We start from the raw sequence: 72,089 nt of genomic DNA on the forward strand, positions 1-72,089 counted from the left end.
GTGTATGAGGTTGTTCACAGTTAGGTGAGCATGTGCTCATTCAGCCTATACTCTGGCTCCATCCATCCATCCATTTAAAAATCAGAGATGACCACACCATCCCCTAAGGCCATCTTTCCTTTCATATCCAAAATTTCATGCTACACAATGGTGTAGCTATGCATAATGTTTGTAATATAATGAGTACTATTTTCTATGCATTATGTAAAGGAAACTTTGCCTATTTAAGCAATACTATGTCCACAAATTTGACCATCAATCCTTACAATAACAGTGTCATGGGTTGTAAAAAAGACCATTTAATGCTTTTAGAGCAGACATGATATGAACATTTGTTAAGTGGGGACGGGAAGGAACATTTTCATTCTTCAAATGTCAACTTTTTGTGTGTATGGCATTAGTAAGAGCACACGAGTAAAACATTATTTTATCCTGCCTACACCTCTGATTCAACATATTAATGAGGTCATTGTTTTGAAAGTGAAATGAAACTATTTGAATGTCATACATCTGTTGTGCCTGCATGTCTGACAGTATGCTTAATAACATATAAATAGCAAGGTAGGATGTTTCACTACAGCAGTGCTCAACTTCTATAAGGGTAGTTGTCAAGGGAGTCATGACTGTTTTATACATATATGTAGTGGCAACTTTTAGAAACCCTGATTGGCTGTAAACCTAATTTTAACAGATGAATCTCCTTGGTACACTGCTGATGTCATCCCTTCAATGATGCTATATATCACAGTTGAATTCAATATTCTCCTGTGGTGCTGGCTTATAATGTGCTGTATAGATGCTGGATAGCTAGGTGGTTCGATTGCATCACTGCTTTGCCAGTGTGACAGTTATTACTGTTATATCCCATTGGCCACCTCACACCCACATTTATGTATACTTATGGGATTTAATTACAGTGGCACTCTGTAACACTATCAAATCCTAGTATCACCAGGGCAAATAACATTTTGTCCACACAATGGTTACATACTGCTAGCATACCTGCAGTACGTCACATTTGGAGTGCAGATTCTTCTGTGTTGCATGACTTTATTAGTTTGTTTTGTACATTGTGTAACTACATATGTAGGATGTTGGAGTCCGGCTGTGGGTGTGTCCTTCATCCTTATACTTAGTATACTTTCCTGTAAAGACATATATGATGTGTACAATGTTATTATGCACTTTGGACACTTTTTATCATAAACATCCAGCTTAAAAACAGTGGTGATGTCATCCTTTTAACTGTGCACTGTCTCAGTTGTACCTCAATATGGTCATGGGGTGCTTGCAATTCAGGAAACCATGTTTAGTTAGTGATCTTGGGTAGTTATCTGAAATCCATCCAATACTACTCAGAGTATGTTCTGTCACTGTTATTGTGACTGCACATGTCACTAACACTGTTGTCATGCACATTGGATTTGTACACACATAGATGTTGATCCCAACCCCTCTTACTAAAAGCAATGACAATTTGTCACATAACAATGTTTTTATTCAGAGAAATGATGACATGATACTTGCTTCCATGTTCCTAACATAACATATGTAGGAAATGTTATCCTCTGGCATTTGGGAATGAGACTGCATGCTGTCTGCTGTTGATGTACTGCAGCAGTCACAAGCAGATATATCCTTACCACAAAAGAACATGATTTAATGCCTTCACATAACCATGCATGTCACACTTGTAGTGACATTTCTACTGTGGTGCATTAATTCTGGGAAATATCCATGTATTGTCTGTTGTCAGATGCTTATTTGTTCAACATCCAATATCATTGCCTGTTAGCATTGTTGGGCCTTATAATGTACTGTATGACTAACACATACCACAGTGATAATGTGTCCATTGACATTGTGACAGACCTCCACAATCCCTTTCATCTCAGAGATTGTTTTTCCACATATACATACGATGTCATAATTTAGCATAGGTAGATTGTCATTGTAGTTGAACGACTTCCACTGTGGTGACTGTGCTTCATCTGTTTGTCTTTAGTCAGTAGAGTCACATGGCTTGCTGATCAACCCCTGACAAGGGTAGCATTATATGAATGTATTGTCATTGCATAAACACCATTGCATCAAGCTATTGCTGTCCATTTTTATGTTGGACGATGATATATCATCACAGGTTGTGACTACATGGCATTGAAAGGTTTATTCAGGGCATGTTGTGCTGTGAGTGCTCCTGTGGCATGTGCATTGAGTATTAGCATTTATAGCATACCTACACAGATATACTGATGTTCACTTCTGGGAAAGTGTGTGACCTACATGACAGAAAAAGTTTCCTTGTCAAAGAAAATCAGTCATATGCAATGTTCAGTGTTGAGTGGACAGTAACATGTATAGCTAGTTTCTGGAATTCTGATTAAATCTGATTGTTCATATAATATTCATACCTCCTGTGTTGACACACACATTTAATTCAGTTATTTATGACAGCCTCAATTGCTGTTCAATGTGGCACATGGAGTCAATACAGGGGTCTGGAGAGCACCTTGTATAATAGCCAGGGGTTTGAATCTGGTAAAATCTGTCTCTCAAACTACAGTGGCTTACATAGAGGTCAGCTTTTTCATGCATTTTCATACCAGGTGGGCTGTCAGTACACCTTATATGGTATGACAGCGCTGTATGCCCTTCAGGGGTGTTCTTCCTTATGTGACCAATGTGCATATTGTCTGTGATGCCCATGACTGATATGCATCACACAGATATCTGTTTGGACATGTGTACTGAAATTCAAAGTCAAAGTAAACTTTATTGTCATTTAGAACTACACACGTGTAGCCTAAATGAAATTTTGTGCATCAGCTCAATTCTTGAAATTACAAAGGAAAGTGAAACAATACATACAACTAGAGGAATAAACATAACTAACAAATACAATACTACTCCCAATACATGCAAGAAAGAGAAGAGACATTCACCAACACTCATATACGAAAAGAATACCCTCTCCTGAGTTAAATTAACTACCCTATTTAAAGTAATACAAAACACACAACAGATTGAACTGCTTGGGTTATTTGTCTAATATTGCACTTGAGTGAGTTAAATAATATTATGGATATACTAAATAAATATTGCACTTACTTGGAATATATGTAAGTATATAATACACAAATATAGAATACAAAATTACAGTCACGACCCAAAGTTCTTGCAGCTTGAAAACGATATCAGTGAACATAAAAAGCTGAATGAACACCACGGCTATAAAACCAAGACAATTTATTCGTGCAATATGGACAAGCGCTTTCACGTAACTAAAGTACACTTCATCAGATCCTTATCTAAAACAAAATAAAACCATAATTTTATATACATTCACATGACCAAAAACAATCAATCAATTAATTAAAATTAACATTTAAAAGGGAAATCCCTAACCTAACTATTTCAAAGAACGTGCATCCAAAACAGGCTTAATGTTAATATTATTATTCAGCCCTGGTGTTAGGTGTGCCCTTAGCCTAAAAATCCATTTTAATTCTATTCTCAATAAATAATTGTTATTATCCCCCTCCCTCAAATTTATTTCAACCTGCTGTAAAACTCTAAAAATAAAACTGTGTCCTTCCTGCTCTATAATATGTTTTGCTAAGGCATTTTGTCTATTTCTATTTCTAATGTCATAACTATCTTGATAAATCCTATCTCTTAAACGTTTTATAGTTTTACCTACATAAAAACCATGACAATCATTACAGCAAGCAAGGTACACAATATTTGTACTATCACACGTAGCAAAAAATCTTGGTTCAAAAACATAATTGATGCAAGGATGTCGAAAAACCTGTTCTTCACTTATTACCTGGCACATCTTGCATCTTCCACATGGATAAGTCCCATACTGCTTACTTTGTATTCCTATCTCTTCTTTCCTATCCTTTGTTCCACACAATAATCATTTTAAATTTTTGCTATTTCTGTAAGAAAAACTTGTTTTTTCACCTATAAGGTTATTAATTTCATCATCTATTGTTAAAATTTGCCAATTTCTCCTTATAATATCTGTTATTATTCCATTATCTACAGTATAATTCATATTAAACCTCAACATACATTTCTTACTTTCTATGTTACCCTTACTATTATTATAAGTTATATTCTTATCTTCACATTCTAGATTATCTCTCACTTTCTTTATATCTTTCTCCTTATAACCCCTTTCTAACAACAACATTTCCAATTTTGTCATTTCCATTTGTTCATCATGAGGGGTACTACAAATTCTTTTTACTCTCTTCATCTGTCCTTTTGTTATATTTTTAAACACATGACTTGGATGCATACTGTGGCATTCCAATATGCTATTTCTCCAACTATCTTTGCGATATAAGGTGGTATTAATTTTTCCATATACATCCCTATATATTGTTATAGCCAGAAAATCAATTTTATTAAAGGACCAATTCATTGTGAACCTCAAGAAGGATGTTGTTGATTCTAAAAACATGACAAAATCCTTTAATGAATTTACATCCCCTTCCCAAAAAAGAAGAATGTCATCTAGAAAGCATTTAAAAAGTATAACATTCTTACTAAGGTTATGTTGTTTCAAATGCTGCTTTTCCCAATAATGTACAACTAGGTTTGCATAGGCGTTTGCACATGATGTCCCCATTGCCACTCCCCATTGTTGTAAAAATAGTTGTTTTTCAAATATAAACACATTGTTAGAGAGCACTATGTCTAGTAGGGAACAGATTAGTATAATCTCATCATTCTTAACTCCTCTCATCCTAAGTATGTTCCTTATCGCTTCTATCCCATAGTCATTAGGGATCACAGTAAATAAGCTTTGTACATCTAGTGTAACCATTAAATAATTCCTCCTTCTTAACATCATATTTTCATTTAAAAATTGCAATAAAGCTGTTGTATCTTTAAGTATATTTGAAACATCCCTCACTATAGGTCCTAATTTACTTTCTATGTATAAGGATATTGGCTCTGTTAACCACCCTCCTCCATCTACTATTGGTCTCAGACGTGGTTTTTGCAAAGATTTATGTATTTTTGGCAAGCCCTTTATGCAAGGTATTACAGGTTTTTCAACTAGCAAAAAATCATACAACTGCTCATCAATTTGTCTGGTCATGAGTAGGTCATACAAATTATCCTTCACATTCCTTATAACAATATCATAATCATACTTCTGTAATGGTTTATAAACATTATCATCACTTAACATGCAGAACATGGAATCAACGTAATCATCTGTATTCATCACAACTATTGCTCCACCCTTATCGGCGGGTCTAATATTTATTGCAGCATTGTTCTGTAATGACATTAACGCCATTCTCTCTTCTTTAGTTATATTGTTATAGCCATATCCCTTTGTGTGGGAAAAACTATCATATATGTCCTTCTCACATATTTTAATAAATAATTCAACATGTGTGGGTAACTTCGGAGTAAAATTACTTCTCCTCTTAAACACATTAGCATCCAGTCTTTTGTCACCAGAATCTTTAAATAACAATTTCAAAGATAAATTATGACCAAATAATCTTAAATCTGTTAATAAGTCACTTACATTCGCTCTTGTAGTGGGAATGAATGTCAGCCCTTTGTTCAGGACATGTATCTCATTCTCAGTCAACACATGGTCGGATAAATTAACCACTAAGCCCATCAGCGTCTCACCTTTCGGCTCACATTCTCCATCTCCATGGAATTCTTTCTCTTCCTTCTTCCTCTGCTCACCGACTGTTGTTGGTGCATCCTCTGTCTGACCGGTAATGGTAAAAAACGTTCAATCGTGTAAGGTGCAATTTGCTTAGGTCTGGCCCCCGTATCCGTTTGGTGTCTTGCTTCTTGATTGAGTGGAGGGGTGGAGCTAGCCTGAGAGTCTGTTTTCTGATTGGACAGTGGGGTAGAACTGACTCCTACAGCCGCTGAGATTCCTGATGAGTTGTGTTTAGCATTTTTAGACTGATTATCAATATTTTGTGATGAATTAATGGTCGCATTCAAAAACAAATCATTTTGCATACGATTCTCATTTGTATTGGTAATAAACTTTTCTTGTGATGTTAAAATACATACATCAGTAGAGGCTTCTGTATTTGTATTCGACTGCCTCCCAGAGCCTCTCGACCAAGAGAAGACATCACCAGCAGTAAAGTCCTGGTAGTCACGCTGAATTTTACGTTCTTTAGTTTGTTTTAACTTATTCTCATAACATGTAACATTGATGTACATGTTATTTAAGATATTATCATATATTCCACCTTGATACTGTGTCAAGAGATCTCTATGTTTGGTGGAAATATGTTGTTTTAACTCATTTTCTATTGGCGAGAAATAGTCTATCAAAAATTGAATATAGCGATAACTTAAATCTAAGTTCAAGCTTTGCCATCTACTTAGCATCTCAGGATGTACATCATCATAGGAGGACATGCACAACACTCTCATGCCTCTAGGGACAACACGAAAGTGTAAGCAAGCCTCCATATGCATTCTCTGCCACACAAGTCTCTTATATTTATATAAGTCATTCTCAATGTCTCTCACCGCTAATAAAAACTCTTGAAAGTTAACGCCATCATTCAGTGACGAAGCTGGTTCTGCATTCTCGACTCTCAGCGCCAAAAGTGGATTTTCAGTATTGGGTGATAGAACATTATCCCATCCTACTATCACCTTCTTTATAGATGTTTTAGATCCAGGCACATATTCCAATTCTATATCTCTTTCTTCTGCCATGTGGAAGTGACTATATACCAAAGCCAAAAATATAGAATACAAAATTACAGTCACGACCCAAAGTTCTTGCAGCTTGAAAATGATATCAGTGAACATAAAAAGCTGAATGAACACCACGGCTATAAAACCAAAACAATTTATTCGTACAATATGGACAAGCGCTTTCACATAACTAAAGTACGCTTCTTCAGATCCTTATCTAAAACAAAATAAAACCATCATTTTATATACATTCACATGACCAAAAACAATCAATCATTTAATTAAAATTAACAATTAAAAGGGAAATCCCTAACCTAACTATTTCAAAGAACGTGCATCCAAAACAGGCTTAATTATTTAATGGTTACACTAGATGTACAAAGCTTATTTACTGTGATCCCTAATGACTATGGGATAGAAGCGATAAGGAACATACTTAGGATGAGAGGAGTTAAGAATGATGAGATTATAAATCCCTACTAGACATAGTGCTCTCTAACAATGTGTTTATATTTGAAAAACAACTATTTTTACAACAATGGGGAGTGGCAATGGGGACATCATGTGCAAACTCCTATGCGAACCTAGTTGTACATTATTGGGAAAAGCAGCATTTGAAACAACATAACCTTAGTAAGAATGTTATAGTTTTTAAATGCTTTGTAGATGACATTCTTCTTTTTTGGGAAGGGGATGTAGATTCATTAAAGGATTTTGTCATGTTTTTAGAATCAACAACATCCTCCTTGAGGTTCACAATGAATTGGTCCTTTAATAAAATTGATTTTCTGGATATAACAATATATAGAGATGTATATGGAAAAATTAATACCACCTTATATCGCAAAGATAGTTGGAGAAATAGCATATTGGAACGCCACAGTATGCATCCAGGTCATGTGTTTAAAAATATAACAAAAGGACAGATGAAGAGAGTAAAAAGAATTTGTAGTACCCCTCATGATGAACAAATGGAAATGACAAAATTGGAAACGTTGTTGTTAGAAAGGGGTTATAAGGAGAAAGATATAAAGAAAGTGAGAGATAATCTAGAATGTGAAGATAAGAATATAACTTATAACAATAGTAAGGGTAACATAGAAAGTAAGAAATGTATGTTGAGGTTTAATATGAATTATACTGTAGATAATGGAATAATAACAGATATTGTAAGGAGAAATTGGCAAAATGTTAACACTAGATGATGAAATTAGGAACCTTATAGGTGAAAAACCAAGTTTTTCTTACAGAAATAGCAAAAATTTAAAACGATTATTGTGTGGAACAAAGGATAGGAAAGAAGAGATAGGAATACAAAGTAAGCAGTATGGGACTTATCCATGTGGAAGATGCAAGATGTGCCAGGTAATAAGTGAAGAACAGGTTTTTCGACATCCTTGCATCAATTATGTTTTTGAACCAAACTTTTTTGCTATGTGTGATAGTACAAATATTGTGTACCTTGCTTGCTGTAATGATTGTCATGGTTTTTATGTAGGTACAACTATAAAACGTTTAAGAGATAGGATTTATCAACATAGTTATGACATTAGAAATAGGAATATACAAAATGCCTTAGCAAAACATATTATAGAGCAGGAAGGACACAGTTTTAGTTTTAGAGTTTTACAGCAGGTTGAAATAAATTTGAGGGAGGGGGTTAATAACAATTATTTATTGAGAATAGAATTAAAATGGATTTTTAGGCTAAGGGCACACCTAACACCAGGGCTGAATAATAATATTAACATTAAGCCTGTTTTGGATGCACGTTCTTTGAAATAGTTAGGTTAGGGATTTCTCTTTTAAGTGTTAATTTTAATTAATTGATTGATTGTTTTTGGTCATGTGAATGTATATAAAATTATGGTTTTATTTTGTTTTAGATAAGGATCTGAAGAAGCATACTTTAGTTACGTGAAAGCGCTTGTCCATATTGTACGAATAAATTGTCTTGGTTTTATAGCCGTGGTGTTCATTCAGCTTTTTATGTTCACTGATATATTACACAAATAAATAAAAATCGACTTATTATGTACATAGTCCTGACCCCTGCGACTAGTGCCCAAGTTCAGAGGTGTAATCACTGTAGGGTAGAAACTGTTACTGAAATTTGTAGCCCTGCAGCGGATGTTGCAATATCTCCTGCCCAATGCCAGATGCTTAAACAGTCCATGCACAGGATGCATGTTGTCCTGTATTATTTTGGTGGCCTTTTGAATGCTTCTTACAGAATAAAGATGTTGCATTGATGGAAGACTGGAACCTGTTACCTTCTCTGCAACCCTCATCGTTCTTTGTAGTGCCTTCCTTTCTGAAACTGTGCAGCTTCCAAACCACACTGTGAAGTTGCAGGTGAGACTGCTCTCTATTGCACCTCTATAGAAGGTGGACAGAATATGAGGAGAAAGCTTAGTTTTTTTCGGCCTTCTTAAAAAGTGGAGGCATTGGTGTGCTTTCTTGACCAGTTGGCTGGTGTCTCACGACCACAACAGATCCTCTGATATGTGTACACCCAGGAATTTCATACTCTTAACCCTCGTCACACTTTCATCATTAATCCTGAGCACTGGGGACATAATGATGTGTCCTGACATGTCATGTGTTTAATACTGCCATTGTTTCTGTCACAATAAAAGGTTTAATGGCAGATTTGTTATTCCATAAATATGTCTAACTGTATGGAATGCAGGGTGACCATCACTAGATGTGACTGGTCTTCTATTACAACACTTTCTATTGTTTTGCCACTGTTGAATTCTGTTACTGTCCCCTGTGACTGTATGTGAGCATAACTAGTATTAGTATGTCAGACAAGTTTGTAAATTGGAAATGGCATAACTGGACTGCTGACATGTCATTCTCCCAGTCCTGACTTTGGTCACTTATGTATGTTGTTTGTTAGTACATTACCATGTATCATTTACATAAACATACAGCACTTGCCTATATATTACATGCTCGTAGGTGATGAAAACCTTTCCTATTGGTGAATACAGTAAAAAAATAAACAGACAAACCAATGTGTTTTTGCACAAGAAGCGATCACTTTAATAAGATAAAATCACCAGAGACTTAAGCGCTTTCACCTTTTACAATCCAGGCATCATCAGAGTCCTTTCCTATTAGTGTCACTGTCATTTCTTTGCATAAACATGTCCATTTTTGAGTTAACTGACATACAGCTGTAAGGTCCCTTTGATCTTCTGTATACATGGTGAGATGGATAATACATCGGTGCTATCAGCTTTCATACATCAGTTCCATGTATGTATGCATGCATGTGTGTATAGATCTACTTTGGAAGCTCGAACTTTCAAAACTTCGAACTTCATATGGTCAAAACAAACCATTTGAAACTGCAATAAAAAAAAAGTAAAAAAAAAAATTTTTTTTTACATTTATGCAGGGGGACAAGCCCCCTTGCACTCCCTACACCCCCTGCTAATTAAATATACCAACTCTGAGATCACACTACAGTGAAGAGAATGGTAAATTTCTCATTGTGCGCTGCACTGTGATCTCCATTTAAGCCGTTTGAAGTTTCAAAATTTCGATCTTATGGTCGAGACCATATGAAGTTGGAAGTTTTGAAACTTCAAGCTTCCAAAGTAGACTGGTGTGTGTTTGTGTGTGTGTGTGTGTGTGTGTGTGTGTGTGTGTGTGTGTGTGTGTGTGTGTGTGTGTGTGTGTGTGTGTGTGTGTGTGCGTGTGTGTGTGTTTATATATATATATATATATATATATATATATATATATATATATATATGTGTGTGTGTGTGTGTGTGTGTGTGTGTGTGTGTGTGTGTGTGCATCCTTATACACTATTACTGCATTCTGTGCATTCATCCCATAATGTACCTTCTGTCCTTACAAACAGTTATCTCAAGTCAACCATTTAATTAACATGTATATCACATCTTCACTCCATTTTTTGCAATACAGCCTTGTGTAGCTATCCACAGCTTTATTAACATGCCCAATATTATTTATGTGCATACCTGTGGGAGTGACATTCACAGTAATAAGCACTGAAACAGTCTTGCTGACTTTATGTCTGAAATGCTTCTTATACACTTTCTTCACATTTGCCTGTGGAATATAAGCATACTTTAAGAATGTCCCCTCTCCAACAGTCACATATCATTATAATATGTTATTGTGTATCAGTTCCCCCATTTCACTTCCCTTCATTCTGTACTGTGTCCCTGTACTTGCCCATAATTATGTCTGGGCTACATTACAAGTTTCCATGGTTGGGAGGGTGGCCTAATGGTTAAGGTGGTTGCCTTGCAAACACAAGGTGCAGGGTTTGAGTCTCACAAGGGATAATTGGCTAGGCTTAAAATGGCTCGCAAGGGCAGTTAGCTTAGTACTAATCTATGAACCTATGATCATATCTGAGCATTGCCTATGTGTGATCTGTTATGTTTACTCTGCGTGCTGCTGCTTACAAGTACCTCTCCATGGCCACAAACACTATTGCTGGCCATAGAAAGATGCTTGCACCTGTGTAGGCTCGATGAGCAGCATGCATACTCGATTAGTGCTGCTCACCATTGCACTAACAGGCTCACCTATATGCTTGTTAATGAATCCCAGGGAAGTGTACTTGCATACTTAATAATATAAATGACTCATTATCTCTCAAGTGGTACAGTTTACCATGAAAGTTTCCATGAGAATTTGCATCATTTAAGGATTGCTTTCAATACTCTATAACCACTCTATTTGAACTAAATGTCTACCTAACACACTAAAGACTATTAAAAAATGTGTGTGTGTGTGTGTGTTTCCCCAAAGTAATTTGCAGTTCTGACATTATTAATGTAAATGTTGGACTTCAGCATTTTTCCAAAATTCATAATGTTTAATAAGCAACTTGTAATATCTCCAGAGGAGTACATTCTGCATGGATAATAACAGTATATATTTTTTTTCTTTTTTGGTCTTCCACCATAACTTTCATATTCTGCCCCCAGAACATGTAACTCAGTTATGAAAATAAGCATAGCAAGAACCGAATGGTGCTTAGTACCTTCACTGCAGTTTCATCCTAGACAGAGTCTTAGTATAATTTTATTTTGTTTCCCACACCATGGTATTTCAAATTTCAACTATCACTAACTAGTAAGCCAGTCATTTAAGAAAACAAGCACCAAACAAAATCAAGTTGTCATAAGAAACTATGGGTGTCAAAATGAAATATTCTAAAAAGGCACTATAGATGTGAAAAATTCCTGGAAGCCAAATAACAGAATGCATAGATCTTACCATATATGTCTAACAACCTACTTCCCTGTTCAAATGAAGTGTTACTAAGGGTATAGTCTTCCCAGACTGAAATGATATGAAGACACAGAGAGAGAGAGAGAGAGAGAGAGAGAGAGAGGGATATGTTTGATTTTCTGACTGCTACATAAAGCCTGTCTGTCTAGTTTAAGGTCGGGGGTTGATTACCAACATGCTGCTAGTAAACATTCATAACATCTTGGATGGTCTGAAATAAAGTATGGCAGTCTAGTTCAGTACTGACAATCACAAACCCTGAATATATCTCTTTTTAGTGAATGAGGGGTCTTCTTTTGGCAGTCTGAATAATTCACCCATGCAGCTGACAAAAAAAATGAAAAGTACACTAAATCCCACAAATTTTGCACTATAAGATTTACAAAAATAGTAATGATTAGCCAATCAGTAGTTAAAACAATAGCATAAATATGTTTATGTAAACCGCAATGATTCTATATAGAAATCAGTAAGTTTTTGTTTTTTATAAATATGGGACAAATATTAAAACTGGTTCCAATGAATCTAGTGATACTACTAACTGCGTGATGCACTGAAGTAGTTTCATAGGATTAATCTATCCTAGGGGGATCCATGGTCATTGCTAAAGTTCAACTTCAAAGTATATAATAATGTTTACATAAAGTTAGAGTGACTATCCTGTGTCCCTCAAGCAATCACATTTGTATTCTTGGCATAGGTGAAATTTCAATTGTTTATTCATTGATTGTAATGTCAAAAGAAAAACAAAACAGAGAAATACACATAATTGGAAGCAATTTCATGGCACAATTTATGGTACTATTAGCAGTCCTGTATAAGGTTATAATACAACCATTTTACATAAAATCATTTTTTTAACTATTGAACTACTGAACAACTTGTGACACCCCTGCACTGGCCCAGTAACCAAGGAACATCGATCTTCACTACTAGCATCAGTGAGGGATGGGAACATTGGGGGAATAACAAGTGCACCCACAGTAAAGTACAATTTCCCTTAAGAGCACACAGAGATCACAGTCAGTCTGGGGCTGGTTTCTCCCTCACTTTCCAGATCCCCAGTACGAATCCCCACTGGCACAGCTATAGAATTAAGATCTCAGCTGAATGGTCAAGCCAAAACCTCGAGCACCCTCTCTGTCCAGCCAGTGCTTCATGTCCCTGCCCAAGTAGTTACACACACACACACACACACACACACACACACACACACACACACACACACACACACACTTTGAGATTTGATTTATATACAAACACACAGACACTCCTGGAGAAGGCTGGCACAGATTCACTAGCTATTCCCCCTTCTGCCCAGACCATAAGGTAGTACCATCTACCACCAACCACTCTTAACAACTGCTATAAGGCCCTTCCCAAAGGGTGACCAATTCTACTATGTAATGTTACAAGTATCCAAATGGTAAGTGTGACCAAGACTTTAAGACTATTGGAGTGGCCTATACCTATACAGTATCACCAAATACATATGCAAGTACGCTAAGAGCTTAAATATCTCTAAACAAACCAGCCACAATTAAAAGGTTTAAATATGTTTAATAATAAATAATAAAACAACAAGACAATACTAAATAACTCAATACAGTGACAACAGAGTGCAGAATCACAGGAAATATTTTAAAACAACAGTGCAGGACAGTCTCACATAAATACAGAAAACATCTAAACTAATCTTACTAAATTCCTATCTAGCTCAAAGAGAGAAATACTATGATCCAAGTCTTACTTCAGAGCAACACACAGACAGAAGTGCAGGGTGAATGTTACTAGGTCCAAAGACAAACATAAAAATGCACAGACTCACTCTCTGAGATAGTTCCTAAATTACTATCGAACATTACTGCTGGGTTATCTCAGATTAGATCATTCTTTGTTACCTCTGCCTTCAGTTCCCAGGCTAACAGAAACTTTAACATTTAGCACCTCTGTGTCAAAAATAATTATCTCTCAGATGTATGCCTAGAACTGGAAGTCGTAAGACAGTTAAACGCTTTTACTTTTAAAACTTGTAATTATTTCTGTTTCCAGACAATAGAAAGAAACCTCTAGCTGTAGACATTCTGCCTCCTTCAGTGAAACTGAGATACACACAGTCATAAAATAATTCACTTATTTTCTTAGAGTTTCCAAGTTAACTCTATTCTTTTCCAGTAGGGTACACTGTGGTTACATTCTTGAAGCTCAGTACATAATATACAGTTCGATACAAACTTCTGCACCAATAGTTTAATATCCACTTAACATAAAAGTTTTCTTACATTTGTAAGACAAGCATACAAATCATATTAATATTCACAAATGACATAGAATTATTTACAAAATTCCAGCTAGCTGGGCTGGCAGCCTCACAATTCTCCCCCCTTGAAAACTCAAGCTAGTTTTTCAAGTGAGCCTTGAGAAACGTTGCTTGAGAGGGTTGAGCCTATCTGGGAATACCTTACCCTATTCCCTGTCTTGAGAGCCCATATTTGTTAACCCCACTGTGTTGCTGTACTGTCATATCATATGCTTGCAACCCTAGGCTCCACCTTAGAAATGTGGCATTTTGCTGACTGGCTCAGTGTAACCATGTTAGGGGGATTGTGGTCTGTAACTACAGTGAATTTCCTTCCATACAGATAAGGCTGAAGTTTCTGCAGTGCTCACACTATGGCTAGACATTCCTTTTCTACATCTGCATAGCATTCCTCCCTGGGTTGGAGCCCATGACTGAGATACACCACTGGGTGCTCTTCTCCCTCTGAAGACATCTGGCTAAGTACAGCCCCTACCCCATGGTTTGAAGCATCCACTTGCACAACAAATTATTTGCTGTAATCTGGACTGGCTAACACAGGGGGTCCTCCCAATGCTTCTTTAAGCTTCTGGAATGCCAGCTCACATGCTGGGGTCCACACTACCTTATCTGGCCTGTTTTACCTTGTCAGGTCTGTGAGGGGAGCAGCTATGGCACTACAATTGGGGAGAAACTTTCTGTAGTACCCTGCTGTCCCTAAAAATGCCCTCACCTGCTTTTTGGTAACAGGTGCAGGCCATGCCTGAATGGCTTCCACTTTGGCAGGTTGTGGTCTGATCTTACCACTTTTCACTCTATGTCCCAGGTAGGAGACCTCTGCCATACCCACCTGACATTTGCTGGGCTTAATGGTCAACCCTGCCATCTGACATCTGCCCAGCACCTCTCTGACATGCTGAAGGTGTTATTGCCAGAATGGCTGTAGATGGCAATATCATCTAGGTAAGCAGGGGCAAAATCTCCTGCTCCTGCTAGGATACAATCTATCAGCCTCTGGAAAGTCACTGGGGCATTTTTCATCCCAAAGGACATCTTTGTGAACTCATACAAGCCAAAAGGAGTCACAAAGGCTGACCTCTCTCTAGCACTGGGAATCAAGGGCACCTGCCAGTAACCCTTGGTAAGATCAATGGTAGTAAGTTACTTAGTTCCACCCAGCTTCTCTAGGGCTTCATCCATCCTTGGCATGGGGTAAGCATCTGACTCTGTGTGACTATTTAATTTCCTATAGTCCACACAGAACCTGGTGCTGACATCCTTCTTTGGTACCAGCACCACTGGGGAGGCCCAAGGACTGCTGGACTCCTGAATTACCCCTAGTTCCAAAACTTCCTTTATCTCCTACCTCAGAGTCTGTTTGACTCTCTCAGGCACCCTATAAGGGGCCTGATTAATAGACCTTTGGGGTCCTGTATCCACATGGTGCTGCACCAGGTGGGTTCACCCTGGTTTCCCAGTGAACATGTCCCCAAACACCTGTGACACTGCTCAGATTTCTCAAACCTGGGCAGGGGATAGCTGCTGGGACATTGTTACCCCTTCCATTGAGGTGTCAGTCTGAGTTTCACTGAGATCAGTCACCAGATCCCCCTCAGACTACTCCTGCAGTCCACTGCAAATACTCAGCAATAGGGCCTCCCTATCATGTTAAGGTTTCATCATGTTAACATGGTACAATTTGTGCCCCTGCCTCCTGCACGTAGTTAACATCACTGATCTTCCTTACCACATTGTAGGGTCTTGCCCAGGCTGCCTCCAGCTTGTTGTGTCTGACAGGAATGAGAACCATTACCTGCTGCAGCAGGTAATGGTTCTCATTCCTGTCAGACACAACAAGAAATGGGAACCATTACCTGCTGCCCTACATCATACTCTCTAGCTCAAGCATTCCTGTCATACCAGACCTTTTTCTGCTGTTGGGCTTCTGCCAGGTTCTCCTGGGCCAAGCCCATGAATTCCCTGAGCCTTGTCCTGAGGTTTAGAACATATGCCACAACAGACTCCTTGTGGGATTCACACTCACCATCCCACTCATCTCAAATTAAATCTAGAGGTCCCCTCACCCCATGCCCATGCAACTCAAAGGGTGAAAAACCTGTGGATTCCTGGGGAACCTCTCTGTAAGCAAACAACAGATGGGACAAATATTTGTCCCAGTCCTTAAACTGTTCTGCAAATGCCTGTAGCATCATCTTGAGTGTAGAGTTTAATCTCCCAACAAGACCATTAGTCTGGGGATGGTAGGGGGTGGTCTTTAGGTGCTTTGCCCCACAGTACTTCCACAGACGTCAGCAGGTCTGACATGAAATTGGCACCTCTGTCAGTATTTCTTTTGGGAAACCTACGCTGCTGAAATCTCTAACAAAGCATTTCCACCTTTTCTTCCTCAATGAAGGACAGAGCCACTGCTTCAGGGTATCTGGTAGCATAATCTACTACAAGTATATACTTTTTCCCTGTGGAACTTGGGGTACTCAGAGGCTCCACAATATCCATAGCTACCCTCTGAAATGGCTCCTCAATCACAGACAGAGGCATCAAAGGAACTTTCACCTTGTCTCCTGCCTTGCCTACCTTTTGGCACTGCTCACAGGTCCTGCAGTACCCTGTTACATCTCTGGAAATCCCAGGCCAATAGAAGTTCTGCATAATATGTCTCTTTGTACATTTTATGCCCATAAGACCTGCAAAGGGAATATCATGGGTTGTGGCTAGAAGTGCCAGACAGTAGGTTCTAAGCACTACCAACTGCTGTATTCTCTCACCCTCTAGCTCTCCCTCAGGGGTCCGCTCTCTATACAGTAACCCTTTGTCCCATTATACAGATTCCCCCTTCCTTTGAGAATCAGGTGCCTCACTAGCTACCTCCCTCAGGCCTTGTAATGTAGGGTCTGAGAGCTGAGCCTGTCTCAGTTCTCTCTTGGTAACCCTTACCAGCTCCCTTTCCACAGGAAGTCTGGTATCCTCTGACAGTGGTGCATCACTGTCACCCTGGGTACTACTGCTCACCTCTGCCCTTGAAGTCACTCTATCCAAGGGAACATCAGTACTCACAAGCAGCTGTGGCTCACCTTCAGTCTCACCACTACAGGGTAATGGTCTCCCTGAAGTAATCACCTCACCAGTCCTGGGTGTAAGTGTGCAGTCTGCCTGGGTCTAGCCCAGGCTACCAGACCCACACACTTGTCTCCAAAACCTGACTGCATGTAACTGCATGCACACACGGTGCTGCATTATCAAAATCATTCCCTATCAGGACATCTGCAGGATGGTAGTTTAGTACCCTTGTTGTCTCAAGACAACCTAGTGTTGGCATTTTCTCATTCCCACTTACTGGCTCTCCCACCTTTTGTTACCCACCTTGCCTCCGTGGACATCTATATGCTACATGGCCCCACTAGTTGCATTTAAAACATTTAACCCCTGGTCCTAGACATGTACCTGGTCTAATGGCTTCCCCTGATATTGTCAGACTCTGTTGGGGCAGTCTGGGATGCCCACTGTGGGTTCCCTTGGACCCATGAGCAGTACTGGGTGTCCCTTTCCTGTGCAGTGATGCCCTGCTTGCTAGGTATAGGTCTTGCCTCTTCCCCAACTCATCTGCAGTAGAGCATTGTCTATCAGCTAACTGGATTCTCATGTCCTCAGGCAAAGTGCTAAGGGCTTGTTCCCTCACCAAAAGGTCTGCCAGCCCTTCAAAAGTGGTGACCTGACATCCACTCACACACCTATGAAAATAAGTCCTTAGTTCAGCAGCATATTCACATACACTTTCATCTGCCTTGCATCTATGTTCATGAAACATTTTCCAATAAGCTTCAGGTGTTAACTTAAAAAATTCTAGCAAACAATTATTTACAACATTGCAATTTAAACAGTCATTATCAGACAGTTTGGAAAGAACAGTTACACCTTTACCATGGGGTAAGGGGGGCAAGAACCATACCCAGAGCCCTTCGTCAACATTATATTGCTTACATACCCACTCAAACGTATGAATGAAACTATCAAAATTACCCCACTCTAAATTGTGGAAGAAATTTACTAACCTTTGTTGCTTCTGGGGTTGAATTACTCCCTCCCCTATTACCTCCATGACTCTGGTGAAGAGTCAGCATCTCTTTTTCATGTTGCCTCTGCCTCTCCTTCTCTTCAGTTTCCAGGCATATCTGTTTCTCATTTTCCTCAGTCTCTAGACACCTCAGTCTCTCTGCTGTTTCTATTTCTAAATGCTTGGCCTCTATCTCAAGTCTCTTTAACTCCAGATGGATTTTTAAGTCATCTGTGGAAAGGTTGAGCTGTCCATTTTCTGAGAGTTGTACATCCCCACTACCAATCTGACTGTCCTCCTGGTTGCTATTCTCTGATGCAGCTCTGACTAAAGTTGCAATCATGTCTGCTTTAGTCAGGTTGGCATGCACCAGTCCTTTAGCCTGGCACATCTCAGCCAACTGGCTCCTTGTCAGCTTGCCATACTCCTCTGCTGACATTTGTGCCTGCTCTCCCTGACTAAGTTAACAAAAAAATAAAACAACTGTAATATGAACTCTGAATGTTCACTGCATGCCTGATTTAGAGTACAAAACACTTTCAGTGATCACTGTACACAAGCTACAGGAATTCAATATCCATACCACTGCAAGCCAATTAATATGTGATGTGGCTATGCCACCACTATCAACCAATTAATATGTGATGTGGCTATCCCACCACTGCCAAACAATTAATATGTGATGCCCCTGCACTGGCCCAATAATCAATGAGCCTCAATCCTCACCACTAGCACCAGTGAGGGACGTGCACATTGGGAGGATAACAAGTACACCCACAGTAAAGTACAATTTCCCTTAAGAGCACACAGAGATCACAGTCAGTCTGGGGCTGGTTTCTCTCTCTCTCTCTTTCCAGATCCCCAATAAGACTCCTCACTGGCACAGCTGTAGGGTTAAGATCTCAGCTGAGTGGTCAAGCCAAAACCTCCAGCACTCTCTCTGTCCAGCCAGTACTTCATGTTCCTCCCCAAGTAGCTCACACACACACACAAACACACACACACACACACACATACACACACACACACGCACACACACACACACACACACACACACACACACACACACACACACACACACACACACACACACACACACACACACACTTTGAGATTTGATTTATATACAAACACACAGACACTCCTGGGGAAGGCTGGCACAGGTTCACAAGCTATGCCCCCTTCTGCCAGACCATAAGATAGTACCAGCTGTCACCAACCACTGTTATCAACTACTATAAGGCCCTTCCCAAAGGGTGGCCAATTCTACTATGTAATTTTACTGCTATCCAAATGGTGTGACCAGGACTTTAAGGCTATTGGAGTGGCCTATACAGTATCACCAAATACATATGCAAGTATCTAAGAACTTAAATATCTCTAAACAAACCAGCCACAATTAAATGTTTTAAATATATTTAATAATAAATAATAAAAGAACAAGACAATACTCAGTAACTCAATACAGTGACAACATAGTTCAGAATCATGGGAGATATTTTAAAACAGCACTGCAGGACAGTCTCACATAAATACAGAAAACATCTAAACTAATCTTAATAAATTCCAATCTATCTCTAAGACAGAAATACTATGACAGAGCAACACACAGGCAGAAGTGCTGAGTGAATGTTTCTAGGTCCAAAGACAAATACAAAAATGCTCAGACTCACTCTCTGAGATAGTTCTTAAATTACTATCAAACATTGCTGCTGGGTTATCTCAGATTACATCATTCTTTGTCACCTCTGCCTTCAGCTCCTAGGCTAACAAAAACTTAAAAATTTAGCACCTCTGTGTCAAAAATACTTATCTCTCAGATGTTTGCCTAGAACTGGAAGTTGTAAAACAGATAAACACTTTTACATTTGCAACCTGTAATTATTTCTGTTTCCAGACAATAGAAAGAAACCTCTAGCTGTAGACATTCTGTCTCCTTCAGTGAAACTGAGATAAACACAATCATAAAATAATTCACTTATTTTCTTAGAGTTTGCAAGTTAACTTTGTTCTTTTCCAACAGGGTACACTGTGGTTACATTCTTGAAGCTCGGTACATGACATACAGTTCAACACACACTTTGGCATCAGTAGTTTAATATCCACTTAACACATAGTTTTCTTACATTTGTAAGACAAGCATATGAATCATATTAATATTCACAAATAACATAGAATTATTTACAAAATTCCAGCTAGCTGGGCTAGCAGCCTCGCACAACTATTTACAGTATGTACATATTCTCCATATATATAATATGTTGTTGTTTGTCTTTCGGCTTTTTCCTGGTAAGGGGTCACCACAGCGGAACTCCGGTCCACTAATGATTGGCAGTAGATTTTTTTTATGAAACGCTGAGGTGCCAGCTCAACGACCAACCTTCAATGAAGGTACACCCATTTACGCACGCATGTCTTTCGAACGCTACCCAACCGTGAGGAGGACATGCAGACACCACACAGAAGGCACTCCCAAGCCAAGCCGAGAATCGAACGCTATATAAAACATAAAATCCTTCATTCATTCATTTGATGTGACAGGATTGTTATATATTTCCAAAATTGCTGTTATTTATTTATTTTATTTTATTTATTTATTTATTTTATTTTACATTTGTTGACCGGGATAGTCCGACTGGATGCATGTCCATTTTCAGCGGAGGCCCGGGGAGAAAAGCTCCAAGGGTAAGCAGATACAGCATTACATAATACCAGCATTACATATTACAAACAGACTATTTACAGAGATTACATAAGTAAGCAAGTTAAACAAGTTCCACAGGTTAAAGTTAGTCCTGAGCACAAGTCAGGATTAAATTAAATTACACAGTAAACTGGTTAACAGATTTTTACACATTCGAGTTAGCCAGGCTTGATACATTGACATAGCCAGTTAAGTGACAAATGTTGTTTGAGTCTAGTTTTAAATTGACCTAAGGTGGAAAGTAAGGTAATATCAGCTGGAAGAGAGTTCCAGTATCTACTTACAGAGTTTGCAAAGAGAGAATCACCGGCTGCGTTATTAATTTTGCTAGTCTGAATTAGTAGTTTGTTAGAGGATCGAAGCGGTCTAGGATTGTTATAGGGGGTGATAATATTTTTAAGTGCAGGAGTATTGTCCGGATTATAGAGGACTTTATAGGCCATAATCAGTAGGATATACTGGATTAGGCTAGGTAGTTCAAGCCAACCAAGCTGATTTAGATTGATGCAATGATGTGTCCTAAAAGGCAGCCCAGTGGCAAACCTGGCAATATGGTTGTAGCAAATTGAGAGTTTGTTAAGGACAGTCTTGTTCAAATTCGAGAGTAGAGGGGATGCATACAGAAGGGTTGAAAGAAGGTGAGAGTGAGCTATGGCAATTTTAGCTGGAGGGGTTAGGAAGGCTTTTATTCTGTAAAGTGACCCTAGTTTTTTATTGATGGTTTTGATAGTTTGGTTAACATGTAGGTCAAATTTGGGATTATTGTCTATGATGACACCTAATAGTTTTGTAGATGGGTCAGGGGAGATTATTGTGCCATCATTTGATTTTATGGTAAAGGTGAAAGCGGTAGACCTACGTGTTGGTGAAAATAACAGCATTTTAGTTTTTTTGGTATTTAGGATCAGACGATGTTCAGAAAGTCAGTTTTCTATTGTATTAAAGGTGGTCTGGGTAGCTGACCATAACTCTACTGGAGATGTGGCTGAGCAAATCAGAGTAGAGTCATCAGCATATTGGCTACATCTGACTTTTGGGATGACAGTATAAAGGTCGTTAATGAAGATGGAGAACAGCAAGGGCCCTAGTATAGAGCCTTGTGGTACTCCGAGGGTGTTAGGTAGAAGGTTAGAGAGTTTGTTCTGCCAGAGGACAGACTGCTGTCGACCATTCAGGTAGGATTGAAACCATTGGAGGGCTCCAGTATCTAGACAGAATGTTTGCAGGGTGTGGATTAAAAGCTGGTGATCAACCATATCGAATGCCTTGGAAAGATCCAAAAAGAGGGCTGAGGATATATAATTATTGTTGCGATTATGGTTTATGGTGTTAGTAAAGGCTAGGAGGGCTGAAGTAGTGCTGTGATGAGGACGGAAGCCATGCTGAGTGTCTGCCATAAGGCGATTTTGGATTAGGTGGTGCATGAGTTGTCTATGAATACATTTTTCCATAATCTTTGCAAGTGGAGAGAGTATATTTTACCTAGAATTTAACGTTTTTTTTTTTTTTTTTGATCTATTGTTCTAATTCATTATTCTAATTTTAACATTGACTTCCTGTAGGATGAATGAAAATTCTATAAATTTATGTTTTGTCTGTTTTAACAATCTTCTTCTTGTTTTCATTACTATTATTATTATTACGATTATCATCATCATTATTTGATATAGCTAATATTGTCCAAAAAAGGGAATAATTGCTACCATTTACACCTCATGATATTGGAATATTATATAAAATCATATTTTTGTAAGTTTAAAATTGTCTGTCCATAATGTTTGACTAAATGTTTGTATTTCCTTCCAATAATTTCCAAGTTTTGTACATTCTACAAAATTATGTTCTCTGTCATCTATATTTTCTTTACATCTCCAGCATACACATCTGCTTTTATTTTTTCTGATTCTAGATATTTTATGGGCAGTTTAAAACATTACAGTTAAGAATTTCCATTTATATATTTTCCAAAATAATGAGGTTAGAATACACTTACTAGATCTTAACAGTGATATTTTTTTCTTCTAAAACAAATTCTGTTTTTTTTATTTTAAAGTATTTGCATCTAATAATTACTACTGAACATGAAACTTAACCTCTTATCATTTTATAAGTTAGATAATATAGGTTTATTATTACTGCCTGTACATTGTGTACTGTAAGAATTTGATGATTTATTTTAAGGTGGATTCTGAACATTTTTGAGTTCCCTTAAATATATCTTCTCTTATAGCTTGTACAGTTAGCCAACTTTCCATTGTCATATTATATTCCTCTTTTTATTTTCTTATAGGTTTGTACTAAGCTAACTGCCCTTGAGAACCAATTTTAAGCCTAGCCAATTATCCTTTGTGAGACTCAAATGCTGCACTTTGTGTTTGTAAGGCAAACACCTTATCCATTAGGCCACCCCCCAAACCCAAAATTTGTTAGTTGTTTTGGTAGTTTTTAACATTTACTTCTTCCACAAAATTATATCAAGCTAAACTGATTTTCTCTTAAATATAGTGAATAACCAGCTTTTTTAAGTTAATGTGTTTGCATCTCTCACTTTCTTTCTTACAAGTTGCAGCTGGCTTCTAAAGTAGCCCTGCAGACAACTATCATCTTCTATTTACAAGGCAAAGGAGGGGATGGAAGTACACACGCACACACACACACACACACACACACACACACGCACGCACGCACGCACGCACGCACGCACACACACACACACACACACACACACACACACACAGATTATATTATATTGAATGCAATTTGATATTAGCAACCAAAGCTTGTAAAATATCACTTAATTTTATTTAGTTTGGATTTATTAACATAGCATAGCTGCAAATGTACTTTGCCAGTTAGACTCATATTCACTTTTCAGCCAATAAATGTTATGTTATAAAAATAGAATATAGCTTTCCATTGCCAGAAATCCAAGATCTCCATTAATCCACAATTTATTTATTTATTTATTTTTGCAAGCTATTCTTGACTTATTAGCATATCACAAAAAGGTCATCGTTATTATTTCTATTTTTCTTATTCTGTGCTTTAGAGAGCATTAAGGCTGTTTTTTTAAATAAGATTTTTGGTAATAATATAATTTTAATCAGTAATACTCTATCTTCAAATGTAAAAAACGTTTTTCCTCCATCAGTCTGTTGTGTGGCTTAATGCCTATATTATTTTGTTTATATTTCTATTAATTTTCTATAGTTAATGCTAAGGTTTTTAAAGTAATTTATTTTTTCATCAGTATCTACACTATAATTTTCTTTGAAAAGGTTTGGACAGTTTATGTTTGAGTCCATAATTACACATTTTTGTTTTGTTAGTATTACATTTCAGTCCAGAATGAGTAATTATACAAACTGTATTGGAAATGACTTATAAACTACTAGTATTAATCCAGCTCTCCCTGGACATTCATTCTCTTTTAATTTGTTTGTTTGCTGCATAACATCTGCTCCACTACTCTGTTTTGCTAATAGATCTTTAGCATCTTCAGATAACCTCTTATGTATATTATTGTCCTAAAAAGATTATAGGGGAATTTAATGAAGCCTACATGGTGTTTTTTACCATGTAGGCATTGCTCCACTCTGCCTACATGAAAGTATGCAGGTTTTAGATTCAGTAAACACTGAGTGGCGTGGACACACTCTCCAACATGGGAAGTTCCATGGCATGCAAATCACCTCATAAGCAGGTGAATCTCATGCAAGTAAGTCAGGTAGCACCAGCAAGCAGATAGCCAGCTCTTCAGATCCTGTGTCAGTGCCCGTAGTGTACATGGAAAAATTCCATGTACAGGAATGTAGACAGATAAAACGGGCTGTAAAAATGTAGATATATGGGCAGAAATGGCATACCACATACAGATATGAGCAAAACTATCCTCCCGTGTGTCTGTAAAATTAAAGGAAACAAGTTAAATTAATTTTATTTTTTTAATAATCTGGGCATGATTATATGGTACTCTGCAGTACACAAACATGCTTTATAAAAAAAATATTTGGAAAAAACAAAATTAATATTATGTGACAGAAATGTATTACAGGACCTTGTGTGGAGTATCTACAATGGTGCATTGGTGCTGTTGTTAATGTGGTAGGGCTATGAGCATGTAGTTTCCATGCTGTGAGCACAGATCCCTATGCAAATTAGGTGGTTAGCATAAAGGGGTAATCATGTCCAGATATCCTCTTTGTCTATGCAGAGAACCATGTAGGTGTTCACAGAAGAGGTAGCTGACATCAGGAGAGAGTGTGTCCATGTAAGCTTATTTCACCTTAGCTGCGCCTCTTTGCATGGCACACCACTGTGCTCAGCATGTCCTTTCAGGGGGAGTGTTTGCACTAACTTCTAATCTTTGTTTAGCTAAGGAGTGCATGTTTCTGGGCTGCTATACTGAGCGTAGAAGTCTGGAGGGTGTACACTAAGTGATTAGCTTTGTTTACCTACAGGGCACACATTTGCACAGCTTGCCACAGTGCTGAGTGTATCTAAAAGCCAACAAAATATTAATTAATTTTTAACCCTTTTTACTTAAACTAGGGCCATTAAATGATGTTAATGATATACTACGCAGGTGGAATGCATACTAGGTAGCCAATCACACAGTCTGCACCTACAACAGAGCACTAAAAAGTATGCACATACTCTTGGGCAGATAGCCTAGTACTTACCTGTGAATCTAAAACTAATGGCTCTGCTGGACAGGGGCACAGGGAACTAATCTAAGGGGGTGGCGAAAGCCAGCACATTCTGGCTAGGCTTATAAATGCCCTTGGGCAGATAGCCTAGTACTTACCTATGAACCTATAACAATCTAATTTTTCCTCCATACTCTGCACCACTGGAGTACAGACTTGGGAACTTTAACTGAGAGAATGCTAGGGTTGGCTGCAGGTCTGCTACATCTGTATGTGCTAGATGCTGAAGTCAATGCTGCTGCTGCTGACAATAGGCCTAGACGGAGAAGAAGAAGAGTGTTCAGGCCCAGAGTAACCTTCCAGGAGTTGCATCAGCTGGAGATTGTAGAGCGCTACAGGGTGGACATGAACATACTACAAGAACTCACTGAGCTCTGCCACCCTCAACTTAGATCCAGAGCCAACAGACGGGAACCCATCCCAGTGGAAACAAAGGTATGTGTAGCCCTTAGGATACTAGCTACGGCAACTTTCCAAAGACCAACTGGGGACATGATGGAGGTCTCACAGGCATCTTCTTCCAGAGTACTCCACCAGTTCCTGGATGCCATGCTACCACATGCCAGTGAGTACATTTCTTTTCCCCTTACCCCTGAGGTGAGGGCCAGAAATATGCAACACTTCTATGTGTAGCACACTACCCTGAGGTACTGGGTGCCATAGATTGCACTCATGTACACATCAAGTCACCCCTCAGTGAGGAGGGCAGAATCTACATGAACAGTAAGGGGTACCACTCCATCAACTGCCAGGTCATATGCAATGTCCAGGGGATTATCATGAATGTGTGTTCTGGCAGCCCTGCCAGTTATCATGACTCCCATATCTGGCACGCATCACAGTTGTACCAGATGTTTGCTAGGGGGACATCCCACACGGCCATTTACTGGGAGATGCTAGCAAAGCACTGGAATTGTGGCTGATGACACCCATGGAAGAATGCCATAATGAGGCACATGCATGAACTAGGAACATCATAGAGCATGTGTTTGGGCTTTTGAAGTCATGGTTTTGGTGCACTTTCTAGCCACATGTGTTCACAGTATGTGCCATGCTACACAATATGATCCTGTGGAAACAGCTGCAGCAGGATCAGCAAAGGGAAGGGACACACAGCCCCTCACCAGTGCCTAGGTCACCACAACAACAGTCACAGGAGGACTGAAGGTGTCCCTGTAGGCAGACATAGGCATGCCCAATACACCTTGGCTTTGGCTAAGAGACAACGCATAGCACATTCATTGACAACCTAGGGCCCTAGGGACTGACACCTTACTACCACTCACATACATATAGTAAAATTGTTGATGCCAGGCAACCCACGCAACCTGTACCTATCCATGTATTGGCTGTGTACTGCTTGCATCATACAGAGTCAGCTCTGAACTACAGTTCTGTCAAGTCTTTAACCTACACACTGCTTGTAAGGATTACTCTAATATGGTATCATATGTATGGATCTGCTGCATTTATGCAAGGAAATATAGTGGGCTACGTGGACAGAAGTAACATCTACATGGGACTACAGATGCCCAGTCTGATAGTATGTATTCCCTAATAATCACTAGGCCTCATGGTTGGAATATTCACTACATCAGTCAAGGAAAATGTTAAACAGTGGGGTCACATGATGTTTGGACTACTGTCTATCCCAGCAGATCATGTGCTGGTGTTCCTTCCCACCCCCAACACAGCAGTGTTCCCATATAACTACTTTAACAGTAAATACCAAGAGAATGAGAACAGTCACCACGAACAAATCCCTTCTATATGCAAGTCCAAGGATAATCACAATTAAGTCCAATAATATCCGCCATGAAAATGTAAAAAATCATTTATTGTGGAACATAAGATGAGCGCTTTCGCATAGTTAGACTATGCTTCATCAGATACAATAACACAAGGCAATTCATAAGCAAATAAGTACCCTACATTTTGGCGGGCTCATTAAGCCAACTACTCATTATCGCCTGAATTGATTGACAATCATAATGAACTTGATTCAAGTTACATTAAGTTCAGTACAATTCCTTTTCCGTTCAATGCCAAACATACATTACATAACATTCCAAAACATTTCTAAAAACATTTTTTTAAAAACGTCAAACTTGCAAAATTCAAATGATGCATGAATATAAAGACATCGATAATGCAAGTATCAACTAAAACCACTGATAAAAATGCTAACTCAAAGACGCATAATATTCACAAACATTTGCGCTGGCTACTTACACATAGTCCAGTAGCTCATGACACAAAACTTTCACAATATGTTCCATCGCTAACTCCATATGCCTAATTCCTGAAGTATAACCTTCCATCTTGAAGATGTGCCTTAATCACAAATAGTTCAGTGAGGAAACGGACTCTTGATTCACAGTTTCGTCAACGGGGTAAACTCCATACTCAAACATCAACACAATGACATCATCACCTTGGAGGTGAACCTTGCTTCATTCGCTGATGGTGTCACATGCTTTCGGTGCTCTTGAAGGAGCACCACCAGCAGCAAGAAGTAATCCCCCAGGTCCTAGTGCCAAGCCCTTAACCTATGGAAAGAAGAACGTTCATTGAACACCAAAAACTCTATACAATTTAGTATGCAAAGCTTAGCAATCTTGGTAGCATTCAGAAGACCGATAGCAGCTCCTAATACCTAATCTATTGTAAATGAGTCTGAATATGTTTGAAGGGCAAAGCTTCCTGACAATATAAGCATATATATATATATACTGAAAATAGATCGTAACTCTTCTGCAGTTGCTATCAAACAGAATAATATAAAACAATTTCTTTACCCAATAGATTTCATGTTTAAAGTAATTATTAGAGCAGAAATATTTAAATTCACAAGTTTACCAAATAGATTTCATGTTTAAAGTAATTATTAGAGCAGAAATATTTAAATTCACAAGTTCACCATGCTCTAAAGGAGCGCACCAACAGCAAAAAATATAATAATCATTCCGGTCCTATTGTCTAGGATTTTAGCACATGTAATAAACATTCATTGAACATCAAAAGCGCATGTAATTCAATTTGTGAGGCGTAACAATTTAGGCAACACTCAGAGAACCAATGACAACTCTTAACACACAGTCTATAATAAAGAACATAATGTGTTATTTAAGAAGTGTTGCTTCATGACTCTATACGCACACACATATACTGAGTATACATCATGACTCTCACGTGGTTGCTATCAAACAGAATAGTGTATACACATTTTTTAAATCAATAGATCCCATACTAGAATATAGTCATGCGAGTAGAATTATTTAAATTCACGTGGCATGATCGTGTACCATCAGCATGTGTTTGGGCTTTTGAAGTCATGGTTTTGGTGCACTTTCTAGCCACATGTGTTCACAGTATGTGCCATGCTACACAATATGATCCTGTGGAAACAGCTGCAGCAGGATCAGCAAAGGGAAGGGACACACAGCCCCTCACCAGTGCCTAGGTCACCACAACAACAGTCACAGGAGGACTGAAGGTGTCCCTGTAGGCAGACATAGGCATGCCCAATACACCCTGGCTTTGGCTAAGAGACAACGCATAGCACATTCATTGACAACCTAGGGCCCTAGGGACTGACACCTTACTACCACTCACATACATATAGTAAAATTGTTGATGCCAGGCAACCCACGCAACCTGTACCTATCCATGTATTGGCTGTGTACTGCTTGCATCATACAGAGTCAGCTCTGAACTACAGTTCTGTCAAGTCTTTAACCTACACACTGCTTGTAAGGATTACTATAATATGGTATCATATGTATGGATCTGCTGCATTTATGCAAGGAAATATAGTGGGCTACGTGGACAGAAGTAACATCTACATGGGACTACAGATGCCCAGTCTGATAGTATGTATTCCCTAATAATCACTAGGCCTCATGGTTGGAATATTCACTACATCAGTCAAGGAAAATGTTAAACAGTGGGGTCACATGATGTTTGGACTACTGTCTATCCCAGCAGATCATGTGCTGGTGTTCCTTCCCACCCCCAACACAGCAGTGTTCCCATATAACTACTTTAACAGTAAGTCAGCAATTGTATATCAGCAGACCAGGCAATCTCAGGGCTGTAACACAGAACTTGATCACACATTGTATATCACATGTAACACAGGAATAACACCGTATATATTTATGCTGTTGTTTGTGTGATGGCTGACTCGTCTCTTTCTGGCAGCCTGTGTGGCTCAGTGGACTAGGGAAGCTGGCATGGGTGCTGGTGTTGATGGTTCTAATCTGGAAGTAGTCACATCTTTTGCATGTGAGGTATTATTATGTTGGTGTTTTCATAGACTGTAAGTCTGTATGTGGCATAACATTATGAACCTCAGTCACATAATAAGTACAGCAGACAGCTGGGGAATGCCATGGACATTTTGAGTGAAGTGCAGTACTGCAGAAACAGGGACAGATGTCATTGTCTGTAACCCACAAAATCCCGGACTGGAGTACAGGTAGGTGTAGCCTGGAATCACTTTATAAGTACTGACAGTCCCACTGCCATGCTCAGACACTTAGTTAAAAAGAGTGCAGTTCTGTTGCCCCTTCAGCAAAATGACCTGTTATGTATAGATATGTCTATGCATACAGACTTATACGTATACATATCACTATCTCTCTCTCACATACATAGTATCTATCTCTATGTAGTGTCAAATAGATATATACCGATATATATGTCTATACATATATATATATATATATATATATATATATATATATATATATATATATATATATATATATATATATATATATATATATATATATATATTAAAATGACACATAGACTCTCCCCATATATCTGTATAACACATATACATATCATATACACACACAACTACATTTATATATACATCCCTATTAGATACATAAATGTGTGTGTGGATGTCTGTATTGTCCTACATACCCTAATAATGGTGAGTAAGTCTGCACTATCACACATCCATACTGTTGCTCAAAGGAGCAAAATTAAGGGCACAACAGTACATAATCCACTTATATACAGACACCTGTGCCTACTGGATATCACCCCATAGACAGACACAGGTGAGCAGGTGGTATAATGTATAATGTTGACAATTCATGCATGGATAGGGCACACTGTTCCTGCCCACAGGTTTGCCTATCTAAGTGCAAACAGCCACATATGGCCATACTGGTAACTGTACACACACAGCTAGGATAAATACAGTTATCTCACTGCTAGGATATTAGATGCAGATAACAGTATGAAGCAATATCACTCTGCAGGCCACATATGCTATTCAACACAAGCCTAGTTTGTGTAATGCTCAAGTAATGTGCCTGCAATCACATATACAACAGACTTAACCTGTGGCACATGTGATAAGTACTATGATCTATAGTCTGTAAGACTAGATAGGTAGGGGTAGATAGGTATGCTTTCTAATCTCACTCCAGGCTACTTGGTGTGCATGTGTGTGTGTATACCCCTGCAAAACAACTGCCATGCCCTCATGGGCTGTCCACCTGCAATGGTTATGCACTTTTTGGCCCTGTAACTTGCTGCTGGCTTCCAAACTGCCCTCTTCTACAAAGCCTGATGATGTCATCCACCTTAAGACTACCAGCTGATGATATAGTATCAGACTTAAGCCGTGGTGTGTGCAATAAGTACTGTGAGCTATAGTGTGTGAGACTAGATAGGTAGAGGTTCTAATCTTACTCCAAGCTACTTGGTGTGTGTGTGTGTGTGTGTGTGTGTGTGTGTGTGTGTGTGTGTGTGTGTGTGTGTGTGTGTGTGTGTGTGTGTGTGTGTGTGTGTGTGTGTGTGTGTGTGTGTGTGTGTGTGTGTGTTTGTGTATATACCCTTGTAAAACAACTGCCATGCCCTCATTGGCTATCCTCCTGCAATGGTTATGTACTTTTTGACCATGTAATTTGCTGCTGGCTTCCAAACGGCCCTCTTCTACAAGGCCTGATGATGTCATCCACCTTAAGACTACCACCTGACAGTGTAGTATCAGACTTAAGCCGTGGCACATACAATAAGTACTGTGAGCTATAGTGTGTAAGACTAGATAGGTAGGGGTTCTAATCTCACTTCATGTATGTCCATACAGCATAAATATGACCAGCTTGGTAACTTAGGTTTGTAGCGTATAATGTGGCCCCCCCAAAGGACTGACCACAACAAGGCCTGAGGATGTCATCAAGCATAATATGTCCTGAACTGATAGTACTAGCAGACATGAGGTGTTCACATACTGTGATCTGTAGTGTGTACCATTACATAGATAAGTGTTCTCATCTACATACAGCCAACTTGCAGCAGGTGTGTGCCTTGGAATGTCCTGTATGCTGTGATTGGAAGTGGTGCTAGCCTCAATGTAGCCATGTTTGTGTGTGAGCCTGTTAGAGCATTTTATATCATGTTATGGAACCATAGGATGTTTGAATTTCACTGGCATAATGGCCATACAGCCCTCATGAATATAAACATATTTATACCCATAGTTACAGGATCAGCACATACTGTTCCCATCCAAGAGGGACACAGGCAGACACTCTATGTTGAGATGACAGTCATCCAGCCAATTCTACAGATGGCATGTGCTGAGATGCACTGAAGTGCTCTGTGTGCCATTAGGCAGGGTTCTGTTTCAAGAGTGTGTTTAAGTCTGCTAGACAAATGTCTCCTACAAGCATGTAGTACTAACATCACATATGAGGTTAATGTCCCTTACAGTGAGTCATCCATCTACTGTGCCTCCTACAGCCAGGCTGCATATGCAATCAAGCAGGGTCACACATTGCCCCATATGCAAGGCACAGATCACCTCTGAGTAGTCTATATGCTACAGGCAACAATGACACTCATTGCAGCCAATCCCCATTGAACACATACTGAAGATGTGAAGTGTCCTTGTGAGGGACCATAATGTTGCGTGCAATTTATTTTATTTATTTATTTATTTTATTTATTTTACATTTGTTGACCGGAATAGTCTAACTGGATTTATGTCCATTTTCATTAGAGTCCCGGCGAGATAAGCTCCAAGAGATTACTAGACTACTAACATACAGGTACTAGTTGTTATACAGTTAAATACTACAAATTTTAAACAGTTCAGGAATCTTCACAGTTTATACAAAAAACATGTCACAAGCATTAGATAAGATATTTTAGACTTTATGTACAAGACTTCATTAGTACCTAGAAAGTAATTGTTAAACAAATTCATACTTCAAGTTTCAAAAGTTCAGCAAAGTTTAAACAATACTTGTTGCCTGCCTTAGGTAGGATGCTTTAGAATTATATGCAGAATAATTTAACTAGGTATTTTAAATTATCTCTATTAGGATAAGATATGTTTTTGCCAAGGATAGGCCTTGATCTAAAAAGACACAGATAGAGCAGGAATTAGGTCTTAAGATAGGGTATTTGGGATATAGTATGAGATTAGTCTGGCTTTGTACAGGGACATAACCAATGGGTTTTAAGATAGAGCTTCAGATTGTGTTTAAAATGTGTAAATGAAGACAGTGATGTAAGTTCATGGGGGAGTTGGTTCCAATACTTTCCAACTGCATTTGAGAACAGAGCATCTCCTGCCATGTTATTAGATTTACATGTGATACAAGTAGTTTATTAGACGAGCGTAAAGTTGAAAGGTTCTTATATTGGGTAATGAGACTAGCAAGTTGAGGTATTGGTAGGTTGGAAAAGGGTTTTGTGCACAATGGTGAGTTGTTTAAAGTGAATCTGATTCAGATGCTCTAACTAGCCTAATTGTTTCAGATTATGGCAGTGATGGGTCCTAAAGGAGGAAGCAGTAGCAATTCTGGCAATGCTATTGTAAGCGTTGGCTTGCTTGTTAAGGTTATTTTTTGATAAGTTAGTATATATGGAAGAAGTATAAAGAAGTGTGGAGATAAGGTGGGAATAGGCAATAGTGGTTCTGGCTAGTGGGGAGAGAAAGGGTTTTATCCTATAGAGGGAGTCTAGTTTCCTGTTTGACAGTTTTTATGGTATTGTTGATATAGGTTTCAAAGTTCAGGTTGTTATCAATGGTTGCCCCTAGAAGTTTAGTTGTTGGATCGGGAAATATGAGTGTACCATTATTGGGTAATACTGAAAATTTCATTGGGAGTGATTTACGGGTAGAAGTGAAGAGGAGGAGTTTGGTTTTTTGGGGGGTTCAAGAGGAGGCAGCGTTGTAGAAACCAATTTTCTGTTTTATTGAACATTGTCTGAGTTAGAGTCTGTAGTTGGGATTGAGATTTAGCTGAGCAGATTATTGTCAAATCATCTGTGCATTGTACACAGTTAGTTAAAGGAATAGCTAGGTTTAGGTCATTGATAAATATTGAGAAAAAGCGAGGGCCCAATACAGAGCCCTGAGGAACACCTAGGGTTACTGTGAGATGAGATGAGAGGTTGTTGTCCCATAGCAGTGCCTGCTGTCTATTATCAAGGTAGGACTGGAACCATTTTATAGTCTTTGTGTCCAGAGAGAAGGATTTTAGAATATTGAGAAATAAGTGGTGGTTGACCATGTCGAATGCTTTTGAAAGGTCAATGAAAAGTGCTGAAGAGAGAAGATTATTACGTTTTTTATTGATGCTGTCAGTGAAGGATAGGAGTGCAGTTGCTGTACTGTGGAAAGGCCTGAAGCCATGTTGAGATTTGGACAGTAAATTGTTCTGGAGTAGCTGGTCTAGTAACTGTCTGTGGATGCACTCTTCCATTATTTTAGCTAATGGGGAAAGTATAGCTATGGGACGATAGTTAGAATATTCTCTGGAGTTTCCACCCTTGTGTAGGGGGATAATGTAGGAGATTTTCCAGATGGTGGGAATAGTGCTTTCTTGTATGGTTTTATTTATCAGCAATGATACAGGATAAGCTATGACTCTGGCTGCCTTTTGCAGGTATTCAGCAGGTAGCTGGTCAGCTGAGGGGGTAGTAGGTTTTAGTTTACTTAAGAGGTTGCAGATGAGGGAAGTTGGGACAGGTTGCAGGTTTAGAGTTGGGAGAGAGTTATTAGTATTGGTTGGAAGGGCAGAGCTATCGGCTATTAGTTGATTAGCAAGTGCTTGGATGGTCTCATTGAAGAAGGTATTAAAAGCATTAGCAGTTTGCTTTGGATTGTCGGAATTTGATCCTGTAGGTGGTGGTGTTGCGGATTGGCCTGGTTGAAATAGTTTGTTTATGCTAGCCCAGAACTTTTGTGGATCATTTTGGTTGGCCTGTTGGAGGTGGAAGTAAAAGTTTGTTTTATCTTCGAGTATAGCTTTCTTAGTCTCATTTCCTTTTTGCCTGAATTGTTGTTGGTCTACGGGGTTTTCAGTTGTTCTCCATAGTGCCCAAACTTTATTTCTCTGTTAAATGTTCTGCCTGGTTTTCTTTGTAAGCCATGGGGCAGGTTTAGATTTAATTTTGATGGAACACTTTGGTGCATGGTGGTTAAGGTTTGTTAAGAATTTTGAGTTAAAGTAGTTTGTTGCTTCAAGTGGGAGGTATTTTATATGTGACCAATCACATTCTTTTAGTTCAGCTTGGAAGTTATTGGGGTGAAAGTTTCTGTTGCTTCTTATTGTTTTATATATGGTTGGGTTGTGTGAGCTCGACCTTTGCCTGATTATGTAAGTGAGAGAATGGTCACTTACATCATCAGGGAGGGTCCCTACATTATAGAGTTGTTGGTGATTATTTATTAGAATCCAGTCTAGGATGGATTCTTTGTTATTGGGTTTATTAATTCTGGTTGGGGAGTTAATTGTTTGTGAGAAGCCTTTAAGGTTAATATGGGAGGTTGGTGATTCAGTAGAGCAGTCCTTCCAGTCTATATTAAAGTCTCCAAGAATTATTGTCTCTTGGGGAATTTTTGTGGAGTGTTCAGCAAGGATACCTTCCAGAGTGGTGATGTTGTTACCAGGGGACAAGTAGATACATATTATATTTAGGGATTTGCTGGATTAAGTTGAAGTTTGGTGCTAATGATTTCTGCATAGTTTTCAGAAGAAGAACCAAGATCTAGTATAGATATTTGTAGCCCTTCTTTATAGAGGATAGCAACACCCCCTCCTTTTTTTACTTTGCGGTCTTGTCTCAGGATGTTGCACCCAGATGGAATAATTTCAACATCTTCTGTAGTGGGTTTTAGCCATGTTTCTGTTAAACAAAGTATATAAAAGGAATGAACATCCAGGAGAGCATAGAGGTGGGCAATTTTATTATTTATGTTGCGAATATTGAAGTGAGCTATATAGAGTGAGTTGGAAGATTTAGATGGGATATTTGGGGTAGCAGGAACATGAATTGGTGGTTCTGTGCTTGTTTTTTGCCCATACTGCTTGGAAAGGTACATCACCAAATGGCCATTGCACTCAGATACTGGCATGCTGAGGGAAGATTACTTGGAGGCTATGAGTACATCACTTACAAGTGACCGTAGCCTCAGCTATGCTATACCACAGTAGAGACATGGCGATCTGAGGCACATTAGGTGTAAACCTGTGTGGCCAGGTCTGTGTGCCCAGTTTATTCACCCCTGAGTATTTACATCACATTTTGCGACTGATGTGCTACTTACCAGACACATAGGTCTAACTGATGGAAATGATACTACATATATATTTGCATGGAGTTTATGGCTATTAGTATGTCAACAGGCATGTGTTCACAATACCCTCTTGCAGGATAGGGACATACCACAGAGACTCTGTGAGTGCTCATAATTTGCAGGCATCAACCAACATTGTTAGCCACAGTCAGTCAGTAGTTAGGAGTAATGTGGTTGAATGGATTCCAAGTAGTACAGAACCCAGAACTGTACCCTGTTACAGATCAGCTATTGGAGGCAGATGTCTCTATGTTGCATATGTGTGCCGGCAATGGGCCACTTAGTGACCCCTACAATGACAGTATCATGGATTTCTAAGTGGGTGCTTTGTAAATGTTGCCTGAGTGGGTGATGTAGTCAGATGGCTTAGCTCAGTCAAGGGGGTTGTAAGCCCTGATGTACCCTCATGCAGGTCCTGGTGACTGCCTTGGAAATGTCCACCATGTTAAACAATTATGCTCCCCCATCACACATCCAAACTGTGTACAGTCAACTGTGTGTAGAACACTTATATGTGTGCTGATCAGCTACATTATGACTGCCCCTATGGGCATAAAGATATGGATACTTAGACAAAGAGGTGTATAGTTATATTGGCCAGTGGATACACCAACTCTGTGCAAGGGTATAACAGTTGTCATTATCAACTCAGCTGGTGTGCAGCCAGTAGTATCAGTATGATTGCAAGGGTGTCCCAATGACATTAGTAATCCTTGTCAGTTCTCATGTGGGATGCAGCCTGGAATGTTAAAATGTGCAATAGATGCTGTGTATCTTCCTATGAGAGGCCAGTTACGAACTGCTCTGTAAATATGGAAGTTATGGGACAGGTTGTAGGAATGTAGTGTGTCACATGTGGTGGGAACAAGGGAGTGTAGTTGATGCAGACATTGTGGAAGTACAGGTCACATATGAGTACAGACTCATCATATGTGGCATCATGATGTATGAGTTCACTGACAATCTGGGCCTGTCCTTTGAGGTCACACATATAACTACACTGTGCTTTGTGGTTCTGCTTTGAGTGGGTGGCTAATTTTGTCACTTACCATGTCTATTCAACATCACAAAAACACCATGTGCTTCTTTTAGCTGAGGAGGTAGTGGCTCCAAGTTAGGGGGCACACTAACCCCAACTGTCACACAGTACTGTCCACCTGTTATTGTACAACCTGCTAATGACAGTTGTCCACCCAGCAGGTTTGCTGAGCCATGACAAGCCTGTGTCCCTCCTGTCACATACAGCTGAGTTCATTCAGTTGTAATGCTGCTCACATAATGCATGAGTGTAGAGCTATACTTGCCTGTCCCATATGAAGGGAAAGGTTAAGTCATGCTATGTCAACCATCCCACATGAGGTAGTAAATGGCTTTCTTGACATATATGTCTGTATTGTCTGCGGGGGGGGGTACATACCAGTAGTTCTAAGGAGATTGATCTGTGGTCAGATCCCACCAGGGAGGACTTCACATTGGAGGGGGGGCTGTACTGGTCATCCATATTGATAAACACATGATGCAATACATTGGTTCCCTGTGTGGGGATGTTACAGCACTGCTGCAAGGCATTGTAGGTAAGGACCTGGACCATTCTTTTGGCAAGTGAGCCACAGCACAACTACGCAATACAGTGTGTACATATTACACTTCCCTAGCGTGTTTGTTTGTGCTCTGTACAGACACCTTGCATGACTCTGGTCTTGCAACATGCTGGAAATAACTGCAATACTTACTTGCACAGAAGACAACTAGCATGTAGTGCCAAGCAGTGTCCCACAGATCTCTGAGTCATGTTAGCTGAAATGCCATGATAGGAGTTAGCATGGACACGAGCACTAACACTATCACACACCTACTAACACTGGACCAAACACTGTTAATTTTGCTCAAGGCTAGATCATGCCTACTGACTGTAACCGGCAGAGCCCATTGACTGTACACTATGCAATGGATGTCAGACATATGTCTCACTCTACCAACCATGGCCTTATAAGGTGTATGACAATATTAGGCCAGCAGGCCTTGCAGGAAACTGTGTAAATCATGTACAGAGTGTTATGTCATCTGGTGGATAGGCAAATGTCTGACAGTCATACTCTGGGAAGATAGCATTGGAAGGCCTATGTTGCAATGATGCCAGTCACCAGTGGAGTTCACCATCCTTCATTATTGGCATACCCCCTCTACCTATTCTCAATCTGCAGTCACAGCCACTGTCAGCGACCTCTGAGTACATTAGCAGGTGATTGCATATTGGGAGTGAATATTGGGAGCTGTCACAAAATCCCACACAGAACCAACAGTTATCCAGGATGGCCTAAGACACAGTTAGCTGTTCTCTGAACCACTGACAAAGACTCACTGCCAACAACTGCACAGTACTATCCTCTGGGAAATCATCCACCCATGCAAAATATTGTAGTGTCTGCACACCGCACACAGTTGAGCCATTACACATGGTGTTATGGACACAGAGAGTAATGCAGCCTTTGACTTTCACTGGTCAGTAAGAAGTGTGGATGCACTCGCTGTTGTACAACCTATACTGACAAGTTTGTGATGCAAATCCCAGACTGTCACTGCTAAACTGAATGTGGCAGTCATCACACCTATCATTGTGTGGAATGGCACCCTTGCTATGTCACTACACAGGTATATCATACAACTGTAGCAGGCACACAGCTTCCATGGTACACTAATACACAGTGTAGATAACATGTCCTATGGAGTCCGTGCCACGACCATACATGTGTAGTCTGTCTTGTAAATGCTTTGGAGGGGATGTTTATGGCTGCATACAGGGAGGAGTCGGATCCCCCTGTGTACCTCCTGCATATCCATAACAGGACTAACACGTCTCATCTGTTCTAGATGCCTACAACATCACTGTTGTATACATACTTCATGCTGGAGAGACAGGTATGTAACACAGACAGTGCACCCTACATAAAACAGGATCCCCATGTATGTGAAGCACATATCTGCTGTGACACACATCATGTGCAGGTTACAAATTGGGATGCAGAACACGACAATCATAACTGGTGTCAGGCAACTGTCTGTACTGGACAAAAGATATTTGTAGATGGGTCATCTCCATCACCACATCTTGTAGATGTATGAGTGCACAAAACCCTGGTGACACTTATCAAGGGTAGCAGGCCTGTTCACAGATTAGGGATGCATGAGTACACTGAACGCAGCCATTTTCCTTGTTATCCTGTTGTACACATATGAACCTATGGAGTCATGCACTTATAGTGCTGTACCTTGCTAAACACATATTTCTGCTGTGCTGACATGCCATCCTGTGCTGCTTTATTGCCACTGTGTATCCATAGGTTATTCCAACAGACTCCTGAAACAGAAACAGGTCCATGACACACCTGTCATTATATAACTATACAGCCATTACATCATACAACATAAGGTACACAAAAGTATGTGGCATACTCATGACAAATCTGAAAGAAATAGAGCCTCTGCAAGTACAGCAGCTGCAAGGACTCAAACAGAACCAATGTAAAAGCCAAAAATGATAAGACCAGCAGCTGTAGTATCAGGGTAATATTAAATATTTAATCCATTGGTAGTAAAAAAATAGAGACTTACAATACTTATAAACATGATTTGATTATGAAATTCAAGGACGGGGCTATGAGGCTGGTTATGTATATAGGACGTCCCATTCGGTTGATGGCTTGGCCAGGGATGAACTTCTCCAATATAAAGACAAACATACTAATGATGGTTCTGCCATTCATTTTATTACTACATATGGCAGAAATACTGACTCATTAATTCATAGTGTCATTCGCCACTGGAATATGTTGTTGGCTGACCAAACGCTTTCTGATATTTTACCAACCAGATGTTCTTTTACTTTCAGGAAAGGCAAACATTTAGGCTCATTTTTTAATCACTACAGGCATTCTCTGCCCGATACGTCATTGTCACAAACAACTCTTTTAGGGGATAGATTAATAGGCTGTTGCCCTGTGGTCACTGTTCTTATTGTCTCAAGTTTGTTAAATCTAAATCATTCTCCAGTCAGAATACCAGTCAGGTTTTTGATTTATCATTTTATGCCAACTGCCAGTCTGATTGGGTTATATATTTGGCCATATGCCATTGTTTGGCATTTTATGTCGGACAAACCTCACGTCCTGTAAAATTTTTTAGGGTGGGGAACATCTTAGTGAAATCAGAAATGGCAAAATGACCAATGCACTGTACAAACATACTCCTTTACATCCAAGTGTTTCTTTTAATTTTATTATTATTGATAAAATCAGAGCTCCTAGACCCAACAAATTGGGCTGGCATGACATCCTGAACAAAAAAGAGAAGAAATGGATTATTAAACTTGGAGGATTATTCCCTCCTGGACTTAACAAGCATTTATAATTAATGTTCTTAATTGATTGATTGAATTAACAATTTACTATATAATGAGTGTACCAAATCTCATGATCTTTACACTGAGGAAGGCATTCTTATTCTTTTGCCGAAACCGGTTTGTTGTTGTGTGTGCACTTACTTTCTCTGTTTGATATGTAGTTTTTACTACCAACGGATTAAATATTTAATATTACCCTGATGTGACAGCTGCTGGTCTTATCATTTTTTACATACTCATGACAAATGCCAGTATACAGTATCTGTTGCTAAACACTACAGGTTGCATGGCAAAACAACACAGCATTACACACGCACATGTTAACTAATATAGTCACCCTGTGCATGAGACACATAGCTTCATTTCCCTGCATCGATGGTGAGGATGACAGGGATGTGGCACAGCTATCATCACTTGCACAGAGTGTTGTGTGGGGGTGCAGGAAGCCTAGGCTGACCCAAACAGTTGACAGCATGTGTGTGAGTCAAGAAGGGAAGCAGGTAAGCTCAACCATGGAAAGGTGCTGTGTGTGTCCGTAGGTGACTTGCATTTGACAGTGGTGTGTGAGTGTGTGCATGTACACAGTCATGCTCAGTGCTAGCCCTACATGTGTGTTTGTTGGACAGCTTTGGACCATATATGGTAGAGTTGACAGTTCACCGTCATCAGCCCCGAACACACCAGAACTGGCTCTGCCAGGAGTTGCACTGGCATCTCCATGCCGAAGATCAGAAGTTGTGCTAGTACCTGATGGTGACTTCTGTCTGCTGGGATGATGCTCCTTACAGGAAGCCCAGGATCATAACCGATGGCCTGCCACGTCATGGTGTGGACAGCACACTACCCTCTGTAGTGCTGGATGTACTGCTACTACAGAAGCATGATCGTGCATGGCCACATGGACTATCAGCAGATGGGGTTACTTATCTATGTCCATGAGTCCGACACTCAACTCCAACCATACATTCCAGCACAGACATTGTGCAGTCCAAGGCAGAAACTGTCTCAGCCCACCTTCTGTTCCTGAATCAGTGAACCGATCCAAGGTGCCCCCAATGCAGTGGATGTAATCATGAATGTCAGACTGTGCTGCATCCATAACCCTAAGCATATGTCTGGTGTTCCATTCAGAACATGCCTGTGCCTCCATGATGGCTCAAAACATGCGCCGAGTGACCCGTGATGTGACACCTGCAACAGGTGGTAGATGGACAGCAGGCCTCCTATAAGAACCCCTGTCAATCATCTTGTGTGGGACCTTGCTAGCTCTCTTGGTATGGCCAGTGTCTACACTCTCTGCAGCCATAGTTGCCACACTTTCCTGTTCAATGTCCTCACCCTCTGACTGTCCAATATGTGTGGCCTCTGGGGACAGGGTATGTGTGGGCATACTGACTGGGTGTGGTGACAATGAAGGCAGAAGAGGGATGTCAACCTCTGGGACAGATTCAGCTCCTGAAACCACCACTTGCACTACACTGTGGCCACCACCATCATTATCAGAGTCTGAGGAGACAATGACATCAGGTTGTGTAGGGGACAGAGACCAACCCCCTGGTCACCTGTGAGTACATTAATACCTACACTATTATGCTCAGCAGTACTATGTTGTGATATATGTAATGCTGTATACAGTGTCATCACTATGGCAGACCTGTTGAAAACCCAACCTCATATAATAGGACATGAGGACAGTACTCTTCCCACTAATGGCTGTAGTTACTTGAAAATAACATCTCATTACACTGCAATCTGGTCAGCAACAGTGAGATACACTGCTGACATTTGTGTAGATTCTGCACAGTTGACACATATGACATTCTGTAGTGTCCTGACAATACCATCACATATATCAGTGTGGTCGCACCTACAAGGCATAGGTATGAGTCTAACATGTGTAAAGTGAGACTATATGTGTGCAGTTGGCAATCATGTTGACAGTACAGCAATGTAGGCAGCAGGCCTGGGATGACAGTCTAGGGATTACAATGCTGTAAACCTGCATCTATAACAAAACAGTATCAAGGTTACCAGGAGCAGGACCACGGGCTTGGCCAATACCTGACAGACCTGTGAAAAGTTCAGGGAGAGGTAGTATCAGTACCACTACATGTTCTACCACCACAAGGTAATACGTCCATATATCTCACATTTACAGTAGTTACTGTGCTAATTTTTATATTGGTAAAACTCTGAGCACGACAGTCAAGCTGCAGTGAACCCCCCCCCCCAAAAGCAGACAACCAGACACCCACATAAGACTATGTACGCCCTAACACACTGAATGCTACAGTATTGCAATGCTGATCAAACTAAGCTTACCCACACGCTCCTCTGCAGTGGACACTGTTGCACCCACATCCACAATCTAGGGTGTGATGGATGCTTGGGAGCTGTCATGTGTGCCTAGATTTGACAGGAATTCATCAGTGGCTGAGAGTAGTTGTTCTGCTGCAGGTCCTCCACCAGTGGCGCCACAATCCCTGGCTACATTTGTTGCTCTTCTGTATGCAGCATTGATCATGTCCATTGTGCAGTGTCAAACCTGCTCATATATCCTGCCCTGATGACCAGTGGAACTGACATCATGGACAAGGCCAGCCCACAATGCCTCCTGTTGTTCCCTGTTGTGTCTCACCCTGGACAGTAGGACTTCATGGTGTTGATGGAGCACTTACACTATTAACTCATTCTCTGCATCCATGAAAGCTACATGGTGTCTTTCATAGATGTTCCCTGAAAGACAGCAACATGGGAACACATGTCAGTATCACATACATGGACGAACACAATGCAGAAATACAGCAAGGACAGAATGGCTGACAATATCCAGAGCTTGATCACACATGCCATATTCCACAGTGTGCAAAGATACTAAGCATTTGGATACAACTAGAATACTGGTGATAGTTTGGTATTCTCATGTGTGCCATGACAGATAGTGCTGTATGTTCATACAGCTGACACTGGAGTCAACTGTAGTGTGTCCCCAACGGGCAACCCCCCCCCCAATAATATGTCAAACCAACTGTGCCAAACAAATAGCAGTGTGCTATTACAAACACTGTAAACGGGGAGCTCCATGATCCCAGTGTGCCACATTAGCAGTATACATTCCATCATTGATGTCTTGCACATCCACTGTATGTGTAACAAATCTGGAGATCATTGACATGTCATTATCCCAGTTCTAAGAAGGGCTTAATGTTGTAATCCCTATTCCCCTTAAATATAGTCAGACATCTGCATCCTGATGTAAACAAGATGGTTACATACCTGATGGAGTGTAGTACTCCTCTGCTATGTGCTGATAGTTAATACTTTGCATACACATGGTCTGTGTGAGGAAAGTCTCATACAGAATGGTTCCCCATAGCCAGCTGCTTGCATTTTTAACATGCTTCTCATCAGCAGGTGATTGCCTTTTAACCAATTTGTGGTTCTGAAATGCTAATTGTAGCCAACACAGCTGATCTGCACTATCATCAGCCAATCACATGCAACCACAGTACAATATATAAGGCCTTCATGTAGATGAGTAGAAATCGATAATGTCGAGCTTCCAAAGGTACCAAAGAAAAAAATGTTTAAAAGTGCTAAGAAAAACTTCGGTAACCACCACGGAATAATAACTGTTAAAATCTTCTCTTTAATAAACTCTGGTAAAAAAAAATAGATAAAATGAATTCCGATAAGTGCTTTTGGCAAGGAATGCCTTCGTCAGATCGTTGAATTCATAACATAAAAAAATCAGAATTTAAAAACCTATTATCCAATCAGATTGCACTTCAATGAGTCCATGGGCCAATCAACATACTTCAGTTTCCTTCGTTTAGAGCTAAATAGCGTTGGAAATTCTCCCTGATAGACCAAGTATATTGTTATTAGCCAATCACAGTCAGGCCTCTCAAATTCAATAACAAATGAACGAGTGTTAGGGTAAACCAATCATAGAAAAAGGAAACTCATCCACCAATCACTATGGGATCTGAGGAACTCTTCCGTACTGAGGTCAAGAACCTTTTCTTAAACAAAGCGGCAGACGGTCAAGCCTTTCATATCATATCCAGTACTAGCGAACATATGGACTTGGTGAAATAACAAATAAATTACCAAACATGATAATGTGTTATATACACAACATGGAGAAATAGTAAAATTCTTTCCTAGTATGCCCGTTTCTATCATATACCATTTAAAGACATTTTTGTTTTTGTTTAAGTAAGGAGCGATGACAGCTTTACAATATAGGCGCAACGTAAACAGATGTAAAATTATTCATAGACATGTACAGTGCATTGCTTCCTTTTACATCCCAAAATCCAAGATTTTGGGAAAGATAGTATTTTCACAGAGAAAAAAACATGCGTCAAGTCAAATCGCAGAAAACAAGGAAGCTGTGTCAAACTCCTAAAGCAAATTTATGTACCTTGGCCAATCAAAACTGATATCACAGTATTAAGACCAATAAACGGATGGTAAAAATGCTTCATTTCATTGGTTAAGCATGAAGATGGATCACCAATCACATCTTTCAATGTGTAGTTCCTATCCAGGGTCAGCTTTTCATGTCTTCACCACTTAAAAGCCATCTATGAAGTGAATAACTAATAAGGACATTGCAGTGTAATGTCATTGTATTAGCGAAAATCATCCTTTTCTAAATACTTCCCTTTGTATGATTACGACCAATTCTTTTATCTGATATAAATTTTGTTGTTTTAATTGTAACAAGACTACTGAAGCACGAAGCACTAAGACCTTTGCAATGCAAGCGCAATGTGAACAGCTGTGAAATTGTATAGCTTCTTTTACAAATGTTGCTCTTTAACAAATGTGATGTATTGCTTCCTTGCATATCTCAAGGGCCAAAGTTTAAGAAAAATGATGCATTATCAACAGAAATCCATGAAGCCAGTCAACTGCAAAAATGGAGAAGCCATGTCAAGTTCCTAAAACAAATATATGTACCATGACCAACCAAAAATGGTTTCACAGTACTATAGCCAATAAACGAACGATGAAAAAACTTCATCTCATTTGTTAAGCTTAAAATTGGATCACCAATCACATCTTCCAGACTATTACTCCTATCCAAAATCAGCTCTTCATGTCTAAACCATTTAGAAGCCACCTGCAAGATAGATAACCAATAGAAACATTGTAATTGCTTTCCATTACGCCAAGCAGAAATTCTCCTTTTCTAAATGTTTTAATATTGGAACAAACACAGCGTCGAACTTAAACAAGGACTCAGATCTTTACAACTAGAAATTACAAAAATTAATGTCCAACTGTATTTCGTCTGGTCTTCAATATGGGTTTAAAAGGAACCACCAAATTTAGACCAGGTGGATGATTCGCTTGTAGGTTGACAATCCAACTTATTTCTCTAACTTCGGTCTTGTTCCCCATAGCCAGCTGCTTGCATTTTTAACATGCTTCTTATCAGCAGGTGATCACCTCTTAATCAATTTTTGGTTCTGAAATGCTAATTGTAGCCAACACAGTTGAACTGCACTATCATCAGCCAATCACATGCAACCACAGTACAATATATAAGGCCTTCATGTAGATGAGGGGCCCTTTCTGATATGTTATGCTGGACATTACTGGGGTGAGGAGACTACTTCATCACAGAGGACAGGTCTGTAGCAGCAACTTTTACATAGAGATGGGTGTGCTACAGGCTGCAAATGCTGCTACAGGTAATAGGCATAGGCAGAGAGTGTGAACACTTTGGAGGACAACAAGCTGTAGGAGTAAGTGTGGGAGCTGTGTCAGCCTTGTTGTAGAGGCAGACCCAGAGTGAGGCTACCCTTTCCAGTCCAATTAAGGTATGTGTTTAAGGTAAGTATGTTAGGCAATGGTATCACTAACAGAATACTAGGCCACATGTTTGTTTTTTTTTTTCCAACATCTTTATTCAGTTTACACATATGACAAAGGCAATCTTACATTTATATAAATGAAAACGTACAAAATGATATCACTTTAGTTGCAAACAGTTTACTTCACAGACATCATTGAAACAACTGCAGTTGTAAACATTATAAATCACTTACAAACCTTCTAGTCATTGTCAGTTAAGCATTGTATAGCTCATTCAAATCCTACCTCTTAAACCTTGTTCCTGCACTGCATATACTGTTCCCACAATTCCCATTTTTTTCTATGTAGTTTGCTCCTTCCTTTTCTAAAAATCCCAATTCCAGTTGTTTTATCTCTGTTACTATATTCACTGCATCTAGTAAAGTTGGTCTAGACTTTGAGTTCCATTTTCTAGTAATTGCTTTTTTTGGCAGCCACCGCAATTAGACTCAGCCAGGCTTTACTATGTCTAGGCAATTCCGATTCTGTAGCATAACTCAAAAAAAAATCACCTCCCCAGTCAGTCCAATCTGATCACCCAGCATCTCTGAGAGCGGTCCACAGGGAATCCCAAAAGTCTGCCAGCTCATCACACATCCAAAGATTATGTTCTCAGCTATCTCTTTCTTGCCCGTTACACCTCCAACATTTGCTATCCACCTGAGGAAAATTTCTTTGGAGTCTACTTGGGGTATAAAAATACCTATGTAAACATTTCCAGGCAAAGAGCCTAAATATTCTAGACTTTGTTGCATATTTGGGAGATATGCATATATCTCCCCACTGTCTCTTTGTGATTGCTTATCCAATCTCTCTTCCCAATCCAAGGCCACGTTTGTTGTGTTGATGAGCAACATGGGGGATTAATATAGCACTATGTCCACCATTTGAGTGATTGTCAGGCCATGTGTTACAGTCTGGCAAGTAATTTGGAACTTGTATGAGGGCAGTCCATGTTAAAAGCAGGTACTTCAAATGTGTTTGGTAGGTATGCAGTTATGCTAATCGGTAGTGTGAGTTTGAAAGGAGTGTAAGGTGTACTCTATTAATAGCCCTCGTTTGCAGTACCTGAGCTGAATTTCTCTGTGAATGCATATTAATGCATGATGTGACACTTTATGCACTTATACTTTTGCTGTAGGGATATGTGAAGTGTGTTTCTATCCACATGCCTGTGACTTCCATCGGTGAAATTCAGACATTTTATTTGATAGGCATTGTGTGCATAAAGAGTGCATAACTCAGTCATTATTTGCTGGCCTCACAATACTATAATTCCAGTGCTACACATCATTGGATTTGAACCCAGGACTGTGTGTGGCAAAATGCACTGGTTGCAAGGCATTTAACAGACTGAGCTACTGAGTTACTGCTACAGCAGGTGTATTTGCAAGATATATGTGCACACATACAGGATGTGACAAAAATTGTCTACACCCACCAGTGTGTGCATGGCTTTATATGGATGTATTTCTGCACCAGGATCCCCGTTGAACATGTATTTTGCCATTAATGCCTTAGCAGGTGTCTTTCTACATGTTGCTGATAAAAGGGCACATTTACCTGCTATCACAGGCCTCACTTACATCCATTATTATGTGTTTGGCTGTCTAGTGGTGTACCATTAGAGTCCAAGCTACACTCCCATTGTTTTCATTACTTTTTAATCAAGTTTAAGTGATATGGCATGGAGTGCAGCTCTGCTGAAACCCACTTAATGAGAATGAGGGTTCCTATCACATAGTCAAACTTTTACAAGTTCAAACCTCATATGGTCGAGACCATAAGTTCAAATTTGTAAAAGTTCAAGCATTTGAATGGAAATCTCAATAAGCGGAGGTTTCCATTTTGTTCAATGGGGTGAGATCTTGGAGTTGGTATATTTAAGTAGTGGGGGTGGGGGTGCAGGAGGGGCTTCCCCCTCTTAAAATAGTTTATTTTGTTTTCCATTGTTTTTTTATCCATAGTTGAAGTTTTGTAACTTTGAACATAATGGTTCAAACATTACCTGTTTGAAGTTATTAGACTTCAACTATGTGATATACATCCACTTGAGTGTAAGTGGTAATTACTATGTTTTGTTTAAATAACCTGCTTTAATTAAGAGTTGTGTGGCATGAAAGGTTAATGCAGGTGCGATGGTCTTAGGTTTGAACTATGGGACAGGTGTTTCTTTTGTAAGTGTGTATTACAATTTCAAAAACACATATTTTTAATATAGCTCTATTTAGCTGAGCTTAGCGAGTTGTATTGCACAGCATCACAATAAAAAATATAAAGAAAAGAAAAATGGGGACATAGGAAAGTGGTAAAATGGGGTGCAAGCAGGGGAGAAAACATAGCGAAAGGCAATTAGGAATGTGCAGGAAGGGTGTAGGAAAGAACCATAGCTATCCATTTCTTGTACAGCAACAATTGTGCACATTGACAGAATTTGTACATGACTTTAAACTCTCACCCCCAGAGAGAGAGAGAGGTGAGGACAACATAACTGCATTGTCAAGCCAATTGGATCAAATTATGTGTGTCCAGTGGACATGTGTGTGAAATGGAGAGCTATGTATGGGATGATATATATATATATATATATTTTTGGGACAGGTGCCCATTCTTTTAAGGTGAGAGTAGAATGTTGGGGAAGAGACATAGGTACATGTGGGAGAGATAAGTTGGGTAGGTGAGGATGCATTTGCAGACAGACAAGACAAACAAGACAGCAGATAGGGGCAGTGTGTGAGACACATGAGGGGGTGAACACCTTGGATAGGGAGGGTGTTGTGGAATCTAAGTCCCATGTGCCTCCACAAGGCAGCAGCATGACATATATTCTGACCCATGGGACTGTCTGCACTTCTCCGTCATTGCCCTGGGGTGGCAGTGGTGGTGGTTGGTCACCGAGATGAGGCTGCACCACCAGGTTGGCCAGTATGTCCTCAATCCAGCACAGGCAGTGGTCAAACCCACAGTAGGCTATCCTCCACACCAAAACCAGCAGATCAGCCTGGGTGATGACACCCCTCTACCACCGCTCCCATTGTGGGGCCCATCCCTGCCCTGTGAAGTAGTACTACCCGACGCCACAGGTAGTGTAGGGGCAGCAGAGGGGACACTATTGGTCTGCCACCCCCAGATGAGGCAAGGTAGGTAGATCAGCTGGATCCGGCCTACCTTGACATGCTGTGGTAAATGAGGTATAGCAATAAGTTAAGGTTAGTAATAACCAAACCATTGTTAGTATTGACAGAATGTAAAGTGCAGTTGTGTACACTTACCATAAATGTAAATATTCAAGTGTATTCACTGTTGCAGTCATGGCACTTGGGTTTTCCTGCCAGGGGTAGCCCTCAGTCGGCCCAAATACCAGAGGCTTAGTATTTCTGCGTCAGCTGCTGTCGCTCCAGGACTAACATCAGGTCATCAGTGGTATAAAATCAGGCAGCCGACGCCATAACATCAGGTTTTCTTGCCCCAACTGTCAGAAGCCCCCAAATAGGGGGCTAGGTTATGGTGGAAGAACACCACCAGTAGAAAGCAAATACCAAAAATTCCCTATAAGAAGAAAGGAAGAGAGAGAGAGAGACAAGGGGGATGGAGGGTGGGAAACCAGGAATGCAACAGTGAATACACTCGAACATCTACATTTATGGTAAGTGTACACAACTGTACTATGCTCTTCATGTTTCACTGTTGCGGTCATCACTCTTGGGTTGATTCCCAAAGCTGAAGAAATGGGTGGAGGCAGTCAAGAAGACTGGGGGCTGGCTAGGATGCCCTGCAAGACTGTGGGGGCAAAGCCTGCCCTGGATTTGGAGAAGATAGGCAGGTGGTAATGCTTGGTGAAGGTATGAACAGAAGTCCATGTTGCAGCCTCCAGGATGTCCCTGGTGGGGACCCCTCTGAGAAAAGCTGCAGAGGTGGAGGTTGCCCTGGTAGAATGTATCCTGACCCCCTTTGGGGGCAGTTTCCCATGCTGTTTGTAGCAGAAATGGATGCAGTGTGCTATCCATTTGGAGATTGTTTGTTGGGATCTGGCCTTGCCCTCTGCCCTGCTGTGAAGCTGACTAGCAATTGGTCAGTTTTTCTAAAAGATTTAATTCTATCCAGATATAATCTGAGCTGTCTGTGCATATCTAGAGAGTGCAGAATCCTTTCCCTCTTGTTTTGTGGGTTAGGGAAAAAGGTGGGCAAATTAATGGATTGGTTGAGAGCCACACTGGACACCACTGTAGGCATGAAGGATGGGTTAGTCCTGAGGGAGATCTTGTTAGCATGGAAAATGATGAAGGGCTCTACAGCCATGACTGCCTGTAGCTCTGAAACTCTTCTAGCTGAAGTGATGGCCAGAAGCAAGGCTGCTTTCCAAGAGAGGAATTTTAACTCAGCTGAAGCTGCAGGCTCAAAGGTGGGGGAGGGGTAGGTGAGCTTTTCCAACACAAAGTTAAGGTCCCAAGCTGGGGTAGGAGCTCTTCTGGGTGGCCTTAATTTGTTTGCCCCTCTTAGGAACTGTTTGATGAGAGGGTGTGAGAAGAGAGGTGGCTCTGTGCTGTAATGAGCAGAGATGGCAGAGGCATGAATTTTAATAGAACAGAAGGATAGACGCCTGTGTAGTAGGTCTGCTGGGTAATTCAGGATGAGAGGTAGGGATTGCTGTGCTGTTTCGGCTCCCTTAGCCTGGATCCAGGTGCAAAACCTTTTCCACATGTCAGCATAGAATTTTCTAGTGCTGGGGCATCTGGCCTCATGTATAACATCCAGGACTTGTTTGCTTAGGCTGGCAGCTGAAGGAGAGGTCAGGGAATAAGCAGGCTGTCAGGTTCAGGGTCTGCAATTGTGGATGCATGAATTCTCCATTCTTCTGGGTCAGGAGTGTTGGGATCTGAGGTAGGTGCCATGGTGGCAGGTGTGACAGGCTGCGCAGCAGTGGGTACCAGTGCTGGTGTGGCCAGTCTGGGGCATTCAAGATTGCCCTTGGTTTTTCCTCCCTTATTTTGAGCAGTGCCCTTGAAATGAGTGGTAGAGGGGGAAATGCACATATTGAGAGGTTTGCCCATTGGAAGGATAGAGCATCCACTTTCCAGGCCTTGCTGTGAGGTTCCCTGGTGCAGACTTTGCTGAGCTGATGATTGGAGTGGGAGGCAAAGAGGTCCACCTTCAAGGTGCCTCATTTCTGGATTACAAGGTTGAAGGTTCTCATGTTGTGTAGGTTTAGCAGGTTTCTGCCAGAGAGTTTAGGAAACCTGGCAGAAATTGTGCTAGCAGGTGTATTTGCATGGCTGAGGCCGTGTGCCAAAGGGTCATGGCGAGCCTGCAGAGAGGATAAGAGTGAGTCCCTCCCTGCTTGTTGACATACCGCACCACTGTGGTGTTGTCTGTTTTGATCACTAGGGCCCCGGGGGAGAGTAGAGGTCTGATAGCTGTCAGCCCGTGCTGAACAGCTAGCATCTCTTTTTGGTTGATGTGCAGATGTATTTGCTTTGGACTCCAGTGGCCCTGAATGCGCCTGCCTTCCAGGTGTGTACCCTAGGCGTAGTCTGATGCTTCTGTGGTGTGGGTCTGTGCGGCATGGGGTTGTGAGAGGGGAAGTCCCCTGTGGTTGCATGCTGCTGCTCACCAAAGAAAATCTTTCCTTAGACAGGGTATAATAGGTATGATAGTTTCCAGGTCTTGAGAATGTTGACACCAAAGGCTTTTTAGGTACCATTGTAGTTTCCTCATATGCAGTCTGGCATATGGAATGAGTAGAATGCAGGATGCCATGAACCCTAGAGCTTGCAGGATTTTCCTTGTGGATAACTGGGTTCTGTTGGCTAGTTGAGAGACGTAGCCTGTCTGGTAGGCTTGTTTTTCTGGAGTAAGGAATGCCATCTGGGATGCTGTGTCCAGGCTTGCTCCCAGGGATACAATTCTTGTGTGGGGACTAGTTTTGATTTATTTTCATTGATAGTATTCCCCAGGGAGGTCAGTAGGTCCCTTACAAAGGTCAGGTGCTGTAACAGCTTTTCCTGACTGTCTGCCTGAATCAGGCAATTGTCCAAGTAGGGGTAAATTTGAATATTTCTTTGTCTGCAGAAAGCAATGGCTGAAGTCAGGCATTTTTGTTAACACTCTGGGAGCAGTGGATAAGCCAAAGGGAAGCACAGAGAACTGAAAGTGCATAGATCCTGCCCTGAAACGTAGATATTTCCTGCAAGATTCCCTGATTTGGACGTGTAGGTAGGCCTTTTTTAGGTCTAGGGTGGCTAACCAAGCATCCTTGGAAAGCATAGGAAGAAGCTGCTGGAGAGTGTGCATTTTGAATTTTGGTATCACCAGAAGGGTGTTTAGAATGGATAGATCGAGGATTGGGCACCAGGTGCCCTCTTTTCTGGGTACCAGGAAGAGTCTGGACTAGAAACCTTGGCCTATCTGGTCTGCAGGAGCATGCTGTATTGCCCTCATGGAGAGCAGGGAATGGAGTTGCTTTTTGGCCTCTGCCCACTGGTTTGAAGGAAGATCTGGGAACCCTTTTGGGGTTGGCAGACTGTGGAAATTAAATTTGTATCCCTGGGACACTGTGTTGAGGACCCATTGGTCATTGGTAATATAGGCCCAGTTGTTTGCATGGTAGGAGAGTTTTCCTCCTAGGGGCACAAGCAGGTGGGCAGAGGTAAGGGATGGAAGTGTAAAGTCATTGTGAGTTCTTAGCATAAGGGAGTGGCTTAGAACTCCCTGTTTTTGAAGAGGAGGAACACCATTGCTTAGATCTCTGCATTTCCTGGGACTGCTGTTTGGGGGTCTGCTTCCTCTGGGTCTTGGCTGAGTTGGCCTGGAGGGGGCCAGAAAGGACCAGTGCTTGGAGGGGCAATACCTACTGAACCTCGGAGGCTGGACCTATAAAAATTCTTTAACTGTCTGCATAGATTTAGCTTTTTCTTCCATCTTTTTTAAGACCTCTTCTGTCTTGGTGTCTTTGTTCAATGGTGCGTCCAATAATTTTGATTTGACATGGTCTGGCAAGGTCTGATCCTTAAGCCAAGCATGTCTTCTAAAGACAGAATCAGTGACTGCTGCCCTGCAAGATGCTTCTAGGGCATCAAAGCCACATTGCAAGGTGTGCTTAGTAACTTGGCTTACAGAATGCATAAGCTCTTGTAATTCTTTATTTTCTGCACAAGCAGGAAAAGAAGATATTTTTTGTTTGAGGAGTTTCAAGGCATGCTGCTGATATTTCAGCATGTGGAACTGACAATTTAGTGCTCTAATAGCAAGAGTTGCAGAGATGTATACTTTTTTACCCCCATCTGTCTAAAGCGCGGGTATCCCTGTCCGAGGGGTTGGGATTCTTAGCAGAGGTTGCTTTAATTCCTTTAGGTCCTTGGGAGCTGACCTCTGGGTCAGCAGTAGGGACTCTGTATTACCTGTCAGGTTTCCTGGGAGCAGGAGGATGGGTGTCAGGAGTCAAACTGGATTCCATAAAAACATCATCCACAACATCCAGGACAGAAGGAATGGCTAAAGGTCTGTGCTGTGGTAAATCTAAGAATTCCCTGAATCTATTTTTTGACTGAGGATAGTCCTAACATTCCCATTGAAAATGCTCCTTTAAAATATGTAGGGTTTCACCAAATGAAAAATCCTTGGGAGGAGAGGCAGAAGGAATGGATTCCTCTGCATCAGAATCCTCATAAGCAGAGAGGGGCTGCATGTCTTCATATTCAGAAACCTCAGAGTCATCGGACTCCTGTTCAGATAAAACTACTGGGGACAAGTCTCTTTTTCTTTTGGAAGGGGTAGCCTGGCTTCCCCTAATAAGCATAATAAGGTCTTTCGCCATTTTAAACATTTAAGATTGAGGCATGGAGGCAGGTTCCTGAGCTTGGGTGATCAGATTTTAGGCATAGTTCGTACCTTGGGCCTTAGAAACTCGGTAGTTTTAGAAAGAGCTGAAGACGCGAAAGAAATCGTTGGTTTGTGTCGAGTATTGGTAGTGCAAAGAACTTCCTCAGAAGCTGGTGCCTGCTCAGCGGCTCCGGACCCATCCAAGGTAGAGACATCCACAGGATCCTTAGTCGAAGAAGAGTCTCGCAGCATACCAGACTCCAAACGGGTCTCAGTAGTGGCCTGCGAATCCACAGAAGTGGGCATCAAGGGCCGTGAAAGTGCCTCACTGAGGACCAGAGAACTGATGACTAGCTTAACGGAAGTGTCATCGGCAGTTTTGGACCTGTGTGGTCTGTCTCTGTCTTTATCCTTACGTTTTTTCAGAAGATTGGAAGTCGGATGGCTTACCAAAGCCATATTGGAATACGAGGACTGAGAGTGAAAAAATTTAGCTACAATAAGGGCCAGATGACGTATAGTTCTGGCGTTGAAAAAAGCACAAAAGCGACAGTGAGGGACATCATGGTCTGGGCCTAAACAGGTGATGCAGTAAGAATGGAAGTCTCGGTGTGGTGTTTCCAAGACGATTGTTAACTTTGTCTGATGTTGTTTAGAGCTTTAGAAGACTTCAACTTCAATTCGGAAATGAAAACTCAGGTAGCGGCCGACCGGCACTCGTGCGAACTACTTCTGCTTTGGTCTCCTCGGCAAGAAAGACTGATGTAATGGCATCAGCTGCCTGATTTTATACCACTGATGACCTGACATCAGTCCTTGAGCGACAGCAACCGATGCAGAAATACTAAGCCTCTGGTATTCGGGCCGACAGAGGGCTACCCCTGGCAGGATAACCCAAGTGTGATGGCTGCAACAGTGAAACACAAAAACATCATCATATTTACCAATCCAAATCCATATTAATGTATATTATATGTAACACAACATTAAGTAACATAGCAGTCAGTATGTTAACAGCATGGCAGTATGAAGTAAACCATAAGGCCAACAAAACAGTTAGTTTAACAAAATATGGTAATATTGGATCATAATAAAACATAACACTAATAAATCACAGTTTACCAAAATACAATTAGTTTAACAAAATATGTTAATATTAAATCTTAGTAATAATAACAATAATAAATAAATGAAGATAAGGGGTGATGAGAGAGAGAGAGAAACACGCATTCCATTAGTGACAAGGCAGACTACATCCCTGAAAATACTGATAATAAATACTCTACAGGTGTGTAGTGTCAGTTTTGAGTACAGTGACTACAATTCTCCTATAGCTGATATAGCACATGTATACATCTCAAGCTGTTAGCATGGGTCAGTATGGGTCAAGCAATAACAAATTCAGGAACACAACTACACAGAACAGTTTTACATAATGTGGACTTATATAACTACCCGGTGTTCTGTAAGTGGATTTGGTAATATGTTGCATTCCAGGTAATAATTTTTTCTGGTAATCCTGTGACAGACATATTAGCCAGTTTAAATTACATTACAAGAAATCGTGACACTTAAGAGGCATGTTTGTGTACAGTACAAAAACTAGACATCCGTCATGCCTTAGCTAGCAGGCATAGGAACAGAACCCAACAGCTGTGACTGCAGGGGACATCTGCAAAAAATGTAATGATTGACTGCAGCAACTTAGTACAGACATGCAAGAAATACAGCTGTACTGGAAATATTTAGACAGATTTATTTAGGAGTCAACAATGCTGCTTAACACTTTATTGGTATTGCTGATAAATGGCTGTGAAATGATGTAAGCACAATCATATCTGCTCATAACATGGATACCTCAACCTTATACCTTTTGTTCTTGGAGTGGGAGAAAATGAGAACATTATGTGATTGAATTCGTTTTGCATTCTAGAACTCTTACAGTGTTATACTTGCCTGCAGTGACAGTAGAACACACAAGCATGGAATACAGCTGTACTGCATTTATTAAAATAGATTTCTTTAGGAATCAATAATGCTGCTTGACACTTTATTGGTATTGCTAATAAGTGTCTGCAAAATATAAACACAATCATATCTGCTCATAACATGGGTACCTCAACCATATAGCTTTTGTATGTGGAGTGGGAGAAAATGAGAGCATTATGTGAGTGAAATTCATTTTGTATTCTAGAACTAATACAGTGTTATACTTGACTGCAGTGACAGTAGAACATACATGCATGGAATACAGCTGTACTGCATTTATTAAAATAGATTTCTTTAGGAATCAACAATGCTGCTTAACACTTTATTGGTATTGCTGATAAATGTCTATGAATTCCACACACAATATCTGCCCAAAGAGTGGGTTATGTCACCCATATACCTTTATTACCTGGAGTAGGAGGAACAGAGAGCATTATGTGACTGATATCAGCCTGGAGACTGTGTTAACCTTACCATAGACAAACAATGCATACAGCTTTACTGCAATGGTTATGACAACACAATCCTGCTGTACACCATTTTGCTTACTGTTTATTGTTTATTGTTTATTGCAATACAGTTGTTATTGTTCATTTATTGCACTACAGCTCTAACTACCCATTTATTGCACTACAGTTCTACTTGCCCATTTATTGCACTACAGTTTTTACTGTGTATACTTTATTGCAGTAAATGCTTTACTCTGTCTTGCTTACTGCACTATAGTTAGCATAATAATTCTGTACTTAGCACACTCAAGGCACAACCTGGCCAGGTGCCTGGCATGGGATTCAACATTGCCAGCCCTCTCAGCTGCAGCTGTTGGAGAAGAAGCACACCATTATGTATACCAGTTTTGCAGACATTCAGCTTGCAGTTTGATAAAACAGTGGAAAACATACTTACATATTTGTAGGGCATTCCCCGCTCATGTCTCTTGGACCCAGGTGTCCAAGGTTCCCCTCTTTCTCCTCTTCAGGTCATCATAATGGTGATGTCACTTCTCACCAGTGCAGAGGATACCAGCAGCACTGGTAAGTTCCTGGCCAACTGGTCCCAGGCCTCCTCCTTACATTCTGAGCCCTGGGAACCACCCTGCATCAGCCTGGGTTCATAATTCTTTACCAGGAGCCAAACAAAGACCCTGGACTCCTGAACTCATCAAATCTGCTCCAAAAGACACACACCTTCACCAGCACCACTTGCCATATCAACAGATGATGTTCCACTGTGGCGACCCCTAACCGGGAAAAAGCCGAAAGACAACAACAACATTAGACTCTAAGGAATGGTTCAGAATTCGCACCTATTAGCCTTAATATAGGCTGCTTTCCTGTCCTTACCCATCATTGAGCAACATTCAAAAAAGTGCCACGTAGCTTAGCGTCACATAAACTAGCTACACATAGCTAAGCAGCACGCAAACACACACAACCGAGGTTTTTGGTAAGCTTAGCACCGCACAAACAGCAGTAGCTATTAGCATGTTTAAGCAGTGCTCAGCACAGCATAGCAGTGCCATATTTCACAAATTTGTTTTTAAAATTAAACATATATAATAAATTAAAATTACAGACATTTTATGACTGCTATGGACTTGAACCCAGGACCTACTAAGTATTAAGCTGTAACTCTACCCATTTAGCTACTTAAGTATTATGAAAACTAGTATACCTTCACATATACTACTGGGCTACCTGTTAGCATTGCTAAGCACTGCACTGCACAAACACGGTTAAATACACCCAGAAATAAATAATTAATTACATCTGGTTTCTATTTTTAGATGTCTGTCAGCTGTCAGCTATGTATGTATGAGCGCTGCCCGGCTCTGCACTGGTCAGCACTGCATCACACAAATAGCAATTTAAAAAATAAAATAAAATAACATACATAATTATGATAATTAATTACATCTGGTTTCTATTTTTAGATGTGTAGCAGGTGTCAGCTGTCTATATGTGAGCACAGCTTGACATTGCTGCGTTACGTGTGGCGCCATGCAAACATACAGAGAGAAAAAAAATAATTCATAAAAATAAAATATTACACATTTGCAACAATTCACAGTATTTCAACAGTAGCGGGGATCATTACAGGGAGCCTCACCCTGTACATAATATCTGACCAGGTATCCACAATCATGGGTAGCCTCTACACTTCTCCCTACATGGATTCAATATCCTGTTCCTATGCTCTCCCTCTGCAGTGCGTCATCATTAATATGCATGGCACGCTGCTGATGGGGAACCATGTTTGTTCTATTATATTCTGTGTAGGCTCTACACTGTGCCTACACGGATTTTATTAAATCATGGGATATAGTTGTTTACTTTTTAGCTGCATTTTGATTTTTTCATTGATTTTTTTTGTAATATTTTCTAAACTTCTTATGCTTATCCTCGTTGTTAAATATATTTAATATTTTTGTCTTATTAGACAGTTTATACAGTCATCTGTGATTAATATTATATAACACAAGTTTCCATTTTTCCAATATAATTTCCGTTTTTAAACAAGTATTTGCTGATATTTGTTATTTAGAGCTTTATTTCAACTAATACCATCTTTGTTACTACATTGAAAAAGTATTTTATTTCTTCTAGGTGCCATTGTTTAAATTCCTCCATTTCAGTAAGTTATGTTGGCATTCTATACTGAATTGATAGCTTATGTTAAAGAATATAATCTGACATGGGAAATGCTATTATCCTAAAGTTACTAACCTTTTCATTTAGGTACACAGATATACATGTGTATATATATATATATATATATATATATATATATATATATATATATATACATACATACACAATACATTGTAGTCTGAGTACCAAAGATGTATGAATAATGAGTGAATTTTAGATTTTTCTTGATTTCTTCTGTTGAAATCGATTACATTAACTAGTGATATTATTTTTTGAACTCTAGCTGTAGCACAGATGTAGGGTATTTAATTGCACTTGTCTCATCCTTACTTATTACACAGCTAAAATCTCCATTCAGAAGACTTTCTTTCACGTAATTTGGTAAAATTCCAAGATGTTTTCTCACATATTCAGCACCTACAGTGGTATCCAGTAAGTATTTGATAACGTATATATACTGTATTTTGTTATTTAAGAACTAATTTGGAAAACATTTCACCAGAATCATTACAAGTAAATATGACTCTTGGCATTATTACATTTTTACAGCATTAATGCACCTCAACTTTTGCATTCTAATAAGCTACAGTAAATGTTTCGCTTTGACCTATAGTGACTGCATTTCCATCTTCTTCAATTACACTTGCCTCTTGTATAAATGCAACATCAACTTTGTTTGTAGGTATTTACTTAGGCCATATCTTTTCTTGGCATTATTAAGTCCACTAATATCACTTGACAATCTGCTTAATATAGTTACAAAGTGATTGATTTAAAACATTTTTACTTTTACATTCTTCATACTATGGTGCTTCAGCTACCCTTCTTCACCTATACTTTCATCAAACTTGATTGATCTGGAAAACAGATAAGAAAAAACACAGTTAACATACAGAATTGTTTAAACTTTTGCTACCACTGTGCTGGAAAACATTGTTCCCATAGCTTAAGTGGAAACAATCTGAATTAAACTTTCAAACTATTTCAATAACTCTGTAATTCCATCTTAACTAACTAATAGCAAGTTTATAATTATACAACCCCAGTAAGGGTATTGAATTAATCAACATCTTACAAAAATAAAGCCTTTTTATTTAGCATTTATATATAAAGCAGGCATTTAAATACTAAACTGCTGAAGCTTAAAAGGAGGGAGGAGATAGAATGGAGAGAGAGAGAAAGAGGCAGAGAGAGAGAGAGACATAAAAAGACTTTGCAGTTTATATATATGTATATATACGTGGGTCTACTTTTAAATGTCAAATTGCCAAAATCTCGAACTCCATAATATCGAGACCAGAAAGCCAAACGTTTGTTATGCTGAAATGTCACAATGCTGAATATTAAAATATCGAATCGGCTGGTTAAACTCTGCTGCTGATGTTTAAATCAGAAGCTGTAGCTTTAAGATGTAAGTTGTAGTACACTAAATAACAAGGAAACATGGCTGAGGTTACTTTGCAAGCTCGTAAGTATTGGAGAGATGTATAGTAATGTACGGTCTGACAACATTAAACTAGTCTCTCTAAAAGAAGGTTAAGTGCGGAATGGTATGTTTACCATTTTCTTCTGTGTAGTGTGATCTTGCAGTTGATATATTTAAGTAGCAGGGGGTGTCGGGAGCACAGCCCCCCACATGGGAGGTGCAGGGGGACTTTCCCCCATTTAAATGTGGAGTAGTTTAAAATTGTTTGTTTTTATTTGTTGTATGTTTTTGAGGTGGAGGTTAGGAAGTGTAACTTTGCTTTTTTGTTTCGATATTATGAGACTCGATGTTTTCAGGTTTATGTGCTGTTTAGATAGTTTTTTGTATTATTTCACTTGCTTTACAAGTAATTGTTTCCTTACAAATTCATGTAATGATTTTCATGTAACTTGGAGCTTCTCTCCCCAGGCCTCCACTAAAAATGGGTCTCAAGCCCAGTGGACTTTCCCGGTCAACAAATGTCAATAAATAAATATACAGATTTTATATATATATATATATATATATATATATATATATATATATATATATATATATATATACAGATATGGATAAATATAGATATAAACATAAACTTGAGAGTGTGTTTTTCAGATATTTCTGGTAATCTGATCCAAGTAGTGGAGTAATCTATGAAAATGTTTTTTCACATATGGTTTGTGAATATTGTGGTTACAGCAATTTGGTGCTTTCCTGGTTGCTGATTATGTAAGGAGGGCTTCAGAACTGAAATGTGTTTTTTCCAGTGGAGGGTGTAAACTTCCAGTAAGTAGTCTGTAGGTTAGCATTTTGAGCAGAAAACTTGCTATGATAATAACAGATATTCAACTGGTTTTCCTAATAGCTATGTAGCGGTATTCTGTATATTCAGATTAGTGAATAAATCTTATAATTTATCTCCTGCTTTTTCCAAAATCCTAACGCTAATGTAGTGGTGTTCTGTTTTGCCAGATAAGTAAATCTTCTTCTTATTTCGGCTTTTCCCAGTTAAGGGTCACCACAGCGGAACAACAGTCTGCAGAACGATTGGCAGTTGAGTTTTACTGTGCTGAGTTGCCAGCCCGGCACCCAACCTTCCACAGAAGACACACACATGCACACACTCACACCTAGGGCCAATTTAGTGTGTCCAATTTACCTACAGTATGTCTTTGGGATGTGGGGAGGAAACCGGAGCACCAGGAGGAAACCCACGCAACCACAGGGAGGACATGCAGACTCCGCACAGAAGGCACCAGGGGTAAGAATTGAATCAGAGAACCTCTTGCTGTGAGGTGGCAACATTAACTGTTGCACCACTGCAGCCACCCTCTTTGCCAGATAAATAAATAAGTATTTGAATTTATCCTAAGTCCGAATTTATCCTCTACCTACCTGTGGTAGACAGAGGATGTATTTTTATGTTTATTGTCACAAAAGTAAAATATTCAATTTTCTCCATGTGTAAATCTTCCTTTTCTTCTGAAGGCATTGGAAATGGGCATCATATCCTTTCCTCTTTTTCCTTCTATAACCCTTACTGGAACTCGAGAAGGTTTCCTTATTTCAATGTGCAGCTAGACATACACTATTAGTGGGCTGCAATGCTGCCTTTTGCATGACTTTAAAATACTCCCCCTTTCAAAAAGTTTGTGATCCATAACTGGAGGGGACAAAAATATCTGTGGATAGCTCCAAAGGAAACAAAACTTCTCTGGGCATTTATCTGAAGAAGTTTTTACTAATAAAACCAAAGCACTCATCATAAAACATTCTTGGAGTACTTTATTTTGTTTTGAAGTACATTTGGTTGATCCAGGAGCTTACAGATGGAGTCTCTGCAGACCTGCAGTTTGTTTTTTCCTTGTTTTGGCTTGGTTTGTGTTCTGCTATCAAACAAATGTGGGAGGAAATGTAGATAATGTGAAATGGCTATAAGATGCAGTAAGGCTACTGTGCATACTTTATGTCTGGAAAAAGACCAGAGAAGCACCTATCCATATTATACGGCAATGCTACCCTGTATATTGTATTTCTGTAGAAACACCAAACAAAATTCCTTCTGCTTGCTATGTGTCAGAGTTTCAATGCATTTTTTATTCCTTCCTATTTTAGATAGGTGCTATGGGATCTTTCACATCATCTTGAGCAACTACTAACCCAAGCAGATGGGACCTCAGTTCTACATCTCATCTGAAAGTCAACGCACTCAGGATTGTAACACCCTCCTTAAGCTAACTAGTATGGGAATAGATCTTACAGCCTTCTGCACCAAAGGTGAGCATGCTGCTTGTTGTGACACATTGACACTATAAAATGAATAATTCACCTGTACAGAATGCCAATCTGGGAAAATTATCTGCTTGTTGCAAATAATAAGAAATTAACATAACCTCATGTTAGTACAAAAAAAGACTTCTAGCAGACATTGAGTTTACCACATATAGCAGGAAGTAATATGAATGCAGCAAGGTACACATGCATGCTGTTTATGAGATGCTACATTATTTTAACACTTTGAAAAAGCATTTATAAAACAGCACACAAGCAAAACCAGGTAAATGGCAAGTGCATATTTACTACCAAATGATTTGCACTAGCCATGAAGAGGGAAGACAGAGTTTGGCTGTCCATATAAGTGATTTCACAAATGCTGGCCGTTGTCTTAGAACACAGTAGTGATACTCTCTGGCTATAAGGTCAGATAACTTAAAAAAAATAGCCATTACTGCAGTAATGAACTTGAAATCTAAGTGTTTAAAGATGGCTACACTTCAGAAGTACATGGTTGTGGCCTGTGATAACATTTACAAAGAGAACACGTTCCTAGAATCACAGGAATGTAGGCTGAATTAATGGCTAAAACAACTACAGATAAGGAAATTATGGACCTATCTCTCATTACAATACTTAAAAAAATATGAGTTAAACTTACTTGCACAATATGGATGTATGGAAGGTTTTCTTTAAGACAAGACATTCACTTTTCTTTGGTTAGGAAAAGGAAAAACTCAGTCTCATGATTCTGTACAGCTGCTCAGCTCTCAGTGAGGAGAAGAGGAGTGATATTTTACATGGTTAGGAATGGGGCAGGCAATGCAACCGCATTCTCCACACAACTGCTCAGCAATATATTCACATACTTAGCCTCACAGCCAGATAAGGCCCAACATAACTCATACCCTCTCCAGCTAGATCAAATGTAGCCAAAAGCTCTCTAACTTGGACTGATTAACCACAAATAGACCAGACAGAAACTTTAAAAGCAGCCTCTCTGACAAGGGCAGTGATTAATGACCCATACAATACTGTGGTCAATACCCATATTCAGGCTCAAGCTGCCAGGCAGAACCAAAATTATCCAAAATACTGCTGATGAAGTCTGTCATTCCATAATCACTGGCTTCAAATACATTCACACTCATTTTTAATTGGACCCCAAACATCTCATTATCGGCAATTTATCATTAAGTCTGATACCCCCAAACTTCATTCCTTTATATAACGAAACTGTTGTTTTTTTTTTTTTATCAAAAATCTTTTTTATTTAATAGTTTTAAGAATAATAATAACAAGCACAATTATAAAGAAGCAATTTGGCACTGATATAATGATATAAAACAAACACTATATACGGTACTATGTACACTAGCCATTCTGGTTCCACAGAGGGTTGCTTGGAGTGTCGTTCTGGATTTTGTGGTTCTTTATAGTTTGTTTGGAATGTGGTATGCTATTTTGAGACTGTGCACCTGTTTTTTGTCATCATTTATATGATGCATACATATATATACATATATATATACATACATATATATATATATATATATATATATACATATATATATATATATATATATATATATATATATATATATATATATATATATATATATAAAACTATGTGTGTGTAGGCCTTAATATTCTTTTGTATTTGACATGTTGCAGTGCTTTTCTCTCTGGGCCTCTGCTGAAAAGGGACTGCAGTTATTCTGACTTTTCCACTAACAGATTGCAAACATAATCAAAAATGTTATTAATTTTACAATTTATTTTTAATGTTACTGACCATAGCTCTCAACCTTACATCTCCAAAATGAGGAACACTGCCTCTGATAATGTGGAACACATTGGCAAAATGTGGAACACTTACTAATGGCTTACTAACAACTTCATCTAGGAAGCTCATAGGATGGCTAAAATGAGATATTTTTACTTACAGAATAGGTATGTTAATGAAATATGATTCAGTTCGATTTACCATTGATATCAGTTACAATGCTGCTAACACTAAATGCATGACAGACCCTGTCAATGTGGAACTTCAAGGAACATGAACTTTTTGTGACCCCAAATAAGGAACGTTCCTCACAATGAGGTACACTTGAGAGGTATGCTACGGACACTTGGTCGAAGGCATTTTATTGGATGAAAGGTAAATCTTAGGTCTAACTGTTCTACAATTCTAAATCCCAGAAAAATTGGTTTACTATTTAATTTGAACCACCAATCCGTTTTTTTAACTCGCCTTCGCTTGCCCAGTGGTGATTATTGTACCCAATTACTTATCTTTGGGTTGTTCACCCATATATATTGTTAAAACATTTTGTTCACTTTTTCTAACATCTGTATAAGAATCCATTAAGGATGATGGCAACAACGTTTTCTGTGGATTTATTGACGTTGAACATTTTCTCCCCTTTTTTGGTGGGGATATACATATATTTATCACATACAATCAGTGGTTGCATTTGTCTGGCAGGACTTGTACTTTGTATATGTTATTACATGTTGTACAACACAATGACTGACAAGGAGTAACACTCTTTGCTACCTAGTGGGATTTTTGTAGTTAATCTATGTTTCAGGTAATATAAACATTCTTAATGTACCCAATCCCTGCATATTACTTCAATGTGGACTTGTCGGTGTTTGTCAGTGAACAATACATTTTAGAAAGTACTAAAACTTAAGGTAGTGTCGAAGCTAAGGTTTTGCCTGGTCCGTTTTTTCCCCCCTTCTTTTCCTAGAGTTAGTATCCATGCTGGGCACCCACAAAGTAAATAATTAACATTATCAGACATGTACAGCATGTTTTTATTAATATATGTATTGTTTTACAATGTTTGTTACAATTCCTGTACTAACCTAACCTTATTGGTTCACTCCATTCTGATGCCCTGGTTAGCACAGTACATTCGATTGCTTTTGTTGACAATAATATTATTATCAATTACTTGACCTTATCTGGCAAGCCCTCTTAGTACATATATCCTCTGGTATTATGATCTCATTCAAGTGGCAACCCATTCCACCTTGCTGGCTATTCCTCCTGACTAGCCAGGTAGTTTAAGAGTTAATTACTGTAGCATTGTTTCTCTGGAATATTTGGCCTTTTTTGAGCTGTGCTCCCTACTCTTCTACCTTCAAATACCTGGGATTCAGCAAATTGACTTGTTAAACAGAATAGGTAGTTTAGCCACAATATCCTTCTACTGGTTCTCTAAATCCAGAATCTAACTATTTCAAATGCAATTTATAAAGTGAAAGTCATAACTTCCATAAGTACCCCATAAGGCTTAACTGAATCTTGGGTTCTTTGTTAATTCTGACAACTTCAGCAGGTGCTGGTTTGTAAAGTAAATGGAATAGACATACCCAGCACTGACTCCTGTGTGTCTGTGTTAAGCCATCTTTTAGTAGGCCTACAGTAAACATGAATGAATTAGGGTGCGACATGGAGTCAGTATTGGATCAAGTTGTACTTGTATGCATTCAACTTTTACTGGACAGTGGAGCACATCTGAAAAAGTACTGCCTTCAAATGTCTGCAAGGCACATTCATCACATCTGTGCTACTAGTCAAACTAGCAAGAAACCCTGGTGAAACTGATAAAATCTGCCACTAGACTACCATGTGAAATTAAACATTTGAACACACAAAGCATTCTATAGCTATGTCAAGAATCTCAATGGCAACACTCAGATTTGTTCTGAGTTACAGCACAATGGCACTAAATATACAGAACCAACTGATATTGCCAACATCCTGGCAGATAGGTTCAGTGCTAACTTTACCCCCCTCTCACCCCCTAAAGGGCCCATCTCTATACCGGAAGAATGCAAAGTTCCTGTAATCATGGCTGCACAGGTAAAAAACACATTCTCCAAAAAAAACACACTCTCCAAAGCCAAGAACACAGCATCCATGGGACCTGACAACATCCCAGGCTGCGTTCTACACAAGCTACAGAATGAACTGACACCCCACCTAAGTACCATGTTCAGTCATAGCCTCACCTCAGGCTTTGTGCCCACTGAATGGTGCACAGTGATGGTTATCCCACTCCACAAAGGGGGATCCACCACAGACCACGAGAACTACCACCCCATTAGCCTGACAAGCCTGGTCTGCAAGGCCATGGACCATATCATCATAGAACTTATAAACAAAGACACTGGTAATCTCCAAACTCTGGCCCCCACCCAATTCGGGTTTGTAAAAGGCAGATCATGTCTCCTAAACCTGATAGACTTCATTGAAGCAGTCACCAAAGCCGTAGATGAGGGTAAGGTGGTTCACACAGCCTATCCAGATTTTGCCAAGGCTTTCAACACCATCCCCCACTCTGGAATTATAGATAAACTCACTAAACTAAATATAAATCCCTATGTCACAAGATGGGTTGCCAAGTGGCTCACTGACAGAACCCACAATATGAAAGTAGCAGACTCCAAATCTGACTTCCGACTTCCGACCAGTGACAAGTGGAGTACCACAGGGTTCAGTCGTGGGTCCTTTCCTATTTGGTATCTACCTCTCTGAAGAACAGGCTAACACAGAAGGTCTTTGGCTAATTAAGTTCACAGATGACTGCAAACTAAGAGCCATAATCGAAACTCCTAGCAATGTGGACATCCTGCAAAAGGGCCTCAATGAGACAGATGCCTGGTGTCAAAGCCATGGCCTGAAGCTCAATGCACTTTTTGGCATTGAGCTAGAGCCCATGGCCTCAAGTTCAATGCCAAAAAGTGCATTGTCATCCCTTTTGGTAAAAACTCTGTACCCATGAACTACCACATAGACGGTAGTCTACTTAACACCGAAAGTGTGATAAGAGACCTTGGGAGACAGGTGGACAGTAGTCTCTCCCCTAATAATCACATTGCCACAGCAGTCAGGAAATCCTTCTATCCAGCACACCTCATCACAAAAGGTTTCTCATCCAGGAAAAAAGAGGTCATTGTTCCCCTCTACTCATCAATCTTTAGACCCATTATAGAGTACAACACCCTTTTTGGTATGTACCTCACAACAAATCTTCAACAACTGGAAAGGCCGCAGAAATACCTCACAAAGAGGATTACCGGCCTCAAACAGATGCCCTACGCAGACCGCCTCAAAAAACTCCAGCTTTACTCCGTCACATATCGCCTACTCAGAGGTGATCTCTGCCTAACATACAACGCTATGTCAAACCCAGAGCTGTTGGACATGGTCCACTTAAAGAAATCCCAATCCCTCTGAGCTACATTCTCTAGGGACCTAAATCTTGTCTCCACAATAAACAGAACATGCTGGAGAGATAGATTCCTGTCCCAGAGACTTCCCATACTCTGGAACAAACTACCTATCTATATCAAACAAAGCTCCTCATTAGCACTCTTCAAGAAAAATCTTGATGATTGGATGGGAAATAGGAAATTCACCCCGGGGATGACTTCTGTGTCTCTGCTCGACAGGGGCACAGGTAAATCATTTTCTTGGGTGGCAAAAGCCAGGGTACCTTTCTGGCTAGGCTTATATAGGCCCTAGGGCCAATAGCCTAGTACCTACCTATGAACCTATAAAACAGGATGTAGACAAAAGCTTGAACTGGATGAAAAGGGTGGAAAATGGGGAAACAATTAAAAAAAAATAACAAAAGAACTAAAGCAATGGAAAAACAGAGCTGAAAGGGAAAATAAGTATACACAAAACAAACAAAAGTTCATAAATAAAACATAAATCTGACAAAATATGCCACAACACTATAAAATACAACAAAACAATTCTGAAACAAACTAATTATCCAGCCAGTTAACTTTTATTTTTATTTATTTTATTTTACATTTGTAGCTAGCTGGATATATGTCCATTTTCAGTAGAGGCCCGGGGAGATAAGCTCCAAAGTTAAAATGAATTTACATTAAAGAAATACATGAAAATAGCAGAGTAAAAGAAAACATTATAACTGGTGACAGTTATAAAGTGTAAAAATGCAGTAAGTAGAACATAAATGATAAAAATATTGTTACAAAAATATTGTTACAAGTGACATTCTTGGAGAATACTAGTGTAATGTACAGTAATTGAGGATAAAGGAAAATAAGAAGAAAACAGCAGTTATGTAAGTACATCGAGTGGTATAACGTGGAAAGAATATATATAAAAAAACACACTTTTTATTTTAATATATATAGATAGTAAGAAGGAGAAATAGATCAGTGGATGTAAATATGAAGTAGATTTAGGGTTCTAAAGGTCTAGAATTTAGCCAGGTGTCAAGAGCTAGAGTTAGTCAGGAGGATTAGTACAGGGGCACAGCCATTGTGATTTGAGGTAGAGCTTAAGTTTCTTTTTAAAGACAGATTTTGAGGGAATAGTAGAAAGTTCAGAGGGAAGCAGGTTCCAGTGTTTTCCAACAGTGTTCATAAACAAACTTCAGCTACCACTTCTCTTTTGAGGACAACTATAAATTCACCATGGCATCCATTTTTCCACTTACTTGACCAGCAACAGTCATTCTACAGGGCAGTTTGGAAGAAAATTGGAAACAGTGTTTGCAGAAATGTGATCTCTTCAGTACTGCATCTGACATATCAGAAAAAAGTTAAGAGGTGCAAGTTGCTACTTTTCTTTAGTTTGCTGAAGATGATGACATAAATGTAATTAATACATTAAATCTACTAAGGAGCAACAGACTGAAATTTCTGTTAAAGACAAATGTTAAGTGCTGTAATCCTAAAATGAACCTGCCTTTATTTGTCATTTACCTTTTACTAGAAATCAATGGCCACCACAGTCTACTGAAGCACTTGTGACTGAAATGAAACAGAGCTAAAGACTGTGGGCTTGGTGAGTCTGCTGACTCATGCCAAGACAGAGAACTGTTTAAGTCAGTTTCAGGCTACTAGGCAGGAAACCATTTCCCTGCGGTGCATTTGGTTGGGGACAAATTCCTGAAGTGACATTCATCTGCATAGTCATATGGCTGTTGCAAATTTCCTGTGTGCAAAGAGAAGTACTCAAGTCATCAATCAAGAGTACCTTGGTGTCTGGCCTGGCACAGTGATGTACAGGAAGGGATGAAACTCTAACTATGACCCAGATAACCTATGCTCAATTAGTGGCATTGGCCCTGAAAGGGCTAGGCAAGAAAGGATGGGTTTGAATGGCCAATGCCAGTTTGCTCATCCTGAGTGAAGGAAGGCAGACAAACCTGTCATATTACTGACACCTATGGAAGTACCTAAGACAGGCTCTTACTCTAACGTAGCATATGAGTCACTGGGTCAGGGATGATGTTAGTAGGAGCACAGAAATCATTCCTCACCTAAGCAGCCATGGTAAGTCTGTTAAGTTCCTATAGGTAAGGCTTAGGAGGGATAGGGTGGGGATCTTTAAGGGACCAGAGACTGGCCTGCTCCCTAATGCCAGTCTCTTGGCTCCAGGGCAATGAATGGGCTGATAATATATCCAGAAAGAAAACATTTGGATCAGATGGATCTTGCTAGCTAAGAGATGTCTGATCTCTTTCTTGATGAAATGAATGAGCTAATGGGGCATAAGCAGGAGAGCCATTGCTCATGCTCTATGAAGGACAGGAGACAAAATACATGGTGTCTAGATAGACCAAAACTTCTTCAAGTTCCATACATTAAAAATGTGGACAAAGTCTTAAACTCATTAGAAAATGCCTTTTGACTCTCAAACCTACTAATAAAATCAGCTGGAAGAGCAAGTGCTATAAATGTACTAGTACTGCAACTAAAATATGCCTTGTTAAGTGTTATTCTGAACTCTGCACGAAACATATCAATGCTGCAAGTTGCAGAAAGCTGGATCCTTTGATTAATTTCCCTGCCCAGTGAATGCCTACATCAATGCCAGTCAATTACGAAAACAAAGTGCCTTCTTGCTGCAGATGGAGTAACTCTTCTTCTGAGCAAACTGACCTTTGAATGCTTTACTTAATAAGTATCCATAAGGCTTAACTGAACCAGTGGAGACATCTAAGTGACAGTTAACTGAGCTCTTCTGTAAGGTGACAGGGTCCCATAGTGATCCTGAATCCAGAAGAAGAGAAACTAAGACACTAGGAGTCACACACTATACAGCCAATGTCCAGTGTCATGCTACTTCCACTGCTACCCTAATTCCTTCTAGCTGTGATCAACCTCCCATATACTGAGTATGATCTGTAAAGGCACCCTAACATCCCAATCACAGGCATCTCATTTTTAACATGAAGAAAAAGTACTAGAGCCAACTCTCAGGAACCCCATCATGTGTTCTGAAAGGAATGAGGTCTAGAACACCTGGATGTACATAATCCCGTCACATATTTTTAAAAATCATCTCAGTGACCTCCAGAAATACCAGATTTTTTATTGTATGATGCCTTTGTGAAAAAAAATGCCAAGCAGCTCACTTTTTATTGGCTGATCATCTACAGGAAATTGCTCTCATGACTGAATCATCTTCAAATCCACTAAACTTTATCCTCCTACCTCCAATTATAATAAAAACTGATGGACAGGTCTGTGGCCAAGATTTGCAAGCCTAGTCATTGGAGGTGCAGGTCAGGTGAGGAGCTGAATCAAGTAGCTGTTAACAGGTTTTCATCTTTGGAAGTGAAAGTGGGCTTTTGCTGCCACTAGGGCATCTTCTAGAGGAGGAAAAAGTATAAACTCTTATGGATATGCTACAATAAAAGTAGGAGAGATGAGCAAAGATGGTTGGACACACATGGAGTGTCACCACACGTTTGTCCTCTTGGTAGGACCATGACTGTCATTCTCCCCATTCACATTCATACTCCCTTGCCTTAATGAAAAAAAAAAATCAATCCATTTTTGGCCACTGTATAATCTCCCAAACCTAGCTACCTGCCTCCTATGAAACATGAATGGGTCAGCTATGTCCATAACCTCAGAAGAAATACACAACAATGTGCAGAACTAATTGTAAATGGCATCACCTACATTGAACTGGAGGCCATTGCCAACCTTTTGGCTGATGGGTTCAGCTCAAATTTCTCCAACCACTCCTCCCACCGATAGTCCAAAGGAAATACCACAAACCCCAACCATTACTAGGAAACAGATCATCAATGGACTTTCCAAAGCCAAAAACACTGCATCGATGGACCCCAGTAATATCCCGGAATGTTTAATAAATAGCATGAAACAGACCTCTCTGTTCTACTTGAATCACTTTTCAGCT

The sequence above is a fragment of the Protopterus annectens genome, chromosome 1.part0 (genome assembly GCF_019279795.1).
Source record: "Protopterus annectens isolate FY-2018-M chromosome 1.part0, PAN1.0, whole genome shotgun sequence".
Lineage (NCBI taxonomy): Eukaryota > Metazoa > Chordata > Ceratodontiformes > Protopteridae > Protopterus > Protopterus annectens.